Raw genomic sequence first — 72,089 nt, 5'->3', positions numbered from 1 at the left:
TGCCTATTCTTGGCTTCTTTGACGGCAGTAACTGAGTAATCCACCGAGTGCCTTTCGATGTCTCATTTCATTCCATTGATAACCAATTTACGCAGTTGCCTTTTGATTCGTATATCTGTAACTCCCCCGAAGCAACGAAGGAAGCAAAATATAGTCAGCATGGGGTTTGCCATAGTCAGCGATTAGCTATTTGTTTAAAGTGTCGTTGACTACGATGGAAGTATCCACTACATTGAATGCATCCGAATATGCAAATTATATTTATTTCATCATTTATGTTTGATAACCGTTCGTATATTATTTTGTTTATATCTAAGAAATATGTAATGTAAACATGTTATTTATTTTCTGTCACGAATTCATTTAGATGGCGTTGACATTGAATGTACATCATTGTGTCTTCCTGTCTTGACTTGTGCAAGCTGTAAAATGATCTAATTTTCAAATGACCGCCGATCGCAAAATTTCATTGACACGAGAGAGTCACACGACTTGTTTTACATACTCCCCAAAGTGTCCTCTTTTATAATACAAAACCATGTTTTTTTTCATTTTCAAGAAGTTTTATCATGCGGGTATTACTAAAGAACATTGGCTACTGGAAATAATAATTATACTTACAAGCAAATAAATTTTATTAAAAATAAATATTTATTAAAAAATCTATCGAGGACGGAATATATGACTAGACTAGCTTGTCTTGTATACTCACACTCCATAAAATCATACAAAGGTAGATTTATTACTGGATCATATAAATGTTTAACCAAGAAGTTGTCCAAAATATAACATATAATTTGTCTTCTTCTATCGAAGATGGGATTCAACAATATTGTGATGTCACCTTTTTAGCTTCGCTCTATCATTGTAGACGACAGAGCTGTTCATATAGGTGATTGTCCTGCGCCCGTCAACATTTTCATTTTTTACTTCTTCTTGAGCTACCAGTCTTATTACTTTGAAATGTTATATGTAAGTATCTTTGATGGACCTTTATCATTAATTTAATGTACGATACCATAGGTCAGATGACAGGTAGACGCGATGATGGCAGAAATTTAAACATCTGTAAGGTTTTGGCAACCATTTTCTAAAAAAAAATCCATCAATGTACGTTACGTGAGGATGAGACATCGTGTCGGATATTTATCTCGAATCGTTTTGTTGAACATTCGAAAAAGCGAAACATTCCGAATGTTTACCAATTATATATGATGTATATATACAATTTCACAGGATAATTACTCTGTGTCCGCTAGAAACAACTAACACATTCTTCATTCTATATAATATAATTGACCTATTTAAATAATTATTTTTTGCTTTTGTAGCTGCGATATAATTCGGTTTGAAAAATATATGTCATTAACAAATGTAATAACAACGTTTGAACCGATCGTAGCATAGTAAAATAAGATTAGAGTTTCCGATAACTGAACATTATATATACATTAGTACGACTCTTAATTTGCCCTGCAATTCTACTCGCTTCGTATACAACAACATTTTTACAAATAACATATCAGTGTCAGTGCTGGGGAAATATAATTACTATACAGTGGCGGATACTCCATTTAAATAAATCTTCGATAGTAAATAGTTATAACCCCCAAACGTGCGATTATTTTAATTACAGTAATAAGCTATGTACTAAATAATTATGGCTGTAAACGAGAGTTCGGTGATGACAACCTTCACATAAATTCTATAAATAAATACGGAGTGTGAATTTCGGTCCTATTTATCCCACAAAAATTACTTACCCTACTCCAGAATTACAGTTTGAAACGAAATTGCAGCCTGAAATATGGCGTAGTAATTGGCAGATAAGAATGTTTTGAATGTGTGCCACATGGCGTGGAAATTGTGACGTCATTGCACGCATTAAGCTTCCATGAAGGGTAATACTGTTATAAAATCTATAAGCAAAATTTAATAAGTGCAGATAATGACATTTTAATAATAAATGTGAATATAGGTGACAGATAATTTGAAAGTAAGGGGGACTTTAAAACAGTTACGACGACTATTATGACTGTAATCATGGATTCTTTGATCTTTGGAGGTATTATTGTTTATTTGAATGTGCAGCGTTTATAAAAAAAATCGAATTGTTTTAATTCGTTATTTTTTAGAAAATAGGAAATGCAAATGTATTTTGTCGTACTTGAATATCTCATTAATATCGAATAAGAAGAATAAATAGATCTATCATGAATGTGTCTGTCAGGACTTTTCAAAGTGCCAACAACAAATAACTGTTATATTGTCTAAATGTACTCATGTTATAATAGAACACTAAGCTCTAGACGCAAACTATTCACACAGTCTTTAAAACGAATGCCAAACGAGAATCGACACAGAACACCAAAATGTTGCTAATGTTGGCACAGGAAATATGTACACTAATAGTTTCGAATAAATGTATTTGGGTTTACTGGATGATTAGAATCGCCTTAGTCTACAGAAACAAACAAACAAAGACAGATAGGTGAAATAGAATCGTGCGAAATATGCGAAATGTTTAGAATGAAGTCATTATGGAAATTGATCATTGTAGAACATGACGAAGTAGCGAGATCAAAGATGCTCAGATGGAAGCGACGCCATTGCCGCCAATAAGCTTAACACGCGTAGCTCATCATGTATAGGGCAGAGAAATTGACAACGCCACATTTCGGTTCCTGTCTGCAACGGTTCAACGTTGTCTGATTTCCCGGTTATTTTACATTCATTCGTAAGTAGCAAAAAATGAATCACTTAAAGCGCGGTTACTGAGTTGCGATATAGATGAAACAATCGTTCCGCGGCTATACAATGTACTTGACAATGATTGAACTTTAGCAGCCAAGGATAGATGCGCCGTTACATTCTCTAAATGCCCACCACTAACGCATAGTTACGACGCCAGTAATATCTCTTTGCCGTCAGCTAATCCGTTGGTGCGATTGATTGACTGAAAATTCCGTCGCCGTAACAACTGTAAATAATATGAGATCACGTAATTAGTATCAATCGCACACACATTCAAACCGACCAATGATCATGAAGTATTTCATTTTTGTGATGCTTTTTCTTGAGAACATTTATACGAATTGTATGGATATTCGAAAGTATTTTCACTAAAACAAAATGTATTCAATAATATTAAATTATGTAAATAAGACGCATTTTATGACCTTGAAGTGAAATCAAGTCAGATTTAATTACATATTCAGCTCAAGACTCAAAACGGTTTAGTTAGATGCCTCCCGTACACGTGACTAGGCTATAACTAATATGATAAACTTGATAGCGAGTGATGTGAACACAACAATATACATAACCCTGGGTAATGTAGAGGTCTATCCAATACAGAATCCAATTTCGAGTCTACTACCCTCTTAGTAATTGTCACTAAATAAATAATAGTAGTGACCCCAACAACACTACGTGCCGAATCCGTGATTAAAATAATATATAGGAAAAAGCTTCAGTGTTTTGTTTTCAGTCGCCGTTTCACATGCATCTAACTCCATCTGACCAAATTACTACCCGACTTGAGTTTTCCTCTGACGGGATTTGTCTACCAATTAGAGCGCGCCTTACTAGAAAGCAGTCTATAACACGAATTCTAATTGGCTATTAATTCAACAAAACAAGCTGGATGTGATTTCAGTAGACATTAAATACAATGTAGCTCAATACGCGATGCTACTAGCGGCTGGAATTAAAAGCGACCTGAATGTCGATTTACATAGTTTAATTACATCGTACTTGTCAGTAAGCCCCAAAATAGAAACTGATGGTGCTTTCGAAAATCACTTGTCTAAGACTGAATAACTTTCCCATTTCTAATCGCTGCAGTCTGGTGCTTTCTGTGGGCCGTCAAACAGTAGACGAATAGAGCGTATGTTGAACAAATGTGAAATATTATCACCACCCTAATCAACTGTGAATATCGTGGGCAAACTTATAGAAGGTCGTGAGCGTTCATGCCATCATTATTCCTGTCTGATTACGTTTATTCGATCAATCAATAATTCATTTTATTTGTAAGACGTCGCTCGCGGAAACCTTTGCGAGACAGCAATACTACTGTATATTAAATGACGTAACCACGGTAGCTGTGGTTGTAACTGTCACCAAAAATGGTAATGCCAGTTATGTTTATTGTGTTTATCGCTGTTGTCAGCACGCTTTATTATCGCTATATCCTCCCAGCGGATGGAATGATAACATTAACATTGTGACACGTATGTCGAACCCTATGACTAAACAAACTATATAGAATTCATACTATAAACATACTGTCGATAACGACGATATTCATCTGTATTTTTGCGGGGTGGAGGTGTGGTCGAGTAGAGGTACATTTATAGGTGTTGTAAATTATTAAGTAGATCCACGTTACCAGTTACAATTAAAATGTAATCTCAATATTTCAACCCCTAAATTTGAAATTTGAATTCGAAATGTCATAAAAATGTGTTTATGGTGACGAACAAACAAAAACGCATTTAATTATAACATGGCCTTATTTTCTCATGACGTTGAACTTTATTGTTACTGTTAACATTGACTGTACAATCACTATGCAGTATTCTATAAGGCCGCTGTCACGGTGAGAGATTGATGATGTTCACATATGTCGTACATTCGTAATTTCATCTTCGATATTACTCTGAGAATTCCAAAGTCCATCACAATTATAACAATATGGAATTCGATATTTTATGGATACCCATAATGCATCGTGTCAATTGGTTGCGCCCTCCAGTGACCAGGTGCCTCTGTGACGTAAAGGGGTGTTCACATCATTTATGTTGCTCTGATTTGTAACTGTTTTTAGAGGTTTGTTGTATGCTAAAATACCAACGTCTACCCAACAAAATACAGTTGGTTACATCACAGTTATCACCTCACCGAATCACATCGTCGCAAAATGCCTTTTATAGAAAAGGTGCATCGCATAAATTAGTACATGTATGCATAAGTTCACCTGATTGAGTTTAATATATTCCGTTATATTTTTTTTTCATCATAAAATACCTTAAATTACATAAATTAACCCATTTTATTCTGTTTTTGTCATTAACGCTTAAACGTCATTACACGTTCAGAATTCCCGGACCACTTAAACATTCAAGATTACTTTGACATTTTGACTTTTTTTTGTTTGTTGACATCCTCTACTTTACAATCTTTTCATATTTTGAATTAATCATCTTTTCTGAAGGGCAAACTGTGTATCTTAGCAAGATGGATGTTCAGCTAATTGCTTCGTGTGAACGATGCAGCCAAATTTACATATATCTTTTTGATATTGTCAGATATGATTTATTTAAGAATAGTAGATGTTTGGTATTGAGTCACGGTGCAATAAATCAAAGTATAACAATCCGGTTATCCAGTGGATTCATGTGTATGTTGGGGGGGGGCAAGTGTCGATTTCTCTGAGGCTACAATGTAGTGTAAATTAATTCAGATATATTGTTACGCATACGTCTTGTTTAAAAAATAAATAAATGGATTTCAAATGATATTTTCTAACAATTTAGAAAAGAACGACATACGACAGTGTTTTTGTTCATGTAACGTGTTAAGTTGGACAACTAACGTAAGCTTTAGGATTGCTTTTAGTCAATATTCCAAATATCTGTGCGTGTTTTATCAATCATGTCATGAAACCCTGTTACCTAGGGTGTCTTTAAGCTTGGAGGACACTTCTAAACTATTTCTGTACCCTGAAAACCAACTATTCTTTATATTGCATCAATACATCCTGTATCAATATACAAGGTTAAACAATGTGACTTCATGTACTGCCCGGATATGACGTAGACTCGGCTACGATTTCCAATACATGGCGATATTGTTCAGTTGTTTGTATTCGTCTCCACCAGTCACACAGCAATATAAGGTACCTCAAAACATGTAATGATCTCCCCGCTGGTGTTATTTAAAAAATACCTTTATATTTTAAGAACATCTTAGCTGCATTCCTTCCATATTTTAGCGTGGTTAGGGGGTGAATCCCACGGACTTTAAGTGACACTTCTTCAACATTACTGGAGTGTTGAGTACAACACTTCAGCGGTCTTCACCCACCACCTCCCGTTCGCTCATATCGTTCTACAATCACCAATGTTTCCATTGCTTCCTGTCATACATGAGAAGATACATGCTAGAGAGCCATTGCGTATATGAGTGAGAGTCTCGAAATTCACTGAAGGGTTACATGCCCTTGAGAAAAACATTTCACATTTTAAAACTAGACACCGGTAAATCATTGATTCAAGGTCAATAAGAGAATTGTACAGCTTGAATTTAACCTTTCAGTGCATTTCCTTGTGTGCATTTTCTATCATTTTTGTTATTTTGAAACCAAACGGACATTATTTCCCATTGACTACGTATTTTGATTATAATGTGTTTAATAATATTAAAAACAATAAAGTTATGAAGATTTAAAAAATGCGTTCCGTACGAGGGATTAAAGAGACAATCAATTGAAGAACACACATTACTGCTTTACGAGTTTGAGTTGGTTTTTGAGAAGGTAAAAGCAAATCAGAGAACATTCTGTAAAGTAGACATAGCTATATCACTGTACTGTATGTCGAATTGCTAACATTGCATCTGTTTTTGTTTTTTTTAATATTTCATCTTTATTTTACGGATTGCAATTTTTTTTAAAAAAAGGAGCATTTTAAAGGGTGATGGTCATCGCGTCGTGTTCTGTTCGATATGGGACTCATAGCGACGTACTAGTACACAACGCGTATAAAATACATTGTTCGTTTACATGAAATTCGAACACGCGCTTCGTGACGACCACGGCCCTTTTAGTTGTGTTTGGCAGACCATGGATATATACATATTACACTCTCGTCGTTATTATTAACTATGTAGATTCTGCAGTTATCGCGACTTTGACTCCCTAATCACACAGGCGCGTAAAAAGGCAAAGTATTGTATCGTAGTGCGTTGGAAGGGCTGTAAAACCTAATATGAATAAAAGTATTATTGAGCACTTTTATAGTCAAGTTTTCTTTTATTGTAAAGAAATTAAGTAGACTTTAATATCCAAATGCCAAGTGTGCAACTCGTAAATAAAGTAGTATATTTCGGTATTCTTGGAACCCGGTTTTTAGTTAATAAAGGAACATTATTTAGTATATTGACATAGTTTATTTAGATATTAATAAAACTTGGAACGCACTCAAAGCCGGATATTAAGAACACTAAAATGTAACATAAAGATCATAGCAGATTATTTGTTTATTTTGTCGACTCATAAAATATTTGTTATGTGAGTAGATGAAGCGACGATAATACGGGTAACAATACAGTTCCTAGAGCATGTCTCGCGTGGCTATGACATCATTGTGAATAAATAATGAACGTATTTCCTGTAAGTACTATAGCCAATTGACTAAAGGGTGAAAGTAATCCCCAATTCTCCGACTCGAGCATATCTTCCACGAACTCATTAATTTTAATTTTCCAGTTCTCTTTCATGATCAAAAAAGCTGTCAGAGAATACAGCGTGGCACGTTTTAATTATTCATATTTTGCTGGGAATAAAACAAAATGAATTTGTTACTGTGTTGTCCACTGAGACTGTGTACAGGCTCGGCTGATTCAGTAATCAACAAAATCTAACTGCATTGTTATATTCACACGTGTATGTGGATAAGGCCAGACTTTTATTATCCCTTGTTTCGCGAATCCGCCGAATGAGCAGGAGCCGAAAATGAAAATGAAATAAAAATAAAATGTTATTTTAGCGTAATTTCTCGCGCCCGCCGACTTGTAAGCGCAAACAAACTGCTAAAAAAATATTATTTTCATCTTCGTTTTTTTACCGCCCGCCGCATAACAAATTCAAGTTGCATTTTCGTTGGAGTATCAAGATCAAAGTACCGAAGTCTCGCGCAGATGAGAAACAAGGTTATTCATGGAATATAATTTTATTTCATTTCTTCTTCCTTCCGATCAATGATCTCATTTAAAATTCGTTGAAAATCACACAAATCTAATGTAAAAAAGAATTAATTTTATTTTTTTCCGCCCTCCTCAAAATAGTTGCCTTATAAAAACTCGAGAAACAAGGAAAAAAAAATGTCTGTCCTAATCATAAATATACATTAGCAAAATTCTATTCAGTAAATAAAGGACTAGCCATTCAACTCACTCTTCGTATTTCGCTTACTACTTCGTACTACGTGTCTAATTATATGTCAGTGCGTGGATTCAAATGCACGCACACCAGAACCGTTAAAAGTGTGTTAGTAAGTTTGCAATGTATGACATTTGTCAGATCACTGGTTATGTGAAATATTTCAATTATCTTCTAGAGAATGGCTCATATTTATCAAACTGAGAAACCGTACAATTCCGGGGGCGGTGATTTACACAGAATGTAAATTGAAAATTGTGTAAGTTTCTACACGAGAACAAAAAAAAATGCATCATTGCCGTCTACAGGTAATTTATGATATAGTATATCTGTATAATGAATTTGATGCTTCCCGGTACGCGATTCGTTGTATAACTTGTGTCATTAAAGTTTTTCATTTGGTATATTTTAGATAACAACCATGGATAAATGTGTATCTTGTTGTGATTATGCGTCTGGCATGGCAAATGACAACCTCATAAGGTAATCAGCCGTACGCATGCGCTCAACGTTTCCGCAGAAAGAATTGCCAGTAATCTAGTTAATGGATGTGTAAAATCGAATCGCTATTTCAATAAATCTTAGACGCAGTATAACTTCCTTTCAACGACGAACTGGTTTTCTTCACACTCTGACCCGTTCAACTATATAATAGCCAAAAATGATAAAGTCACCAACAGACTTGGTGATGGTATGACAGGCGTTCCTGTTAACACTTTTATCTTCGTCGCAGAATAGTGATGTGAACTCGCCAGACATGTACCCGCACGACGCTAGCGTGTCGATATCGTAAGCATGCATTGGCCTATCTATCATCCATATTTGGAAATAATGAGGCCACGTGACCATCATCAGACTCACAAGACTGACGTCACCAATAAACAATTTTATCTTGTGTATATATATATATATGTCTGTTGATTTTGCGGTTTATTTTGCAGATATCCATAAAAACACGTCGCAGATTAAAATAAGAGAAATCGCTGGTAACTACCCCGAAGTGACTGAAATAATCAAATTGACAAATTAAAAAAGGGGGTTTCAACAATTGCGACTTGATCTGCTGCCGTCGGACAAAGGCATTCTCCGATCAGTAATGTATACACTGCCTGCCAGGCAACCGGTCGCCTTTCAAACATACAATGTGCGGCTTTTCTTTAAAAAAATGAAAGATTTTGTGAATAGCGACAAAAACAGAAATGAACATTTATCAAACAAATGCAAATGTTTTTTATTGTGACATGTATGATACGATATCAGTGCCAAACCGACTGAAAGTAAGTATGAGGATAGGACGTGAATGTTTGTAAATCATATACGTCACGAGCTTAACGCGGGGGAGTCGTCACCTGCGCATGCTTCAGGTGACCATAGCGTGTCATTGTTTACAAACAAGCGTCTACCCATTAGCCTTTGCGGTTTTAGCGTGTGTTGTTATCGTCGCTTGGGACACAATACCCACGCGTGCACAGGCGACGACCGTCCCGCTTTAAAAACGTAATGTAGAAGTTTTACTAATTTTGTTTAATATTGTTATTTGACATGACACAATGAATATAAAATTCGATTATGATTTCTCTGAACTAAAACATGTTTAATTTACAACACACTGTACAGTTTTCTTTCACTTTAAAAAAATCAAACCAACTAATACGCATGTGCAGTGATTGTTATTTGTACGTACCAAGCAGCCAGTGCACATGCGTATTAGGGAATTTTATTGTTTTATCGAACAAATACTTTGCGAGGTGTGTGTTGTTTATGATCCATTACAATCAAGTGTTTCCAACAAGGTATGAAAGTTTAAAAAATACACATCAATATTTGATCGTTATATAGAATATAAATCGAAATGTTCCCATAAGCCAACAAAAAGTTCCCACTTGTTTAGAGCTGACCAGAGCACATGCAGCAGTAATGTTATTTTCACTCGAAAACCCGATTATTCTAAATTATATGGCGACGATTGAAACTGACGTGCACCGAATGCAAGCGATTAATATAAAATTACAAGATACCTATATGTAAATTGCTCCTTTGTCATCATAATGTAATTACGTGGTGTAAATTCAATACAACGTTATTTGATTGTTATTCTAGTAGTTCGCCAGCTAGCTATGTATACGCTCGCGTCAATGTAGTCCAACAGTTTTTTTAAGCAATCAGATAAAAATTCTGTAAACTTCCTGGGAATTTGCGTCCTGTTAAAGCGATGATACATATGCGCACAACGTCACTGCGAGCCAGGTTACTATCACTATAACATTAACTAGTCTTCGACAAAATGAAACATTTTCTCTGACCATTTGAAAATATTGAAAAACAGATAAATTTACACAAAACACATAAATCATGTCGCCTATAGCTAGTGTTACAAACATTGCGTGCTCAGATTAATTGTATGAGAGTTATTCACAGCGATGTTTCATCATGATTAACGCTCACATCAAAGTGCATGTAAACAATAAGTCTAGGCTGCATTTGTATCAAACATCATACAAATCGATGACAAAGTGATTTTGAGTAAATTTAGAAATATATCCGGTGATGTGGCCGCGAAACAACCCACTTATACATTATTAAATTAAATAAAGAATAATACATATGATCATTGCGTGAGATTACCCTAGTGCAAACAACGGGTCGCAAATAGAATCACAAACTTGGGAATGAAATCATGGAATGCAATGTTAATGTAATGGAATGGAATAGAATTTGATGATGAAATAGAACGCGAGTAAAATGAAAGGTAGCACATACAATGATGGTAGAACTGTCTAGACTCCCAGGCATCAGCTTTATGTCACAAGTTATTCTGTCATGGAGCGTCATACTGTGTATTTGCATTGTAAACTGTTTCGTACAACTGTGAGCGCACGCAAACCTTTCCCGAGGCCATCTTGCAAACTGCGCAAATCGGAGAACAGTTAGGGCGATCTATAGAGCGGGTTACACTAGGTTACGTCATTCATGTTATCGGATGCCATAGATAGACTGAAGAAAAATAATTGTCACCTTTGACATTTTTTTTCTTCAAAATAATTGCTCAAAAGAGAAATGGGTAATTATAACCATCTGGTTGACAATTATGAAGGAAATTAAGAAAATTCATAACAAATGATGAACTTGAACAAATACTCACGGGGACAATTATCATAATGTTCAAATGATTAATGTGAAGTCTGTTGAAAATTACGATACGCTCCTCGTTTCATTAATCCGCTAATCCGTAACACATTAAACGCAAACAGCTGAATAAAATGATTTGACTGCCACTAATCTTATAAGCAGGGTTCTGGTTCGACTCATATTGAAATTAAAGCGTATTCAAAGACCACTGTGTTATATTCGACCTCGAGACATCCCGGTTTCGTACATTGAACAACTAAACAATTGAATATTAATGATGATATCATCCTTGCCGAAATTGTGTTAAATTAATACCACAATACTTCCAAACGATGTAAACTAATATATGTGTTCATGAACTACAATTTGAATGAACAAAGTCACTGCAGATATGTAGAAAACTATCAAACTGTACTTTGCACATGGGTAAACATCGCGCGTTTCTATTAAAACATTCACCTCAGGCGATGTTGAAAAGTACGGCGATACACAGCGGCCGAGAATATTAAAAACACTGAGACCGTGCTACTGGTTCATCTTGGTCTAGATTACCGATGATATATGTTTGTCAATTGTTAAAAAAAAAAAAAACATGCAAAACCTATCAACGTCGTTGTTAGCCATTTTTGATCGTTTCATTTGACCCTAATTCGCATCCGGGTCAATTGTTCTTCATATAAGCGTTACAAGTTACCCGACAAACTATATCGGTTCATTTCGCCGTCAACATATCGGACGAATAGAAAATGCATTACCTAACACATTATCCGCTTGATAACTATGATGAACTGCGATTGTTGAATACATGTGTCACCGCCGCGATCGATTACCGACTTTGCTTTGGAAATTACGCGCACAAATACATCGATGCTATCAGCATTCTGCACGCAGTGCATGATGGAACCAGAGATATGTGATGAAACATATAATCTCTCAACGGAGCAATACGTGACGAATACGCGAGGCGCACTAACCACACATCTCAGCTACATAAATATCATTCTTCTGTGCCGGTCATTTGTTGCGGCTGAACTTGACAGGCGGTAAGACATCGGCAAGTAAAATGTCTGATTATTATACAGCGTTTGTGACAACATTTAATATGCAACAACGAACCCAGCCGCATAGACACGATTTTTTTTTTGCGTTTTGCGTGTGTGTGGAAGGATAGGGTGGCCATTATTGCAATGTTATGTCGTTTGTTTATAACTAACTCCGTGTTTATGGGGAGTATTTGAACTTGAATGTCAACCCCAAATTTAAAGCCACGCACAGGTTGCACAGATATGAATTCGCATATATCTCATTGTTTTAATAATTACTTATTCAATCTTAATTACAACTTACAGTACATATTTTCGAACCACCCACCTTTCGTTCTAATACTAGATTCCGCTTTGCGTCGAATATGTCAGTAATACTAGCTCATCAAGGAGCGCAGCGTCAATAAAATGTCCCAGACACGTGGTAATTAGCAGCGGTACATCACTCAGTCTTAGTCGACAAAACCGATCATGGCAAGCGATCAATAAGTTATAACAACCACGCACGCAAAAAAATAAAGGACATTGTGCGTTAACTTTTCCTTACAATAATAACCCCCTTTTCACTAAATTATTCCACGATATACGAATGAAGACAGAAGCTATATCCGAGTCATTTTATTTTCGCATTTAATTATCGCGTGACATTGTTCATTGGGGAATTATAAGAATTCACTCCCGGCATATAATATAACTAATTAATATCGATAATTATTTTATATACTACGATTTTAATATCGCATCACAGATGTTTTTATCATTACGGCTACAGAGTACCACCAAAACATTCCATAGCATGGCGGTATACTAATAATTAGTGATGATGTTACCACATACACACTTTTTCTCATACTAGTTTTCGACAGAATAGAAACTTGAGAGTTCCGTAATTTGACACAAGGCGGACCGATTACGCTGTAGGTTCTCGGTAGCTTTGTAATTTCCGATTTGCTCATTGACTAGAGAGAGGGTTTGCGACTGCAGTCCACAAGCTTCAAACATTAAGCAATAACATACGTCATTTTGAGGTCGCCCATGCTTATATATATATATATATATAAATACAAGTGAAACCGCGTGTTTACTGTGTCCTGTATTATAGCTTGTTCTACTCTTCAATGATCCGTGTAAATACCGAGTCAATCGATATATTGTATTTGTACACTGGACAAAAAACAAACTCTTGCCATATGTTGCACGTGTACATAACGTATTTGAACAATTCAACGTTGTCACCAATAGCAACAGTTTACGTTGACAAATGAAAGCAGGGGCTAGCTTTGGTTTTGACTGGATAGCCACATCGAAACGTACGAAGGCAATTTGTTGCGCAATTATGCGCAAGACGTACGATCTACGTGGATTGAGCTAGGAAATGTACATAATGTACAATTAACGCGCATGCGACATTTGTATTCGTCACACAATCAGCGATCTCGCCAAGAATGAACATGCGTGTATTACGCATTTATATTACCCGACTTCGAGGACGCTAACGGTATTTAACGACATGTTTTATGTCTCATTTCTAGCACTACAACCTCGAACCCCACCGTACTTTAACAAGGTAATGCTACGACGTTGGCGAGTTATACGTGGTCTTTCCATGCCCTCGTCGCGAATTTCTATAAAATAACACTGTGAAAATGACCTATAGAAACTGCACCTGATTCAAGTATTCATTCATAATACATTCAAACAGCTCGTTTATTTGGAAATCGTTGGTGAAAACACGATCGTTCCAAAAACTAGTCCTTTGCTTTGCTTTGCCCACTACACAGGCATTACTGAAAACAAAGAAACCAGCAAACTAGTGCAGATTGAAACGTAGAAAAAGTACTTTTTCTAGTGAATGGATTATCTACGTTATGTTAGCGGGTCGTTAGAACAATATAAATGAGCCACAAAATAGTATAATTACTGTTTAACTAAAGCATAACTTTTAGTAGCAAGGGATCCTAGTGCTTTCCGGTAATTGCAAATCCTATATCAATGAGAATGTCTTAAATATCATTCCACTTAAAATGCAAGGTGTCGACACTGATGTGCACAAACAATTAAATATGACAAACATTCACGTATAATACTGAGAATTATTGCTGTTGTAGAGAAACAAAACCCTCCAAAAATACCGGGATCTGTGGGGTCAACATACTAATGATTAATGATTATCAGTTGCATATATATTCGTGACTGTGGTCTGAATGACACAACACTCACAACAAAATTCACCATGCACTGGTATTCGAATTCAAATAAAAAACGAATGCGGGTGATCGCTGACAAATTAGATGATTGCCACGATCACGGTCACAATGGTGTTGGTAACCGTCGAATTCAATCGCCGAAGCTATCATTATGCGGCCAAAGCCTCAATCAGTTCATGTAGCGACAATTACATGCTTAATGGGCTAGGCTCAAAAACATTGTTTTCAGGTAATAAATAGAATAAATTTTCAATTCACTTTACATTAATTTACCAGCATGTATATTCACCCAACGGCGTTGTTCAAGTTTAAACCACGAATGAAGATGAAGATAAAGACCACATGTTTTCTCAGTAAATACCAATGTTCGCGCTTTACACTTGACTCTACTTCTCACGTTAGCATGAGTCTCTATTCGTGCCTGGCGCTCAGTTGACCTTAAGACGATAATTCTGGCGCCTAGTCCCATGCTGCGTTTTATAGAAAATCGCGAAATTTTTCAAACGCCGAATATTTAAACTAACCATCACAGATATGTTCAGACTGAAAAGTGGGCCCCAAACTAAGGCGGCCATATAAATTGGACAGAATTTGACAATTTCGACCTCTATGAGTGTAAGTTTTTATTTTCACATAATAATAAATAGAGGATCTTATTCATTTTGGATCAAGAATTATAGAACACGAAAATACATAAAATTGTTGCATAAACATTCTGGCAAGAAAAATTCTTTTGGTATACAATGCCAGTTTCTAAATTCGACACTGTACTGCGCAGTACTAGATGATTCAGAGGACGCGATCTTCGAAGATAAATATCGTTTTCCCCGTGTGCCTCTCTAGTATCCGGAGATGGTTTAACCTACATTTAATATTGATGTATCGCGGATTCCAATTACTGATTAAATTCAATAAGTCACTTCCAACTCAGAGTGTTGTCATATCACGCAATCCCCGTTAAATACTTTTTTTGCCATGTTAAAAATAAAACGTCGGCTGATACAATTAGCTTTATCAGCTGCATAATTCACGTTGGCCTGTGTTCATTTCATTACAATGTACTTACTTGGGCTAGTCACGTGGTCTCCAGTATTACAAATAAAATAGATTGTTAAAAATATATATATTAGTATATATATTATTTTATCCTCATAATTGAAATAAAATATAATCTTTCAATTCGCAAACGAAATAAATAAAACTGAAAGGAAATTATTTCTGTTTGCTGCGAAATGAAATTGTGAAAAAGATGCGAGTAAGTAAACGGCATATTTGGCTCATTTTAAAAATCGTGCTACCCACTAATATAAGTCAAATGATATCATCTGCACAACATTAACATGATCAATATCTCTCTATCCAACACAATATAAATTAAAATGACCAAGACCTGTATGGAGAGGGAAAATATTCATAGGGTCTACATCCATCGATTGTAAGCACATTATGTAGAATTACGCCGCCATAATGTTGCAACAACAATTGGCGGGCAGACTATTGGATTATAAAATAACATATACCAAGATTTGTAATATGTATTGATAATTGTAGGTCAAAATTTGAACAGATTAAACTGTTTGTTTAGCTTTTTAGAGAAATGTAATTCGTAACTAAGAACATGTACGAATGGATTAACAAACAATAACTATACTTATCTCACCGTATATCTCAATACCTTTTAACTTCCTATATTGGTTTGTGAAGAATGAACACGTCGTGAAACGGCAAAATACAACAAGGATACCTTTCTATTAATCAAGTAATTTTTCAGAGAATCACCACATGTACTTACCCGACATCTGACAAGTTGTTCTGTTATTTTCATGTTTTCAATAAGTTAATGAGAAAATTAAGCTGGTGAGTTTTTTTCATATTTTATAAGAAGATAAACTGGTTACCAGAAACGTTTTAGTATTCGTACAATTCAATTATTTAATGTATGCTGTGCATTTTCCCTTAACAACTTTGACATGTGTCAATCTGCACACATCTGATTTTGTCGCTATATTATTATGTCGTGTTCGGTAGTTTGTCGCTGTAACACGGTAATAGAGAAAGGCAATTATGGTATTACCTTATTCACAAGCGGTAGCCGTGATATCGTTAAAAGCGAGATGCCCGTGGAACATGTTTTTGTACTCAAAATAGTGAAGAATGTAGCAGTGTCTTTTTGGGAGAGGGGACTCACCGCGGTCATTTGCATAACTCTCGCTCTCAACGAGATCACGGCGGTCATTTGCATAACACTCGCTCTCAACAAGATCACGGCGGTCATTTGCATAATTCTCGCTCTCAACGAGATCACCGCGGTCATTTGCATAATTCTCGCTCTCAACGAGATCCCCGCGGTCATTTGCATAACTCTCGCTCTCAACGAGATCACGGCAGTCATTTGCATAACTCTCGCTCTCAACGAGATCACGGCGGTCATTTGCATAACTCTCGCTCTCAACGAGATCACGGCGGTCATATGCATAACTCTCGCTCTCAGCGAGACTGAATATTGTGAAGAGTTCATTTCATCATCTCCAGCTCTCATGTTTTCATTTTATCTGTTAGAAAATTAAAAAAGAAATGCTCGATATATATTATCATACATTCTTTGCTCTCGTAAATATTTAAAAGGACTTGATGCCGTTTCTCCAAAGTAGAATTGTCAACAATTTCCTAATACGCCATTGATATGCGTCGCGGACTATAGTGACGGAGCGCTTTTGTGACGCCAAAACGACTTATGTGGTGTACGCAACGTCGTTCAAGTCAACAACTATGTTTAGTTGCGTATTTGTTTGTCATCTAGAATATAGGAAAACACCCCCAAAAATCAAATCTTCATTGAACGATGACGCGTCATTCATTTACGACACAGAACTACTCCATCGGCAGAGGGCGTTACATTTAAATATTTAGATCAACCAAACCCTGATCAGGAATAGCTTATTTTGAAATGTGTTTGTCATGGTTACTCAGTTATCATAATATAGAATAAGGAAGTGCTAGCTACTTTGTCCACGCCTTTCTATCAATATAATATTTTTAAAAATAGCAATTCTGTGTCATTTTATATTCAACATAATTATTGTTGAATTCGCGAACACGGATTCGTGTAATCGGCAAACACACCTACGGTGCATGTTCTACTAAGCACTTAGTAGTTATTTTAATCTGTTTCAAATAAAATAAAACATAAGTTGAACCATGGCTTGTTATTAACTACAATTATCTTGAATGATTTCCCGTATGCTCTGTTTGTCCGGTTACACGCGTGTTGTCCCCAAACGTTGCAATGCAGTAGCAATCCCACAACCTATTATGTAATAATGTTAGCTTGATTGATAACAGATCGAATCATTACGGAAATCTCCAATCTTTTTTCCATATATTTGGTCTATTAATTTCCTAAATCACGTGTTATGAACATCAATTACGTTTCAGCTTTAGCATATTTAATTCTATACGTGTTTGATGATTTGATACTGTACGCAAAAACGCATTCGTTCTACAACAACAAAAACGAATTGTTTACTAATCAGTGAAAGAAAACACGAGTAGCATAAAACGTATCAGGCAAAGGCGACGCTGTGGCGCAGCAATAAACCCAAATATCTCTAGAGAAATCTGTACTTTCGTGTTATTATACGATATTGCAATAACCATCTCTCTAGCCAGTTTCAATGATGTACATTGTACTTACACCGTAGGAGCTCTTACCCTCCACATTACTCTCTAGTTGAGACTATTATTACCTACATGCACTTATGAAATGGGTACAGCTACTAAAAAATGATGAACGCAAAAATAAATTGAACATTCCATTTTGTTTAATTTAAAAATGCCAGTTAGCTCCAGCTAATAATGGTGTGATTTATAGCATCAACAAACTACGCCTGGAGGAACCAAAGGTGACTGGAATTTGCATTGGTAGATGGATCGCTTGTGACACGTGTGCAAGGCAGTGTTGTTGCTTTCATAGCAACTAACGCGGCATCTGACACCGCCGTCTGGCAAAGGGGCAACGTCTTCGGTTATGAATGTTAATATTATTTTTAACCACCACCAATACTACTATTAACAATTTAATTCAGATAAACGCTATTCATTCGAACCATCCACATGCTATACATTGATTCAAAAACACATGGTAACGTTGGTATTAATAAAAAAAAATCATGCAATTTCCCGTTTTATGAATGTTACATTTTATGTTTGAATTGCAAGATTTTTTCCATAATATATTCTGTTTAATAACTCGGTTGTTGTCAATCACATTGTGAAATATTCAAATTAGAAAACAGAAAAAAATAGAGCGCTTCTGTGATGACCTTCCACTTGAACCCTCAATACCAACCGCTACGGCAGCAATTGCGAAGTGTCAATGATATGATCGTCGTGAGAAACAGATGTTATTACAAATACATCGTAGCGTATACACACAAATCGGGCATAATTACCCTACGAAACGCAGATGTGGTCGTTTATATTCACACTGAATTGTGAAGAGTGAATAGAATTGGTGGTGCTTTCTTGTATCTGGAATTCACGAAATAGACTCTGAAGTCACGTGGTCATTGCATGGACAATCTTTATTCTGCTCAATGCCACATTTGTTCCCACAAAAAATTACAACATTTTACAATTTTTTATGTTTACTTTTTTTTTTTTTATAATTTCTTCAACAAAATTGTCACTATAACATTCTGGGTAGTACAGGTTGAGAACGGAAGAAAAAATTGAAATGGAGATATTTTGTTAAATGTGACAAAAGTTGAATTTGGCTTTCAAAGGTTTAAAGGTAAAAATGTCATTTACAGTTCAAAGTGTCAATTAAATAGAAAAGTGGAGTATGTTTATTTGTATTATTTGCTCAAATGCATTATACTCATTTCCGAATTTACCGAATTGAATAAATAAATAACAGCATGCGGAAACTAGCATCACTCGGTGAAAAATTAACGTTGAGAATTAGTAGTAATGCAACGTACTTGCGCTATGCAATACTCTCATCAACGAGTGTTTGATATGAAATAAAAATTCTCAAAACGTTTTCACAAACATGCACCGACTCACCCCGGATATCCCCGGCTACCATTTTAGGAAAGAAATCAGCCAAGGGTTGATACCCCGGATATCCCCGGCTACCATATTAGAATCAAAATCAGCGAAGGGATGATACCCCGGATATCCCCGGCTACCATATTAGAATCGAAATCAGCGAAGGGATGATACCCCGGATATCCCCGGCTACCATATTGGAATCGAAATCAGCCAAGGGTTGATAAAAGAAGAGTTACAGGCCTATAGTGTGTAAATATAAAACAACGCTTGGGGGAACTTGAACGTTTGGGTTTATGTTTAGTTCTATTACAGACATTTCTCACCCACCAATCCAACTTTCCAGAGATTAAACACGGTTTCTATTTAGTAAGATTCCTTCTATGCTTTTAACTTCGTTTCAGAGGTGCGTACAAACTCAGCCTTAGGCACGCAGTACATCTGTGTATTTCAAAAATGCATTTAAATCATTATCCCTACGTTTAACGATAACTGATAATGATATCAGGTCAAGGGTTAAATTAGGCATCTATTGGAGGAGCGATGCTGTATAAACGCCTTCATTTAATCCTCATTGCAGCGCCGTACTGATTATTGTTTTTGATCTGCCCCTGGCGCGACGAGCGATGTGCAGATAACATCACACCGGATTTTAATTAGTTTTACCTGTGGCCAATGTTGCTGTGTACATTTACACATGTTCATATCCACCTATAAATAGATGGAGTCGACTCACACGCGTGTCCATGTAATGAACATGTGTAACTGTGAAACTCTTTTTGTTATGAGCAAACTTGAACGTCTGTTAAGTTATTTCTGCTACTTAAAGAATCAATTTGGAAAACAATATGTGTTGTTCCAGTAATTATGTTTTACTTTGCGTATTGATACTCTGGGCGTGAACCTAAAATCGTTAGTTCACTTTCATAATTAATAATGCACGTACCAGTAATTCAAGGCGCATGCGCGTTTGTGTAGTTCATTTAATCGTAGGATGAATCAAATTCAATGTTCAAATTGTTCCTAGTGCAAATTTGACAGTTATACACCATATATTTAAAGTTGTAACACGTACAACGTGAAATAAAAAACATCATGTTCTCCAACAGAAAAAAAATAATCAAAATAGATAACAAAATTGTAATTTGTTGTTATTTCCAGAATGACCTGAGTACAAAACGCGTGTCGGTTACGTTCTTCCCGAGGTGAGTTCTAATCAACGCTGATCGATATCTTGCAAAAATCGTGGACAAATTTCAACGTTGGTGGAGATAATACATATTTAGTGTTAGATATAGCATCCGATCTATATTTAGAACAGACCACATGATTGTATAACTCCGTGCCGTGATCACGTGACACGTTAATGAATAATGGAACACTGAACTCACGCCCCCTGACGTTGACGGATCGTCTACTTCCAAGACCTTACGCCGGCGCTCCATCAATCCATTCAGTTCAGTGAGACAGTCCCCTGTTCTTCGTAGTCGGATTAAGTTATGCGGATGCAAACGGCATATCAGATTGTTCTTCGTCGCCTAGGTGGAGTGTTAGCTCTTGGCTGTGAGTTTGCCGTACTCTGTTTGTACGGTACCGCCACGTAACGCTGCATGTCAGTGACCGTGTTACTGTTTTAACGTTAATGTCCTTTTTATATACTTGTTATTGCGATGGGTTCGACTGAGACGACAACTTTGTCACTAATACGAGTATTAGCGGTAATAACTGTCATTGGATGTGTGGACTCAACTGAATTTTCCAACATGTCACTTTCGACAAAACACGTTGCGAAGATTGAAGGGGATATTACCCTCGGTGGATTATTCATCGTACACGAGCGATCGGACAAATATACTTGCGGGGGAGTTAGACAGAATGGTATACAGGCACTGGAAATGATGCTGTACACCATCACAAAAATAAATAATGATTCCACTTTGTTACCCGGAATTGATTTAGGTAAGTGCTTTGTTTGTTTGTTTTCTTTTGTTTGTTTTTTGTCGACGAACGAAATAAAAATACCTATAACGGTATTTTGTTGGTCAGAGTCGCCTTTAAACTTTCTTGCTTTCTAGAAACTGTTTCATCTGATCGTGGTAGTTGCAGTAAGTCAGTTAAGTTCAGCGTTGGCAAAACAATATACGTACATCTCTAATAATTCAGGTGTACATCAACGAGTAAGTTACGCCAATCCGGTGTTGTCTCCAATACTATTTGGACAAGGAACATGTGTGAGAAGCGAGGCAAAGAAAAGGAGGATAAAGAGAACACAAAAATCCCCGCCACGCTATGGTGCTAACTAAAATGATGGTCTGTTTTATACGAGGCGTCGTTTTATTAAGTAATTCATTATACAGCACATTTTGTGACGAAATCATAAAATTATAATTGCTCGAATAATAAACACACTCGTCATTTTATGACCGAATTGTGACGTCGACATGTTGTATACTATTCATAACCAATTTTAATTACATGATGCAACCCGATCGCGTTTACATCCCGACGCACAGTAAGACAAAATCGAAAACAGTAATATTCACAAAATTCGAGCACGTTTCATAATTTTATGTTCAGCTGAAAATATTCGCGTTTAGTGGTTTATGCATCCAGAATCAAATTGGATATTGAATTCACTTTTTACCTACATTAAATGCAAGTAAAACAAAGGATGAATTCATCTTAAACACGAACTGAAGTTAATAATACAATCAAGAGAGAACCAGCGTTAAGGAATGTGAGTTAAGACGCGTCCTTTAAATATTTATTAATCACTTATCTGTCCGTGTAATTTGGAATTTGCACTGTTTGTTTAATTTTACTTTATGTGCATAAATAGGAGTCCCAATTTAACACATCTCTACAGAATCCGACTGGAACACATAGCGATCATAAGCTTCATCGACATTTACATACACATTGTTAACGAAGACGGCAGTATTGAACTATCGTTGTGTGCGCACCCTCGAGTTCGTGTGTGTTAATTTAATTCTAATCACCGGGCACACCATCGTGTGTTGTTATATCCGGTATCATCGTAGAGGATGTCAGCGGGTTTTGAAAATCAAATGATATCGAACATGGAGAGTTCGTAGACATATGGACACCGAATACCATAGCGTTAATTTACGACCTAAAGAAACAGAAGTACATCAAAATATCATTTAGATACCTCGGAAATATAAATAACCGTCATATATTGGGACTTCGGAACTTAAATTGCAACTCTGCAAAAAAGTTATAGTCTGGAACGTAATACTGATTGGTAATGTACATATCCTGTGTTCGATGTCCATATCCTGTGTTCGTATTGTAATATATCTTGTTGCGTACATATTTCATATCTATTCTTTTCGTTCTTGGCTTCTTTTTTATTTAATTAGTTGGCAATAGTTGTTTCATGCGTTGGTCTTTGATACACAATTATATCAGAAATTTATCTGTCAATATCGACATGATTCTATGTCTTGTCTTACCCGCGGATATCCAATTTGGCCAACTGTGGCAGTATCTGAGCATTCGAATCTCAAAGGCCGGTCACATTGGGTGGCCCCTCACGTAAACATATACGTCACTACATGATTTCTTTCCAAGTCGCACGAATGTAACCGCGGGTCTTTGCATTGCGACATAAATAAAACAACATTGGATTGCGATTGATTCCACGTTGAAATCAATTAATTTGTATTGATGCTGTAAACTATAATTTCTTCACATCGAATCAAGAAATGGGAAGCTGATCATTTCCAGTTATATGTATTTTCGTAAATATTAAACGCAACGTCTGAAAATCAAATCAGTCCTGGCCATTTATTGTAATATGCGTTTTTATAGGTCAAGGGTTAAACGAGAGAACAGACTCGATATTCGTTAGGTGTCATCATTTTGTTTAAAAAGCAAGGCACAGTGCACGGATTGTTTATTTCGATATCCAAATCGAAATCTCACTAACTATCCCAATTCTTAGCCTGCCGACGCATGCCAACGCCTGCCGATGCTTAGAGACAAAAAAAATATTTGCTAAAAGCAACTCCAAGGGACTATGTCACTTTAATTCGCGCTTGGATAACATATTTTAATTGCATATGTTTGTTGCCACAGTAACTACATTCAGAATAGCAAATGAACGTATGGGTGTAGGATTTAGGAACACCCTGATTAGTTCTCGCCAGTGGCGTAAGAGAACATTACACAAACGGCGGGATTCTTGTAATCTTATATTATTGCTACAAAATGTGACGGGTATTTTTAGTGTTTGATGTTTTACAATACATATGACGTGGCTTGCTCGTTGCTAATGCCTATAAACAAAGTTCACACCGTCAGAATTATTTGATATCACGTAAAACTGAGCTTATTTCATGCAAGTAGCGTTTGTTCGGTCGATATTTTGAACAGGGTTTTTGCCTATATATGAAATAGGAACCGCGTCGAGAGTTCCCCGTGCAAATAACATCATATGCCATCTCGTGGTGTAGCGCTCGTGACGTCACATATCAACGATGTGCCACAGTACAGCGCAATGTAGACGACTCATACACATGCTGGTAGTGTGACTTGTTGCCGTGGAAACACGAACACCGTGCTTTCATCGTCATGCTTCCGTGCGGTAGATTTTTTGTATGTGTACATTAGTACAATTATCTTAATACAATTCACGCCGCGTTGTCCGCTAGTTGGTATTCACAGCTACATTCTATCAAATAACCAGAAGAAAAAAAAAACTATCCCACGAGTATGAATTTGAACACACAGCGTGCGAGAGGAACTTCCCGGGGTCATGGTACAGTTTCAGGCTGCTTGGCATTGCACTTGTCTTGTTCCTGTCATGCAACATTCATCATTACAATAAACTGCGATCAATTCTCAAACATTGTATGAGACAACAAGCGATCGGTGTCCCTGGTCGGAATGACACCGCTGACGAAATGATTAAAATCATAATCCACTTACTAAGCCTGTGCATACCATGGTGTATCGTCAGCAGCTGCGTACGGATGTACCTCTTTTGGTAACACATTAAAAATAACTAATTGTTGGGTATTTTATGCAACGAGCGGCGAATAGGTCGCGCGTGGATTCATAGGTTAATGTAGGAATTGTGTATATTGTGGAACACCTTCTATAACGAGCTCAGTATAACGCGTTTCTGCGCGCCAATATACATTGATGCAGATGAGTGGAATGCCGTTCATTTGACATGATTGTTTCTGACAACGCGGCGTAGAGGATCAGTTCCATTTACACAATCGCTATTCACTCGCGCTTTAAGTTAGTTTCGTCGCCGTTACAATGTACTCATTATATCAAAAACGGAGAACGACGCAGAAAAGCATTCCTGGAAAGGGGAGGGGGGGCAGCCACAATCCAATTACAATATGGGTAAGCATACTTTTATAGCGAGCGGATATAGGTAATTCGTTCTCTATGGTAGCGCGCGTCTCAATCTTACTGAGTGTTTATGTGTCTCGACATACATCGCATTCGTGCCGTACAAGTTACTGTCTCAAGTGTCGGAAATGCATCGATACGCAAAGTATTGTGGGATACATGTGTGTAAATGTGACTCGTTTCGTAAAGGTTTGCACAATTGCTGATTGCGATACCTGTTTCATTTTATTTTAATGATGCATCAACCTTATTAACGAGGGATGGTTGAATGAGATCGTCTGTGACGTTTCGTGCAGCTTGTGTTTGATCTTACGCTTCATTAGCCACCGCTTTAATGCGACGCTTCATCGCACCCAGCGTTTTTTTATATTTTTTTAAAACCTGTGTCATAAGATTATAGCTAGCACTCAAGAAACAAGTTCAATGGATTAGAAATAAAAATAGAATACGGCACTACATGACGTTCTTAATATTATCAGCAGGAACAAAGGACGATGTATTAAAATTCCATTGAACCCGTTCCGGTGGCCAAGGTTTCAAAACTGTGAATCACGATGTGAAACTATGATCTGTATCTGAGAGATACTAGAATTCTGCCAATAATATGCGTACACTACGTTTATATTACATATTTTTGCTTTGACTTTTACATTTTATATATATATATATATATATATATATATATATACGTTAACATTAAGCGATGTGGATGCTAGAATAAGATATACAGTAGTGACGTAAGAAATATAGTAGCTTCTATCACTTTGAAGAGAAAACCTTTGCCTCGGTCATGGAAACGGCCACAGCGTAAACTGAATGAAAACCAACCAACAGTGCAGCTTATCCCACCCCGTGCATTTTCCATCACGCCCAACAAGACGTTCCCTTGTCCCATGTTGCATCTTTAACATGTACAGTAGCGCACGAGGTCGTGGTTTCATTGATAAAAGAGATGACCGTGCATAAAGGTCAAGGGCAATGTCAGTTGAACATTTCACCCGTAAACTTAAGTTTGGCATTGACTGATTGACGAATGGCGTTCATGATAAAAAAAAAAAACACGTTCGTTATCCTGGCGTTGTGGAGCTGTACTCTAATTTCCGTCGGTGGATTTTATGTTTTTGATGTGTACTACTACTAATGAAGATGTATCTACAATGTGCTAGTCACGTTTAACCCACTTGTTTCACTTGCGCGGGTGACTCCTGAAACTAAAACCACAACTAAAATAAACTAAAAACCACTACAAAACAGTTTTTTACATTCTTGGCATGGTTTTGTGTGGCGGGGTACCAAACATATCATCATTCATCGTAAGTCTATATAATTCTAGTCAGCGTCACAGTTTGACACCCAAATCACCACTCGCAGTAGCTACCACTCGACGCTTGTCTCTGGCGTTGGTACAAATATCTGCATTTTACGGTCGAACCGACATTCATAATCCGCAAAACCCGGGTGTTGTGAAAAACCTCGCGTGGAACTATGATGTAACACGGGTCACTAGTCTTTCGCGACGGCATTCAAGTAATAGACCTTTTTCGAGTCAGAGTGTCCTGGACTTAGTTTGTGTTCTGTAGATAATGCGCCACGAAAGTTTGCTCTTTCGTCGTGGTGAAGATGTGTGTATATTTGTATAATTGTTCAACACACACCGATACCGCACCGATAGATTGCTTATCTTCCACGTGCCCCAAGGACAGGGGCGATGGAACGAATGCGATGACAGCCTGTGTAGTCGCTTAAAAGCAAGTATTCTCCGGAGAGTGTTGGGTATTAATAATTAGATCAAATAATTTCAAAATTAGAATTCTTATCGATCTAACAAGATTGACATTGTTATCGTGTCAATTCCAGACCTCTTGGGGATATTAAAATTGACAAAAACAAGCAAGATACGATATCTGAAATGAACTCGACCATATATTGAATAAGCGGCACTGGCTTTGCAGGGCGAAAGGGTAATTCACGAATTCTAATTGACAAACGTATTGTCCTTTTTTCACGTCGCCTCATTCTATGAATATAAAATGTTCGCACAGAATCATCAAAAATTCCCAGTCACCATTCAAGTCCATGAACTAACAATACATTGTCAGCCCAGTAAGAGAAACGTAGAAGAAAGGGTTGATACATCAAGCGCTACATATGATACAATAAAGAAGTGGGCTTTGTTAGTAATTTACGACATATATTGGTCATATGTGTGACGTAATCATCGCCTTTCAGTTCAATATACTAGCTGACTAATGTTGAATAAAAAAATAACTTGATTTAATAGATCGGAATACATTGTCGCTTCAAACATGACATATGTACAACTCTGATATAATACGAGTTGTGGCATGATTGAATGATGAAGGCACGTGACGTCCAAATGACGAGACAAAACATATGTCATATATAATCATATACAATTAGGCAGCAAATATGCCACAAGTATTCTTTGCAGAGGAGCTCGTATACTTCCAACATTACTATCTGTATGCAGACTGAAGAGCTATTTGATGATTGTATCATTGATGTAGACCAAATATAATCGTCCGATGTTTGCTTCGAGCATTGTCGCTTAATTATCTGGAGTACAGAAGTGCAGCATTCGTAGAACACGGTTCAACAATGACGTCATGACCCCAAATCAGTCATTCAAATCAATAACAAAACACGTCATTCAAGCAAGATATATATTCTATTAGAGTTTATTAAAAATGCCAATTAATATATTTCTTCGATATACTATTCCCTCATTTTTATACTACATACAAATTCTAGATGGTATGTTTGTGTGTGGATGTATACATTCAGAAGGTACATCATTGTGTCTACTCGCATTTCGCTAGTTATTTATTAAATTGTACATTTCCGAATACAATTTCACTGGCGAGTTAATAAATAAATGTCGATTTATATGTACGTTCCTTTTATCGACAGAACTGAATTACGATGAAATGTTTCTTTCAAAATGACTCAATTACGTAATCACGCAACGGACCAGTGAAACCGACAGACACGTCGACTGCGTCAGTGTATTATACGGATTTCTCGAGAGCTACCACGAACACGGGTCGTACAAGTGTGTGTATTTTGTTTCGCTACGCGCATACACACCACGTACGCAGCGCCGATTGATGAGATTATAATACAAATAGTTACTATGAAGGTTGACAAAATGGCTTATCAGATATCATACTCGGACAAAATATCAAGTGGAACCAAAACCTGGGCGACCAAAAGTGATTTTTTTTGACGATAACGCCATGTTTAGCCAAACTGCTCTATCTATCGTTTTTTTCGAATTTGTACTTAAACACTACCCAAATCGTTCACGGTAGAACGACTTGTCTTTAAACGTGGGGCTATCTACGTAAAGGAGTTTTCACGTCTATTCACGTTTTATTCGGCATATTATTAGAATTATTTCACTACAGTCTGCTACAGAACCTTGACATACTGCTTGGACACACACATATGCACATAGTTGGTCTGTTCATTTACTGTAATTGTTTTGTATAAAGTACCGGGTAAAACGATACCCATAATCAAATAAATTAGCCCCGAGTTGATATTTACGTTAATTGTCTTATTATACTTTTTTATTCAGTTTTTTTTCTTCTTTTTAACCATGATCAAATTTGATGAAGTAGCGGCAAATTGTGTTACGATATGAGTGGAATGAAATTAAGAATAGTGTGTTTTCTTAAACTGTGAACGCATTCAATTAAATTAACGTGACACTGCACACGCAAAGGTTTGGCAATTACTGTGCAAGCAGGTCGGAGCAATACTACCGATTTACTGAATTAAACGTTTAATTTCAATAACGGTTTGCTATATTCTTACTATTTTTGTATCGTTTTATATTTTCATTTTTTAAATTAAAAAAAAAATATGTGTGTCCATTGCAGTGGACATGTGTCATTGTTCAATCCGTACCATGTGTCACTGCTCAACTCACACCTTGTATCACTGGTCAATCTGTGCCATGTGTCACTGGTCAAGTCGTACCATGTGTTAATGGTCAGCTCGTACGCTGTGTCACTGGTCAACTTGCACCATGTGTCACTGGTCAAGTCGTACTATGCGTTACTGGTCAATCTGTGTCATATGTCACTGGTCTGCTCGTACGCTGTGTCACTGGTTAATTCGTATCATGTGTCACTGGTCAGCTCGTACCATGTGTCACTGGTCAAGTCGTACCATGCGTTACTGGTCAATCTGTGTCATGTGTCACTGGTCAAGTCGTACCATGTGTTACTGGTCAATCTGTGTCATGTGTCACTGGTCAAGTCGTACCATGCGTTACTGGTCAATCTGTGTCATGTGTCACCGATAAAGTCGTACCATGCGTTACTGGTCAATCTGTGCCATGAGTCACTGATCAGCTCGTACGCTGTGTCACTGGTCAACTCGTACCATGTGTCACTGGACAGCTTGTACCATGTGTCACTGGTCAACTCGTACCATGTGTCACTGGTCAAGTCGTACCATGCGTTACCGTACTGGTCAATCTGTGCCATGTGTAACTTGTCAACTCGTACCATGTGTCACTACTCAACATTTACTCACATACCAACGAGAATGTACAGCGTTTACATGCAATTTACAAATCAATAAATCAGAAGAAACAATATTTTCACCGAGACTTCCAGTATCGGGAATAGTACCCTCGAAAACATAATTAGGAAAGGATACATAATGTCATATACAATTCGTCTGTTACCACTGTGCCATATTATAGTTTCAAGAATTCGCCAAAGTAGTGTAAGACTTTTGGGAATTCATTAACTCGTGTCAATATCGTGTAACATATTTGTGCTCCAGCGCAACGCAACGTGTTGTGTATCAGTAAAAAAAGTGTAATTCATCCCTAAGGCTACTCACTGACCCGTTAACATTGTTTAAATTTAATTAATATACATACACACATCGATATACAGTTTGTGTAGTGCACCCTAGGCGCTTTTAAATGTATGCACCGAAGATAAAAAGCACAGCCATAAACCTGTATAGACCTCTAGAATGCAAGTCAGTTTGTGATGAATTGAAATATGCTAGCCGGTTGTTATATTCGATTAGTGTAAAAGGTATTTGCAATAGAATGCTATTTGAGACTCATGTTGCGTGAATACCAAACTCAGTAAATTAATGCTTCGAGGTTCAAAGGTTGAGTGTATTATGTAATTCGTATGAATATATTATGTAAATATTATGACAGTTGTATGTAAATATTATAGAAATATCGTCTTACTGTACAAAGTCTATAGATCATTGAAAATTTATTATTCATAGTTGTGCTCGTTCACACATTCTGGCGTTTGGTAAATGTTAAGTACGTTAGCTAGAAAATACAAACAAACAAACATGACCCCGGGGAAGGCTAAAATACATAATAACCCAGGCAACGGCAAGACATAGTCCGTGATAACAAATACAAGAACACAAAAAAATAGATTAATCAAAAGATTACTCCAGGGAGGGCTAGACATAATCATAATACGTGAAAGGTAATAAGGATTTAAAAAAAACATTAGACACCAAAAAAAGGTTACCCCCGGGAATCTTAGACATTATCCTACTCTGTGGAGAGTGGTTAAAATCCAACAAGAGAAAACAATGGACAAAAAAATGACGACTAAAAGGAAGGTTAAATATATACATAATCCGTGAAGAGATACTACAGAGCCAAAAATAAAGAATAATAAATTACAATTTGCATTACAAATATATGATTTCAAATGTCCATCGTACTTCAATCTTATTAAAACGATATTTATAACAAGATGGGGTCTCAAATTTGAATTGAAATTTTCTCAGGTAAGGATTTGCCAATACAAACTGGCTAATGCTGAACTACATTTCGGATAACAGATATTTTGAACATGTTACCTTGTTACCTGGATAAACTGGGTCGTCTAGAAAATATTGAACATAGAAAGCGGAAGTTGGTCTAACTAATTATATCATACAACTCAAAATATCACCTGAAAGTATGTAAACATTGTCTGCACGTAATCGAAACTAACAGCGTATATTTGGATGTAAAGGCAATTGATATCATATGTTACTCAAATATGCACTATATGGAATCTGGTTCTTTTATTCAGAGAAATATATATTTAAACAAATCAATATATTTGCATTCAGTGGCAGTATTGATTTGGTATAATTCAATGTGTATGTTGAGAATGGTAGCCTGGTTAATCCTATCAAATTTCAAAATGAAGCAGGTCGCACTACGTAACACGCTGACCCTTTGTTCACCATCGTCAACGCGATATTGGACAATAAGGTGGCCATGAAAGGGGGGGGGTGAAATATGGCACTGCTTTTCAATAACTTCAGAGAAATCACATTGACGAAGTAATTATTAGCGTTATTAGCTTATACGATCATATATCGTTCGATATAATTGTGAATCAGGCGAAACGGAAACGGAAATAACAGACAATTATATCACATTGCAGCGCTGATTTAGTTTTTTACGCAATCACCGACCCTAACAACTTCATAGATTATCTTCTTCTGTGAAGTCATTAAGCACGCTGCGTGGTACGACCGACTGCCCTTTTCTTGCGTCTGGTATGTTTACGGTATGCGAACAATACTTTTAACAGATATGTATTGCTTATTATTCAATAGCTGTTTTGAATTAGATCTGCCTCGTCATTCTACTAACCAGTGTGCCGCATTTACATTGAAAGACAAGATTAGTTGTTGAGTTTTCTGTTCATACGTTGATGCGATTATAGCTGTTGTTCGGTCTATGATTCGTAGAAATATTAAACTTTCTCTATAAATAACAATGGACTGAAATGATGTCAACCTAGAACATGTTTATTTTCATGTTAATAACGTCCGTCAGTAGAATTTGCTTTGGTTCTTAATTATCCCTTCAACACTCCTCCATCGCTCCATCGAGAATGAATGAAACACTATTTGAGGAGCAATATAAGTCTCGTGGTTCTCTCGCTCTTCACGAGATTGCGGCGGCCATTTTTTCCATGTAAGGTCATTTGATCGATATTTAGTGCGTGTTATTGTAATCATCCCCTGATATGCCAGCTAAGAAAGAAAGATTGGTAAAGGCCATTTATTTAGAAGTACTTTGGATTTAATTTCCGATGATGTGTTATGTGAGTTGAGTTAGTTCTCTCGTTACGACGGTTGTCTAGGATGTAGTGTCAGCGAGAAAGGAAGTTCTGTGGCAGATCCTGTTTCAGGTACCCGAACACTTATAAATATATACCGAACGGATGTAATGAATTTATCAAAAGTCATCAAAGTACTTATAATAACAAGGCTGTGAAAAATAGTCCCTTATAGAATGTCTAGAGAGAGGTTCACACAACTTATTTTTTCCCATGAAATTGTAGATTTTTAAACTCGTGTGGAATGCATTTCTTTAGACGTTATGTTCCATCTGGAAATATAAATCAGCATTATAAGGTTGAACATACTAAGTAGATAGCTGAATTATTTCTTTAAACACTATCATGCGATGTTTTGTTTTGCTGTACCGAGTACCGTGGCTCATTGGAATTTGCTTTCATCTGTTAGACAAATTACTGAAGAAAACAAAACGTATGTCTATGATTTCTTTCACGAAATGTAATGCTGATGAGCCAACTTGTCATATGTCAGTTCAGCCAATACTGAGTCAATTACCTTAAAAGCAGCGGTCCCCAGAATTTCGACTTATTTCTCGAACTCTCTTATCTTACGTGAAAACCAACATACGCTTAAACAAAAAAAAGTTTGAAGACGTTTTGATACTTGTCAATATACGCATTACAGCAGTCAGTGCAAGTTGATCTTACATGATGAAGAAATTACTGCGCACGCGTAGTTCTCAGTTCCTCAACTAGATAATCCCGATGGGTATAAATGGCATGATCTACCACATGACAATCCAAAACACTAACGCTGAGCTTTTCTACAAAATTACTTTTGGTGTTATAAGAAATGTATAAGGTTACAGGATCCCAGCGGTGAGGACACTTCATAGTCAGACTACAGCTGTCTTTTATTTTCATTGCAAACATTTCGTTTCAACGCAATGGAATTGCCGGTTTAAACATTCACTCTTTTTAGTTGACACTTCGCCCGACCTTCTTCCTAACACAACATTCTTTCAGTTTTAATCGTATTCGATCATGTATAATGCATATATCAGGTGTGTGTCTTGAGGGATCGTATGCTAAAACTAAGCCAGGTTGCCAAAAAGCTACCTCAAGCATATTAAAGTAAGCACGGTGGTATTCATAAGCCATCCATATTCAATTCTGAGCTCGAGATTGCAACTCGGCATTCCCTTGTCGGATAACAAGGTCTTCATTTAAATCTTCCTTAGGGTCGTTCCAATTGGGGGAAAATGCAAAACAAAAACAAACATTTTACCATAATGGGGAATATTCCTTATTAAATTTATTGAATTGCTGTGTGAAAATCTAGCAATAATACGTTCACGCAATATTATCAAAATACTCAAAATAGTGATGAGTAACGTCCACCGTACATTGATATAATTTATAAGAATGTAAGATATGGATTGTTGTTGGTATTGGCAGGAAATCATGGTGGAATAGTGTCCACCTGGAAATAGATTTGCTTCATGTGGACAGATCTGTACGAGAACCAAACTCATAATTTGTCTTTCTAATTTAACGGTTGATCGGATCACACTTTGCACATGAATACTAACGAATTGGTTGATCGTTGTTGAAAAAAAATGGAATGCGTGACATTCAACATTCGTTTCACATTCTTGTTGTGCATAGTGACACGGTAACACATTGATAACACGTGTTAAATACGGGCAATAAAAAGTACTTTTATCGACAAATCAGCCTGCAATTACATGATTAATCAGTAAGTGAAATAATGAGCCCCCTGGTAAATCAAATACCTTTATTTATTATAGTAAGTTACAGGTACAATAATCATACTAAACAAGTTTCACTAGTAACATTTCATTTCAACTGTTCACGAACACGTGACAATATATGGCGACTTGATTGGAGCAGGCTTATGCACATTTAGCTTGTTCTCTTAAATCTCCCATCGTGCAGATTACTTTATCTGCACCTGATAGAGCCCAATTATGCATGCCTGCCCTCATTAGCTACTTCATTTTATTTAATGATGACATCGTGTTAGTTTTCATAACAGTACACTTCTAAAGAAATTTGAATGCGTTTCATCTTTGATGGAGCAAGGTATCGTCGATAAATAAGTGTCGGCGGTAGTACAGAAGTGGATAACATAACATTATGAAAACATTCAATGAACACGGCATTTACGTTGTTAACGAAAATCAAAAAGTCAAATACTCTAGTATTTTTTTTGGGGGGGGGGGTATAAAACCATGGGTTGAACTTCAAATTTGATACTGAAAACGGCTTCAAATGACACAATTATATAAAAATATTTGGGGAAGTACAGTTATGATTTAAGCACGAATTTCTCATTTGGTTAGCACGCCATCTAGCATACCTCTGGGAAATGTCCATGCTTATTCGCATCCTTGCAATTTCACTACTAACTACTTGATGAATTGCCCACTTTCATTCCAATGTTCACCATCTTTGTCCATTTCCGCGAGATCAACAGAAATTACAAATACCCCGAGGTGATGCTTCCCAAGAGACCCGCATCCGTAATTCCAGCTCTCAATATATTAACTCTCGTCGCACCTCGAAATAAAATGTCTCAGTGAGTGAACTGACGTAACGAAATCAGCGCACTTCAACACTGAGTTTTTATTTGGGTGAATTCAATTTTGAACTCTTGTTGCAAGAAACCACGGTTTTGACATGCCTTGTCAAATACAATTACGTCATAATAGAAGTTGGTAATCGTCCAGCATATATGAATAGTTTTGATATTAAAACAGTTTTAAAAATAACAAGTCATGTTTAACCGAATGATAGTAAATCAGTCGGATTTAAATTTCAGAAAACATCAAGGGAAACACAAAAACATTTTTTAAAACGGAAACCCAACTCAGTCGTGCTGAAAGTAATATAAGACTTTCAAATCATACGTACATATTTATTGGTTTTGTTTGACAGAATAATTCAAGCAGACTTTGTTTTAATGTGACAATGATGGTTTTTAAATGTCCGGCAGCCATGCATGCAGCCTTTATTCATAAGAAACTTTGTAAAAGTGACTGCTATAGCTTCTAACCTAGCTGCTGATGAATCGCAAAAAAGTCAGTGCAACAGTCAGTGTAGATCTAACGATGGATGCAAGTAATATTTGAATATACGAAAGCTATAGATGGTCTCGAATTACTAACAGATCTAGAAGTTCTCCACAAATCGCGCCCTATAGCGATGAAGTGCTTCTGTGACGTAACTGGATAAAAGTAAGGCCATTTCACAGCGGCGATATTTTCTTGACCTATTCGCTATATTCTTACTGAAGAATACGATGCAACCAATCACTGTCATCTTTACATTGCTGACTGTTACCATGTACAATGTACGTCATTTTGACGTCAACAACTCGTTTCGTCGCGAGAGGGTGTGACGTAATGCGGCACCAGTCCACCTCGGTGGAAATCAGGTATTTCCACAGTTATTTGAATGGACATGTTTCACGACATTCGACATCGTTAAAATCGTTTGTGACTGTTAAGTGCAAGCCATCTGCTCATTCAATAATTAGCATGCATCAAGTGTGGGCCAGGCCTGTATAGCGGGTCATTGAACAATAACGATTAGTACAGCATATAGGAACAATCAGGACACGAAACGTGCATACTCAACCATTCTCCAGAGAGAGCACAGTAAACCGAGCACTGATGTAACCGATGATATTATATATTTGTCTAACAATAATTACGTTAGTTTGTTTTTGCATAGCATTCTCGTTCGTTATTTGAGCCACCATACAATCCTCCGTAATAACATTGAATATGCCAAACCATATTACGGCATGACTAAATGGCAGAATGTGTACAAAAATAGTACGCACCTAAAAAGTAGATTAGGGGTGTGTTATGTATGCATGTACAGTCGTGGGAAATACATCGTTGAAGATTAATTCTACCAGCATTAAATTCAAATCGAGAGTAAACCTTGTGATAAGAACGACTATATTTACAAACGTACATACATCGATCGATCAATCGTACGGGTCAGACATGTTTGGCTTGCGCGTAGTTTGATTTGTACACGAGTGTTCTGTAGACGTACTCAATCATTCTTATTCAACCATTCAAAAGGTATATTTGGAAAGGAACAATATTGTAATCCATCAGCATGTAACATTTGTCAATCCACATATTAGACTACGCAACATTAATCACCGTGATTATCCCCAGAATGACATCATTTACCTCTGGGTTTAAAGGATTAAATATTCACCAAAACAGAAATAAATCAAATTTCCAGCCAAGATTGGCAAACGAAATGAGCAAAGTCCAGTGATAAAACATACGATCCTTCATGATGTCACCAGGGCTACTCTTCTTATTGATGGATATATATATATATATATATATATATATATATATATATATATATATATATATATATATATATATATATATATATATATATATATATATATATACGTATGTCATACGTCACGCCTACTACGCGCTAGTTGTTCGTTCACTTCGAAGGAACAACCGACCAACAATAAACGTCCTTTTCCATCACCGAGCCTTGACGTCATCGCGTATGTCCGCGTTCTCTTAAATTGGGTTCGGATTGTTCAAAAGTATGCGCGCATTCACGTAAGCTCCTTTATGTATAAACGCAAATACAAAAGTTCTGAAACTCAGTTAATTCGGTATGAATCTTTCCCTATCCAATGTTAGAAGTTAATTTCCCCCCGTACATTGGTTACGCAGTGCGGGGCCTAATGAAATGTAACAAGCATATTCTATGGATTTTTTTTTTCATGAATAACGTATTGTCAATATTGCATATATCACAATAATTACGTGTCAACTGTCTAATTTGGTATTTCCACTTTAATATATCAATGGAATGAGTTTAGTCACATCAGTTTTGGAAAAATTCGTCATCTTTAGATGTAATTTCGGAGCGAACGTGTTTGAATTGAATACATAATGAGTATTTGTCATACATTTTCTGAAGACTACAAGGTTTTGCACAGTTCTTGGGTTTCATTTAATGAATTCATGTATTTTGCTGACTGATTACACTTTTTTGACGTATGCTTTTTGGAAATAAACTCACATATTGTGTTTCTTGTGGCTGTTTTTGTAACAAAATACCACGAACGACGCGACGACGACGAGAAATTAATACACCGCCAATACGAATGTTTCAATTTAAAGCCACATGATATTTTCGGTCGCAACCTTACACCTTGACCCTTTTACCGCCATTGTCAAATTAGTTAATCTTGCACATAATAGTCCTGTTCGATATTTGCTTATTTGCGCCAGAGATATTGATCGAAACACAATATCATATTTAAAGCAATATCATTTTCTGTCTTTATAATACAAAAATAATATTGACTTTTGTAGCGAAAGTTACTGAGATTTTGCACACAAAAAATGCACCAAGATTATGGCGGAGAAAACTGACTGTGTATGTATTCAATGAATTTTATAACTACCACTTGTCGTCTGCAATTGAGGTTTCATCAGGTAATAGGACTATCCAGACATTATCGTAGCCATTGACAAGCCTTTCATCTGATGCGAGGGCTGCTGCGAAGAACTGTTACACAATGCACCGCAACCACGTGGTACTTAATCAGTCATTTAGCTAGACGCAAAATCGTCCGAAACCCCGACAGCCGTACTCATTCATATTTTCTTCAGAGTCAACAGATATATAATGCATAGTTACCGCTAATGTTCTTCAAGTGTACGCCGACCACGTTCCACTCAAGCACGGATGCATCGATTGTGAGCACGAGTGTATTAACGTAGCGTGTCTCTATTGAAGATACATATATGACACTTAGATTTTACGTATTAGTTCTGAAATAATTCTCCCATACCTCGTAAGTGCCCCAGCATGGGGAGCGTGTACTGTACACTGACAGAAGCATTGTAACGCGACGTATTATAGAAAGTATTATTATTTGCGTAAGTTGATTTCTAACGAGGTGGTCCGTCTTAATGAGATCCACCTCGGCAAAAAGGACAGCTCTGCAAACAGGTCGTCGATATTTCGCGATGCGTTAAAATACTGTGCAGCAAAGCAGTGCATGTCAAGTAAATTTGGCAATTGACCATATATACGCCAATGGCCAGTAAGAGGGCGGGAGAACCAGTCGATCCCACAGACGTCGAGGTGCTGTTCAATAGTTCAAAAACCGAATCGTATAGATCAAGTATGACTTTGGTGGCACCCGATACGATATATTTACTTTTGCAACATGATTGATAAAACACAGAATGTGAACAATTCTATATAAATAACATAGTGTTAAGTAGCTTGACCTCTGGCCTTATATATAAATAAATTAAAATACACAAAGCAACCGGCATTAGAAGTGGCAGGAATTATTTAGATAAATACTCGGAAGTAATTTTGATATTTTAAACACTTTCACGTTTCTAAAAACCACAACGCAAGCTAGATTTTCTGTAACGGTTTGTTTGTTTGTTGTTTGATGTCATTAGAAGAACAATCCTGATGCGATCCATGTTGAAAGAAATGTCGACAAATAATTTTTCTCAGTAAAAATAAAACTCTTTTGCAATACAGTTTGAGCAATAATTTCTGTATTGTTTGTCCCATGTGTGTTTTAGTGAGTGAGAAATATGCCGATATTCGCAAATAGTCATTATATGTATACAGTAAAACATTTCCTTCGAGCTTTAGTAACCAGGATTTGCGTTAAAAAACCATTGAATATGTTCCAAGCGTCTGTCGTTTATGGCAGCAAGCCGTTGATTGCAAAGATTTAAAATACTCTATCATATCCAACTTCTTGTGTTAACTACGCCTCTTCCAGCCCATACGATAACAATGCGTTACAAACTAGTGAGACACAAATTAAAATAACACGCTGGAATTTATAACAATGTTGATATTTTGGCAAAGTATATTAATACATATGAATACATTTCGCATAGTAGATTACCTCGTCATCACCAATCAGTCGTAGTGACACATGCAATATATTATTTAAATTGTATCGACTCCCATCAAATGTGGATTAAAACAATCGTTTAATTCTCAAGTCATGGCACAGGAAAAGAATGCTGTATGGCAGGTATCGTTTATTTGCATATCCATTTGAGATATGCACGAGAAACGCTATAAGGTATAGACACTTCTTCGGCCCGCGAATGTGTCGATATGGGGAGGGAGAACACGTTTCTGGTAGAGTATCGTTACGCAATCTTAAATACGTTTTGACAATCTCCCTCAGTACACATCCTTCTCTGACATATTAATCATACAAGTGTTGTTTGTTTTTTATTTCCTTACTCAAGCGAATGAAACATGCTCTCTTATCAGTGAAGTTCATCTTCTCGCTCTACTGAAATATAGTAATATAGCAATATACCTCACGTTGGGTGCACAAAGAACATGCAGTTTGAAAGGTTTAATCTTTCTATCGGTTGACTTAATGGGTGAAACAACTATAAGTTTGATCTCTACTGGAAGCAGGATGCATGACGTAGGGATACTCTTAGACGATACTGGTTGAGGATAATGGATGAAGCAACTATAAGTTCAATTCAATTCGTTTATTTAAAGTTAGTTTGAAATACCTAGCCAAAGGCTAATATCACTGACTACAGAAAAAAATACATCAAACAAAAGCAAAAATTATAAACATCAAACACAGAGAAAAACAACAGTAAGACTTCACAAATAATTAATTGTTTAAGTAATTAAAATATCCTAAAATGATGGTGACCACAATGACACCATTTGCTTGAAAGAATATAGATCATTGCACTCCTTCATTCGGTTAGGAAGCGAGTTCCACATTTTAGCACCATAATAAGACAATGACTTCAGTCCATAGCGTTTTGTCCTTGGTCGTTTTAACTGTAATTGATGAGAATTTCTTAAATTGTACGTTACATTTTTCTTCTTGTATAAATCTTACATAAAAGATGGGGAGAGTTTGTTCACACTTTTATAAACTTCAACATGTATGTCACGATTCCTCAACATATCTAGTGTTTGTAGTCCAGCACGTTCCAATAAAGTTTGCTAGTTGGACTGAAAATCATTGTACACAAATTTCAGAGCTCTGTATTGAATACGCTCCATTTTAGCAAAGTTAGTCTCCACTGGAAGCAGAATGCATGTTGTGGTACTCTTAGACGATAGTGGTTGAGGATAATGGGTGAAAAAACTATAAGTTAGTCTCCACTGGAAGCAGAATGCATGTCGGGATACTCTTAGACAATACTGGTTGAGGATAATGGGTGAAAACACTATAAGTTAGTCTCCACTGGAAGCAAAATGCATGTCGGGATACTCTTAGACACTACTGGTTGAGGATAATGGGTGAAACAACTATAAGTTAGTCTCCACTGGAAGCAGAATGCATGTCGGGATACTCTTAGACGATACTGGTTGAGAATAATGAGTGAAAAAACTATAAGTTAGTCTCCACTGGAAGCAGAATGCATGTCGGGATACTCTTAGACGATACTGGTTACGTTCTAGAGTATAAGTATTTCTGAGCATACATGTGATCATTCTCGTTGAGGCAAATACAATATATTTGCATAATAACTTTATATGGTCAAAAAATGTAAAATCATGCTCATTCTCATTGGTCATAGGTGAAACAGAAAACGTTCAAAATCTAAGTGATGTAAATGTGTGTCGTGAGGAGCTAGTTTGTCGTATATAATGTGCTCCCATCCTCTAACGAACCACTGATTTCACCCCATGCACATTTCATACTTTCGATTTTGTCGCATTCAAGTTTCAAGATCATTAAAGAGCCTAAAAATATATTTGTTTTCAAGATTCAAACGCGGGAATTCGAATCTACACTTGTTCTTTCGGAATAACACCAATTAATTTTCGTGAAAAGCAGGTTTGCCTTAAAACTTTAACTCAAGTTTTTTTATTTAGATTATCAAAGTAATGACAAGTGAACCACGAGGGTTCGTGCTACTGGCAATGTATTGTGACCTAAACGTTGAGGAAATCCAATGAAATCGCCTCACGCTACCGGTAGGATAAATTAATACACTAATCTAAAATCAAATCAGATCAAAATATGTTCCAGATGTCCTCGAGCACACATCGATACATTAGTGAAGATTGTATCATATATATATTAATTCCGTTGGTTTTTCAATCTTCAGCAAACTAAATTGGAAGGAAACGTTATTTCCCCCATAACATTTCATTGGGGGTTTCGTTTACAAGTCACCTGCACGTCAGCGGAAGTCGGATACATTACATATTTTGTCAGTCAACTAAAACGAAGATATGAGCGATAATATAAGAGAAAATGCCCGATTCGAATGACGAGCACTGCTCATGGGAAACATACAACAACTACAGTTTGAGTCCCGTCGTAACCTTTGACACATGAAATTTATTTATGATTATGAAAGAGCTGCCCACGTGGTCAAATGTCTTTTAATCATAGTGCACATAATCATGGACTTGACAATATATGTTCAAAATAGTGTGGAAACATTCACACGTCAGATAGCCGTGCTACTGTGTGTGTGTGTATGTATATATATATATATATATATATATATATATATATATATATATATATACACTGTAGTCTCGTTATAACAAACTCTTTGGGAGACATATAATTAGTTTGTTATAGTGAAATGTTCACTATGATATGATATGAATTTTATTCAGTACAGTGGTCTCAGGCCTATGGTACAATATATCAAAAAATAGAAAAATACATACAGAGGGATTCCTTTAAATAATTGTTGAATCTAATAGTCACAACTGGTTAAGTAGATTGACTCTGTGTTTAGAAGCGTAGAATACAAATTTTGAAATTTGAAGTACAGATAAGTTGTCATACTGCATTAAACGAAGAAATTTTTCGTAAGTCTGATTTGACAGATAAAATATAGGTAAATATTTTTTTCTAAGATTTACACAACGTGGACATGCAAGGCAAAAATGGTATTCATCCTCAACTAACCCTAAATTACATAATTTACAGATTCTCATATTCCTCGGTATGTTTAGTTTACGATCAGATTCAACCCGAAGGTTGTGGGATGATGTTCTAAGCTGACATAGCGCAGCACGTAACTTGTTGTCTTTTATTAAATGCAAATATTTTTCACATCCAAAATCGATCTTAAAATCTCTGTATTTATCGAGTTTAGGATAATTGTTGAAATCTGTAAACCAAGTTTGTTTGTACATATCATGAACTCTTTGGGTGAATAGAGACAAAAAGGAACAGTTATCTTCCACGCCTTGGTTTAACCAAACAAAACCAAAACCGTGCAAAAATAGTAGTTCTTTGACTTGGAAAGCCCAACATTTACGGTTGTTTTCCGCTTCTTTATACTGGAAAAGGTAACATTGGTAAACATAACGCTGTGTTTGCATTTTTAAAATTTTCAACCGAAATTTAATAATACGTATGTAACGCAAATGGATTAGTGGTAGTCTGCCTAATTCTCCACTATATTGAAGCACATAATACATTGGATTTGTTGTAAGCGGGAGACATGTTATGTGTTCATTATATCAGGGAATTCATTATAAAGTTGTTCATTATATTGAGGTTACAGTGTATATGATTTATTTGTGTATCGGTAATTTTAATTACGCATTTGTACCACTAATATATATTCCCATCATCTCAGCACAAAGTAGAAACATTCCACTATTTCATTTCGCAGTCATCGATATATCATCGACGTGATTGTCTATTTGAATCTCGTTATAAAACAACGGTTTACGTCTGCGCAGGAGCAAAATAGAACTATTGACTTAAACAATCTACATTCGGAAGCTACATTTTATTTAAAGATTTCCGGGCCTTGTGGAAAGCCACCAAACAGGATTACAGTTCCCTGAACAATTAACCCAATAAACATTCTGCCAAATTGTATCGTGTTATACTTTCCAGTAAGTTATACAATGATTTACAAATATTATCATACTATTTGGTTATTTAAAATGATAATTGACAGCCGAACCGCTAAACCACGTAAATACTACACATCAATCAATTATATATTGTTAAATTAATGGAAATCAATATCATGGCTACAACAGACGTGATGGCACGAGAAAATAGGATTCTACTTGATGGTCAAAAATGAGTCTCGTGGCTCTCGCTATCAGCGAGATTTCAGCGGCCATTTTACGTCTAACGTATATTGTTATAGGAACAACACACTGCCGCTGATATGTTGTATAAAGTAACCGGTAATCATATAATTGAGTGTAAAATATCAATTAAAACACACAACGCACGTGTTGTGTCATTGTATTTAAGTTTGCATATTACGTATACGCTATCCGACCCACGCCGTGTCTTTGAAATGTCTGCTCCTTATGTCCGCCGTGGTTGTCAGGTCGCTGGCATAAATATTACCAGACGTCGCATCAGACTCATGATCGGTAGACCCAAGTTCAAATCCTACATTAGGCTGAACATCAAAAAGGGTCGACCCCTATCCCGTGTGAGTGTGGCACATACTCAATGGGCAGGCCAATTCCACTGGCCGAGATTCATTAACTAACGAATGCGACTTTGGGGGTCCACACTCAGGTGCTTGTGTTCGACCAAGCCTAGTTGAAGCCAGGATAGCGCATTAAATTGCCATTTGATAGAGAGGTGGCCGCACAGCCCTGTCATGTAATCCCAAACATGTAACTGTAACTGACATTTTTGGCGATAAAAACATAATGATATTTGTTGGCACACTTAGCTATGATATTAAGATAAAAAAAACGTATTGTTATTGTACCAGACTTACACCAGCTCTGTAGTTTTTACAGTATGTACGCGTTTGCGCTTGTGCATTGTTGAAACGCCGATGTTTATTTGCGAAACGGAATCGCTATTCTAACTATTCAAGAATTGCTTTACCTGCAAAATGACTAGCGTTATTCTGTATGTTTTAAGAAGAAGTTATGGTAACGTCAGTTATCATGCATATATGACAAATTTATTTACTGAATAGAGTTGAATTGAGTGCTGTCTGTCAGTGTTTCGCTCAAGGTGAAACCGCTCTCTATGCATCACCAGTACCATTTCATAGGGCTGCCAGCTTTCTCTTCGACCTCGGGCAGGGGTGAAAATTGTGTCAATCGCTGTTCTTGCAACCTTGGAGACGACATAGCAAGTATTGTTTTCGCCACAACGCCAATATCCTGTTATTTAGTAAGCCTAGGCGATCGCAGCACTCACAAATAGCTTTGAAAGGTAAAACATGTCGCCCCTGGAGATTGTAGTCTCTTGCCAGGTTGCGAAACGCGATATGGCTGACTTAAAATTGATGTCATCGATGCATGATAGTACTTAGAGTGGTTTTTAATTGCCCCATAAGTTGTCTTAGCGGACAACTCTGACAGTTTGTTCTATATAAGAGTGTTACAGTGAATAGCATAACATTGACAAATATGGAATACAGAACGTGTTAGTGAAATCAACACCTAGCCACCAAACACGTCTTCTTTTTACGTTGTTTGTGAATTTCACGACATGGGATTTGTGAGAAACGAAATAAATTATTATAATAGGTTAAATTTGATAACTAACCGCAAACGAGATTTACATACAGGAAGAAATTGTATATAAAACCCATATGAATGTTTGCTGCAGATGCTCACATGTTTTACGGAATATGCTGCAAACGAATCAACGGTATACATAGGCGTATCAACCACATCCCAAAGACAGTATCGCAATGACCAACATATGTAAATTACTAGGTGACACTTAGATGAACTTGAATATTCCCTTGATTGCTCATTTTAATTATTAGCGACGAAAGCCACATATAATCGATAAACATGTTAACCTGCCGACCGGATCCGCTCTCCCATGTGAACATGAAGTTTTGCGTTCTGTTCAGGGGAAAAATACAATCAAATGAACGTCCATTTGTCCATGTCAATTGCATCTGTACTTGGAATATCACTGCTCCTATATAATTCATTTAATTAGCTACACTCCAATGTAGAATAAAACGCCAAAACGCGAAATCACAAACTCAAATCAAATCATTTTATTACATAAAGTTTGTAAATACACCCTACTTATTCCAACGCATTTGAAATTGAATTGTCTCCAGTTGTACGATTACTAAATACATTATCGCTCCAGCATTTCATTTAGATAGCCCCCTCACGCTTCAATTCTCCCGACAATTCGAATTATACTGAAACCCAAGCAAACCGATAAGCGATATCATGCGGTATTAATCTCCAAGCGAAAAACAAAGACAGCGCCTTGTAAAAGAACACATTTGCCAATAAGTGAATTAAATTCCAATGCATTTATAACAGCTATGGCGTGAATATTAAACGAGTTGACACAAGCAGAAATGTCATGCGATGATAATCCGCCGTGCAATTCGTAAGTCGATGATTGTGACAATGTTTTGCGTTGTCATCTCCTCCCCCGCTAGATCTTCCGATCCGGGATGACAGCGCTTCCTCTTAGGAAAATCGGTATCAAATTCCTTGCTGACATTTCGCACCAGGTGAAAGCCAAACTGCATTTAATTGAAATATTATAATATTGTATCTAACCGTTTTTCTCAGCTGGCTGCGACGGAATGCATTTTGGGCGGTCATTCGTGACGCATGCTAGGCAAGATGACTAATACACGCTTCCCGGAAGACACACTGTCACTCTTAACGTTATTTGGAAACGCACACTCAGAAGTTCATCTGTATATATGGTACGTAGTTTCCTAGGATACCGTGCCACTACACAGTACTATCACTGCGTTGGCTTTATATTAACACATAAGCTATGTAATAATATTGCGGCTGCCACACACAAAAAAAAACATCTCCAGCGACCGTATGAAAGACAATCCAGACAACACGAATAAAAAAAATACATGAAAATGATTATTTTATTTTACCATTTACAAGTCTTACTAAGATACGTACGTATCCGAAAACTTGAAGATAATTGCATAGCGGGTTACATACACTTACCGTAACACGGAGTAATTGTGAATTTTATCAAATGCGTATATTTAATAAATACCTGTATTGCATTCATGCGTTACCATGGCGACGTACAACTTACAGAAACAGCGATGAGCACCAAAGCTGGTAATTGAAATACGGCGCAGTACTCGAGTTATAGTAAACACACGTGATCGTACATACAAATGAACGCCCAACATACAGCTTGCAGCTGGTTGTCACACAACACCGGGTGGAAACTACGCTTTAAATTAAATATATAACAAACGTTGATGGAAATGCTAAACTATCAGAATGAAACCAACATGTGATGCTCTGTGTAGTGAGGGGAAGAACATTGTTTTGATGGGGTACCCAGGTTGAATCATTTTGAAATAAAAGATTCTGCGCTAACAAATGAATAAACAAACAAACAAGCAAACAAATAAACAAACAAACAAACAAACAAACAAACAAACAGACAGACAGACAGACAGACAGACAGATCAATAAATAAATAAATAAATAAATAAATAAATAAATAAATAAATAAATAAATAAATAAATAAATAAATAAATAAATAAATAAATAAATAAATAAATAAATAAATAAATAAATAAATAAATAAATAAATAAATAAATAAGCGAGCAAACAAATAATAAATTTCAGCAATGGTTTGTAAAAAAGCCAACATTACGCGACACTAGGATCGATGTAGAATTACGTGCAAATACTAAAATATTGTACAAATGTAAGAGTCATAAGAGTTCTTTTTCTATGTTTTAAATATTGCATTTGAAAAGGGATTAATATATTCATCTTATATAATTCTTTGAAGGCATAAGTAACGCGATATTTGTATATCTGTCCAATGAGCCACATCAACGCCGTAGCATGACAGTTGCTTGTGTGGAAATGATCAATACATTTCCATTCTTAACTGTAATTTGTACTGCTTGCAATACCTATTGTAATACCTATTGATTTACATATGCAAATTGTCTTATATATAACATTAATACATAAACCATCATCAAAATATATAGCCCTCGATTAAACCAAACCTGCGGAACCCCATATTTACATAGTAACTTTGGATGTTTGTAGAATAACAAACTCTGATTTTGAGTCAATCTATGTAGTACATGGTTTAATATATAAACAGTGTATTTAAAGCGTAATCTGTAACAGTCACATATTACAGCGTAACATGGAGTGCTTGTACACCTAGGAAGTTTAAAGTGTGTTAGGCGTATGCTCTCTAGATATCGGTAATTGTCAAACCCCACACATCTGTGCCACGTGATAACGCAGCTGATAGATAATAAAGCCTATTACTTAATTATCTATTGATGGCAATTAGTTTATATGGAGATATTATCTCAAAGACAATTTAATTAATTGTAGCAGAATATTAAGACACGAGTCATAAGTTATATGACGCAATGCCGACAAATGTACCATATCATTTACAAATATGTTTTTATAAACAAATTATCAAATTTTAAAAAATAATGGTTTTTTTTATTTTCACTTATTTTATAAGTTTTTCAGTCCAATAAATATGGCTCAAAAATGTTTAGAAATTTAAAAAAATCATTTATTTATACGAATATCGAAGTACATTGTTTTCACGATAGTTTGACAATTTTATATCGGCCTATTAGATATGGTATCATATCTTAAAATTTTAAACAACAAATTTACTCTAACATTTTGGCCGCCAGCGTTATCAGATTTCCTTTGCTGCTGTTTCCTTAAAAATAACTGGTGAGATGATTTGCATGATTTGCACATGAAATGAACACATTACGCCATAAAAGCAATATAAGTATTAGTGGCAGCATGTGGTACCCGCTATTTTGAGGGAGGCTTTGATTAAATCTCTTCACCGTTCTCGAAGTGTGTAATATGGTCTAATGAGAGAATATAGTGGGTTAATCATGATAGGACAATATAATCAAATGATAAGGGTAATGTTATAATGATAACGCATAATAATCCAATAATTGGGTACAAAAAATAAATAGATGTAAACAAATATCCAATGAAAAAACATAATGATTTAATGATAGGGTGAAAGGAATGAAATAATAATATGAGTAATATTCTAATAAGTGGGCATAATACTGGGTAATGGGTAAGTGGCAATTGTCAACACACGTGATGAGTGTATCCTTGCATGGTTTGTGTACATAAGAAATAGTTGAAATCTTCTTTCTCGAGTGTGGGAAAACAAGCGGACGGCAGAATCGGTAAGTTGTAAGAAATAACATAATTTATTTCGAAAGATAATTAACAATAGTATTAATGTTTCCTGAGACAAGGACGATGTTTCTTCAAATGTTATTTTTAGTTGGTGCACTCTTCAAAAATCGTATTAATTTAAAATTCACTTTGTCAACTGTAATAGTTACTTAATTGGTCATATACCTGCTGTGTAGTATAATATGTACGGTATCTAATGTAATAAGGTTTAATGACTATTTCGCCATTGAATATAAATCAATTTGCATCATTTTTAAATAGTCCGAACATAAAAAAAAATGGATCATCTAAAAATGTAATTCATGTGAATTAGGAAATGGCGGATTGGATCCTTGCGGTACACCACAAGGGGTCCATCGTTATTAGCACTGACGCATCATTGTTGTAGGTCTTTGCACGTTTTGATTCAATTAGTTCTTTTTATTGTAACGCTGAGAACAACATGTTATGATTAATACTGTGATACGCCAATAAAATGCCAAGGACAGAGTAACACCAAGATTCGCGCTTTGTTATCCACCCACCTTTCTGAAAATAAATTATAAGAATTCTAATAAGTTTACATAGCTGTTTATTCGCGAGAAATTCAACTGAACGTTGGTCAGATGTATACTAAGTATATTTGACCCACAACAACAAACTTCGTATGACATTATAAGTGCAAATGGAGAAATAATAACAAATTGCAATATGGCCACACGCTTTGTAATTTTGTTTTTTCACTGTGATATCACATTTTGACATCAATTTAGTCAATATTTCTTTTGATGAATATGTATTTGTGTTTTGGGATTCGCATACACGTACGTAAATTATGTGGCATGGATTTCGATTATACGATCAATGACAGACACCAACCCGTATTTCATTTTTTATACAGCGTTTTGATATAAACGTATTTCTACGTAGAAACGTATTATCTCTTTTAATTACTTTCATAGCCGTGAATGTGTGTGACAATATTAAAGGTACCGGTTTGCATCCCGTCGTTCGATAAACAATCATGCACTACTTTAAAAAGAATTCATCTCGGTATATTAATAAATAAACCCTATGTCAGGTACCGGTTTTCTAAGATTCAATTCCAAATATAAGTACAATTGGTAAAAATATATAATATAGAGAATTGAATAGGCAAAACTGCGTGCATTAACATACAATCGGATCTGATTACAGGGAGAGAGGATGAGTTGTCATACTTTAAATATATGTACAAGTGATTGCAATAGATCATATTGGAAAATGACCGCCTATATCTCGTTAAGATCGAGAGATCGTGTTCTATTCTCTATCCTCGTCGTGTCCTCTGTTTCTCTGATCATTCTAAGTAATAATATTTGGAAGTCGATAGCGGCAAAGAATTAAACACCATTGATGGTGGGCAACAACAAATCTCGTGGCCTTCTCGCACTCATCGAGATGTTGGCGGCCATTCACGAAAAATGGTTTGACGCACGTCACCAAATACACAACGCGATCACCGTACCGATTGACCTGTTTATCGATTTCTTTGTCGCCATTTTTATGTGTTCGAACTTAACACTTTTTTCAGTAAATTAGTTGTTACACGGGATATTTTTGACAATACCAAAGCTGTCTGTCATCGTGAGTAAACATGTGGCTGTAAGTGGCTAGCAGTATCTCACACACATGTACTTTCAAAGCATAATATAGGCGGAATGGCGATACGGGTAAAAACTTATGATTCTTTAAATGCTCTGCTGCAATACAAATACATTGAAATTGTCTATTGTATCCAGACGGGAGTTGTTATTCAAAGCAACAAATATTTGAGAGCAGACATACTCAGACGTACGATTGTTCTGCAAATAAACAGTAATAGTGACATTTATCATGATTATATTACATAGTGGTTCTCACATTCGTGACGTCACTGGATTGTTAAATAATTGAATATTAGTTGTATTCGTGTTAGATATATGCAACGCATTTAACTATATAAGACACCATCCAGAGTCAACTGCATCTTTACTCTTTCATATATTTCCCGACAATTGCAGCCTAGCATCAGTTGGAATTACTCTCATCATTATGTACACGCAAATGTCAAATTGTAAAATCCTACGTAGAGACTTATCGTTTTTATCGGAGTCTCCATTACACGTCGGTGGATGATCCCGGCTCTACAGCGACGATTATCTAGCAACACAGTTTGGTTTGTCCGTGCATTATCAATAACATTTGGGTAGTCGATGATTGTGCTTAATCGGCTGCCGCGAATCAGACGCGAAATACAGAGCAATTTAAACTCACGTGGGCGTGAATTGCATAGCGCCAATTATCAGCAGTATTCGGAATGTTGTTTTCTGTATTGCGCGGTGGCGATCAATCAATCCTAATATGTTTACTTTGGCTTAATATTTTAATAGTGGTTTTTTCGTGTTGTTGAATAATGCGACTGCGTACTAACGTGCCCAAACAGCCAAAGGCTACGATGGACATTTTCGTTGGTATATCTTTAGGTGGATTTTAGCGCGTTCAAATTTAACGTCGTACATTTCATCATTCCAAACGTGTTTCTTTTACGCACAATACACTCCACGGTGAATCGTTTCCGCTTTCTCCGTGGACGATATTTGTCTCTCTGCGCTCCAAAATGTGACTAAGCGCGTCATTATTATATACACAGTGCTGCCCCATTCGAAACTTTTACTCCTGCATTTTTTTTCATAGGCAATATCGCATTTCCAAACTGTAGTGCATTGTGGGATAGTTTTGTCAGGTTGTACTCGAGCAGACGCACTTTGTGATTGGCGTGACGTGTTCGTTTCTGTCAAAACGGTAGCGGAATCCTTCCTCTAAAATCTGACTTGACAATTATGTCAGATTTTCTCTAATTAATTCAAATTAAGCAAATGTGATAATTACAAAATATTTGAGAAAACTTATACATGCGATGGTACACGTTATCGCACACAGACACACACGAAGACAGATATACAAACAAGCCGGTAGGCTGGTTGGCGATCCGCTCCGCTCAAAAACAAGCAACATGTTTTTTGGCTGTTTCCATGGTGACATAAACGTGAAGCTGACGTCGGTTTATAACTAATACGAAGTTCGCAAACACAATTCAGTCTTTAGAAGTCACTTAGTTTAGTACTAGGACCACAGTTACTCTCTCCTAGTAGAGTTACTGTGCTAGGACGTATTCTGCTGTTACATTTATTATTTCCAACCGTTTTGCGATAGCATTTTTTAGAATGAAGCGTTTCCCGTAAATGCTGGAAAGCGAAATAATGAAATAACGAAATGGTAAATATTTACCTAAATTGTGTTGACCTTCATAACAATATACTTCATAATGCAAAACACTAGTCACAGTGAGTAATTTAAATATACGACTCCTAATCGAAAAATATGACCACAGTCCAGAATTTCAGACGGATATTAAGCAACCTAAGAGCACATCAGAAGCATTTACTCTAAAATATAAAAAAAGAACTGCAGTCAAAAGTCAAGAATGCCAGCAAATAAAGGACTCTGTCCCACAATCCTTTGTGCGCGTTATTACGACACACGCAAAAAACTGTACCACGCTTGTCAAATCTGGGTCAAATATACAGTACGCTACTATCTTGCCACAGACACAGGGGCTCAGTCGACAAGCCCCTGTGGCCACAGATTGTTTAGTAGTGGAGTGTTCGGTGACCATTGAATTAGCCCGTGATTCATATTTTATGTGTATTAATTTATTCATCAATTTTCGTGACTGACAGTACTGCCCAAATTTTAGTCAAAAAACGCAACTGGTGAAACGGAAGAGCATCGCCAGGCGATGGACGCAGGGCTCTTTGGCAACGACCGCATATAGAGGTCAAAATACGCGTTCTATAGTATTTTTACGCGTTAAATTTGGCTCTTCCCTTTCGCCCCCTCCGGAATGTTCTACTTTTGCAGCCTAATAGCAGGTTTTTCGAAAAACGTCTAAAAAACACAAGAATTAGTAGAAATGTTCCTGTTTTGGGCGGATTATTGATAGAGAATAATGTCTTTATTACAAAAATGCTGAAAAACCGTGAGTTGTTGCCTTAGTTATTTTTTTATTGGCGAAAAACTGCGAACTCGGCAAATTTGGTTGCACAACTTCCCTTTATCATATACACCCAGCGACACCAATGCCAGCTGACTGTGTACAAAACTGGTAGGAGGTAATACATTTGGGGCGAAAGTATTCAAAAATCAGTTTTTGGATGTTGCAATGGCAGTGGTGGGCCAGGATTTTTTTCCAATTAGTGACGGCACGACCTACCTGTGAAGTATGAACAAAACCAGCCGAGCCATTGCTGGTGAAAAGTTACCCCAACTTTAGGGTCAAATTTCTCGGTAATGAAAACAGATATCAAAAATTCAAATGGTAACTTTGTGCCCACACTCAAGCTGAGTAGAATGAGCTATGTTTGAAGTGTTTTATCCCAAATTTGTAGGAGGAGATACATTTGGCGCGAAGCTATCCAAAAATCAGTTTTTTGGCTGTTGCTATGGCAACGGTGGTCCAAAAAAAAATTTCAGATTTTTCCTTATAACTAGGGTTAAGGTGTGACCTACCTGCCAAGTTTGAATGAAATCGGCCAAGCCAAAAAAGTCACAGAAGAAATAATACGTGAACACTGGAACACTGGAAATGTACACACACAGACACACACACACACAAAACGACAAAAGTGATTATAAGGGCAATCCTAGCGGAGCGGATCGCCAATAGACACAATTCTCATTGACAGACACCGATTGTGATTAATGCTTTCAAGTTTATTTGACATAAATACTAAACTGAAAACAATTTAATTCAAAATACTCAACCTTGCATCGATTCGAAATTAGAGCATCTAATTGTGCATACAATTGGCCTCCATTTTGACGCATAACGAGGGGGAAAATTAAAACTATTTTCCATTGAACACATTCTTCAAGAAAAATGAATTTTTGATTATAAAAAAATCTTTTCTCGTTAGCTCTAGAAACCAACATTCTTTTAAATTACCTTTGATGTTGTTGATCGCCATTCGTTACAAAACCAAAGTGTGTTTTGTTTTCACCAGCGTGTTTCACTGATCCGGAAATTTCATGAAAATACTAGAGACTGTGTAATTGTAAATTGCAAAGAGAAATGTAGTGAAAGGCAATAATTACACCGTTTTAGAAACCTTTTAACAGTGCTCGCGATGGAAAGGTTAGATTACATAAATTTTATCGGTCGGGAAGGATATGAAAACAAATTTGAATTTGATTTAAATACAATTGCAATTTTAAGTCGGCCATTTTAGCATTAAATTCATCGTACTACTGTAATTTTGGATATTACCGTTTTAGTAGCAAATAACAATAAATAACCAAACATATATGAGTATATTTTAATTGTAGAACACTTAACCGTTGCAATTTAATTTATTTTGAACAAGAAATTAATATCAGCGCTCAGCTCAACTCAACGCGGTTCTCGAATCACATGCCGTTGAAATCAACAAACCACGCAAAGTGCCATTACAGGATTCATATTTGAAAATGTAGTCGTGTCCTGATTTGACATTTCTATTGCAACTCAGCGTCCAATATTCACTTTATCGTGTCTGTCATTTCACGAGAAGTCAGTCAGATGGCGATGGTTTTAAAATCCAGTGATATGTTGTAGAATCACGTGATAACACGAAGCTACACAATTCGAGTACGCCAACAAGTAGCAGAATCCATGGTTACCGGCTTGTGAAAACTAGAAGCGCATAAAAAACAATCGCAACTCTTCATATTATATATTTAACTGCAAATAACATGGTGTTGTAGCAAATGGATTTCTATTTGCTTTAGTCATAACAACTAGCTATGAAAAAGACCATGCACCATGACATGCGTGTTACTAACGTGTCCCGTACACTATCTTTCCACGTCATAATAATTAGTATTTTACATTATTAGTGAATGGACGCAATCGCGAAAAAGGATTGTAATGAATATGCAAATACACGGGTTTTAATGCCATGTAGTATTTTACGTCAGAGTTTGTCATCAAATTCTCATTTTATTCATCTTCGTTCGTATGCGTGCTATATAGTCCTTGAAACTGTGCGTCAAATGTATATTTAACACAACACGATTCGGCGAGTATAGGTGTGACAAAGTGCGGTGAAATCCTAAAAGAAACACATCGTCGCTAGCTGTTGTTAGTACGCATCGTGAACTAAATTTCCGAACGAGCCTGCTGACGTAATCAAACAGATAATGATCTATTTACCACACGTGAAAACCAGTCCACTGGCGAGGGGACAGGGCGGGAGCACGTTAGGTCAACTGCTGTAGGCAACAGTGGTAATGCCATTACGCACGCCGTAGGTATGCTTGATATTAAATAGTTGTGTTAACTGTTGTGTCACTGGGGCTTCCTGTCACTCAGCCTATCGTTAGTGCTCAGGCATAAGTAGCAAACCATCCATTGTCAAATGTGAATAAAGTAATAAAATCCTCGTCAAATCGCCTGTCATTGACATCATATCAAAGTGTGGAGCGTCTTTGTGAAGTTTGTTCAATATCAAAATGACCAAGCTAATACGACCGATACACTCAATGGCGTGCATACTACTTACCACAAGCTACACACATTCAAGTTATATCCTCGAGTATAGATCGTCTAATTATGATGATCACTAATATTCGATATAAAATCGTATGTCTTATTAGATACAAACAAGTACTCCAGTAACTCATCATTTCCCGTTAGGTAGTGCAAATTTACGTTAAACCCACAATATTATGGTAACATGGTTGTTCGACCTAGTTTGTGGTGCATAACAACTTGAACATTTGCTCGACACGAATCTGACAACTACTTTTTTCATTGATTTCTTCTTTGAATACTTTATAGCAAGGTCTTAAATGGGCTTCTGGATCGTCACGCACTGACGTACGCTTCCGGACCCATAAACTGTGTTTTGGAAATCGGATTTATCAATAATCCATCTCCATGGCCACTCCCTGTTATAGAACTTATTACTTTTTGTGTAATATGTGACGTATACGCCAAATTACGTACTAGAATAGCAGTCATTTCAAGGATCGATTTGTTGTGGATATCACAAATGATTTGTGACAATGTCGAGGTATGTTCATTACATTCCTAGTTGCAGTGTTCAAGCCTAGAAGCCTACCCATGAATGAAAATACCCTGAATTGACTCTATTCTATGCCAGTTGAATGTAAGAATATATGTAATAGGTCACTAGCACTTTTTCTGAGCCAGTAATGTTTGTAATTTACTGAATGGCGGCCAGTTTGCCAATAATAGAACGCTTTTTACCATAGGTTCCTATTGTAGGAATATTACGTAACATTGTAGACTGGTGACGGAGAGTTTAAAAAATGTATATCGTGACTGATGGTGTAGTTTGTTATGTTATTATTATTTCAACAATTTTAAAAAGTGACGGAGGGAGAATATTTTTTTCTTTAAAAGTATATATTATGGGGTTTATCTGAAACTAAACTTTTTCTAACACATAAACAATGCTGCGTGTTGTTGACGTCATCCCAGCGCGTCATGTGTCATGTTTTCAATCTCTTAACCGTTTGCGTTAAGACTAAAATGAGGGTGTCTGTTAAGTATTGAAATAAATTACGCTAACAGCAAGAAATAACTGAAGAAAGCCAGCCAGTCAGACAGACAGAAATAAACGACAAAACTTTCTAGTGCGCTACGCGTTTCTTCGTGACATATAGAAATAGAGGCCGTAACTTCACACTGACGCTGGCGTTCTGTACGGCAGTCCATATCGTTACGAAAACCCATCGCCCAAACAAACACAATTTTGTTTGCGTAAATCAATGCTTAACTTGTTTTATTTTATATTGAAAGTTACTTTTATTTCAAGAACAATACATATGTAAGCCAAAGAATAAAGATTGTTAATTTCATAGTTGGATACATTTCTAATTCGGAATTAAAATGTTAATAATGTTAATATGATGATTAATTCAGTGCGTGTGTTCTAGCTTACAGAACTGTTATATTTTGTCATCATTTCAAGGTTGAAGTTATCTAAAATTTAATTTCAAATTTAAGACGGTGCAAGTCACTCTTACAGTAACTGATTTCCGCGGAGTGCGGCGGAAATCATCAAAGTCGATCGTTAGGATGTAATCAAGAGATCCGTACGTCCAAATTTTAAAACCGCTCGTCCGTATTTAATAAGGCATGTCGTAGGTAACAATCTTACCGTAACGAAAGCAATAAATGTCGACCCTATGAAATATTTTTTTGTGCCAGATGGGTTTCCATTCTGTTTTTGTCTTGCCTTTCATTTACGCAATGACGCCGCGTCCGCACGGGGAACCGCGGCGCCTAATTGTGTTCTTATCAATCTCAAAAATTAAAATTATTGAAAGTGACGTCCATAAATTAATCAACGCATTTTATTCGAAAAATGAGTCATGCAGTGTATCTCGATTGCAAGGTTCAAAGAAGATCTCGAACAAGGGCACCGGGGATTGCTTTTACTGTTCGCTCAGGGGACGTCATGTCCCTGAATTACGCGTAAGCTGAAAGTGCAGTTGAAAGGATACATTTGATGGTTGCGGTGTTGCAGCTGATATTACCAATGTTGAGATTAAAATATCATGTATGGATAACGTTTGTTAGTGTCATTTCCCTTGCGATAGGTTAAAGCGTTGCTATAGTTTTACGGCGATTACGTCACATACACCTTGCAGTCATTAGTCTTAGTGATCAGATAAGCGTTGACCAGTAAAGCTGCACATGACTGGCAAGATGGATAACTCACATACAAGTGTAGTTTTATTTGCACAAACTCTGGTTATACAAATCCGATAAAGTGGCTTTCTGAGTTCAATCTTGAAATGAAATTAGGCTCATATTTTTAATTATATTTAACCTATATGAAGAATATTCGCGAAAAGATTTGTTCAATTTGTGACAGCTTTTGTTTTTTTACTAACGGTTGAATATTGAGTCATAGCGATCTCGTGTTACTTAACCACGTACATTGACAGATGATACTCACTCCGGTTTGATATATATGTATATATAATATATCTATTCCTGGGTATGTCTCAGTCTTTGAAGGCATGAGAATACGCTATTCAGATTAAAGGATTTAAAACCTGTCGACAAACCGCCCTGTATATCTTCGGTTTATGCCCTTGGCATTTCGCATCATTGGGTCGGCAATCTTCGTTCGGGAATAGGCAGAATGCAAACAATCCTGGCGGTGCCATTAATGCTATACACAAACATATTCCCGAACAACTATTGTGTCTCTAGATAGTATCAAAGAAAGCTTAGCAATGAACAAATCACAAAATGACTACATTGTTTCAAGGCAAATACATGTTTCATTAGTTTGGCTTCAGTTTTGGAATGGGGGCAGTAAATTGACCTGCTTTCTTTTATAACGTTATACTCTCTACGAAAATTTCGTAATATGTACTGAGAAGTCTTTATTTGTTTGTTTCTCTTTGCAATTTATCGATTCTCAGTGGTCAAAAGGTACTTTGGCATATTGAAGAATTGTCTAACTATACTTTATTGTCGCTAAAAGATATTTTATTTGATATGCATTTTAAGTCGATGAATTTCACGCTGATAAGGAAACTATTGTTTTGGAAAATGGTAGAGAAAAGTTAAATTCAATTTTAAAATTACAAAAAAACTATTTGATTTCTATGTGTGCTGAGGGAGTAGACAGCGTATATGTGCGCACTGTGGGGCAGGATATAAGTACGCACTGTGAGAGTACGTCCCGTTTAAGGTGCACACTGTAGGAATGGCAACGTATAGATACGCATTGTGAGAGTACGCAGCGTATAGATGCGCACTGTGACGTTACGCAGCGTATGTATGCGCACTGTGAGTGTACGCAGCGTATGTATGCGCACTGTGAGTGTACGCAGCGTATAGATGCGCACTGTGAGTGTACGCAGCGTACAGATGCGCACTATGAGTGTACGCAGCGTATAGATGCGCACTGTGAGTGTACGCAGCATATATGTGCGCACTGTGAGTGTACGCAGCATGTAGATGCGCACTGTGAGTGTACGAAGCGTATATATGCGCACTGTGAGTGTACGCAGTGTATAGATGTGCACTGTGAGTGTACGCAACGTATAGATGCCCATAGTGAGTGTACGCAGCGTATAGTTGCGCACTGTGAGTGTACGCAGCATATATGTGCGCACTGTTAGTGTACGCAGCGTGTAGATGCCCACTATGAGTGTACGCAGCGTATATATGCGCACTGGGAGTGTACGCAGCGTATATATGCGCACTGGGAATGTACGCAGCGTATAGATGCGCACTGTGAGTGTACGCAGCGTGTAGATGCGCACTGTGAGTGTACGCAGCGTATATATGCGCACTGGGAGTGTACGCAGCGTATATATGCGCACTGTGAGTGTACACAGTGTATAGATGTGCACTGTGAGTGTACGCAACGTATAGATGGCACTGTGAGTGTACGCAACGTATAGATGCGCACTGTGAGTGTACGCAGCGTGTAGATGCGCACTGTGAGCGTACGCAGCGTGTAGATGCGCATTGTGAGTGTACGCAGCGTATATATGCGCACTGCGAGTGTACGCAGCGTATAGATGTGCACTGTGAGTGTACGCAGCGTATAGATGCGCACTGTGAGTGTATACAGCATATATATGCGCACTGTGAGTGTACGCTGCGTATAGATGTGCACTGTGAGTGTACGCAGCGTATAGATGTGCACTGTGAGTGTACGCAGCGTATAGATGTGCACTGTGAGTGTACGCAGCGTATAGATGTGCACTGTGAGTGTACGCAACGTATAGATGCGCACTGTGAGTGTACGCAGCGTGTAGATGCGCACTGTGAGTGTACGCAGCGTGTAGATGCGCATTGTGAGTGTACGCAGCGTATAGATGCGCACTGTGAGTGTAGGCAGCGTATATATGCCCACTGTGAGTGTACGCAGCGTATAGTTGCGCACTGTGAGTGTACGCAGCGTATAGTTGCGCACTGTTAGTGTATGCAGCGTGTAGATGCCCACTATGAGTGTACACAGCGTATATATGCGCACTGTGAGTGTATGCGCACTATGGGAGTACACAGCGTATATATACATATGAATGCTTCATGCCTATGGATAGTGTTAAGGGTTGAGGTAATGTACAAAGCAACATCGCAAATCTACAGTATGTTATGTAAGTTATAAACACATTTTGCAGCTCCGCTAATCTGCAGGGTCAAATGAACCATAATAAACCATGCATGCTGACCAAGTCGTAGTTCAACACATGTATATCACTGACTTATGCATAGTATACGTGCATACAATGCGCTAGATGTTACGTGATATGTATTATTTATAAACATCATCATACACGTCTCATTTTCTCTACAAATACGATTGCTTTTACTCCGCAATTGTGTACTTATAGATAGTAAACTTGATGATGTCGAACAGGTTCCTTGCAAACTGACACACACAAACGTTCGATGGCTCGCGTATTTAGGGTAAAGAATTAAATGTCTAAACCACAGCCATGGGGAAGGTTTTAAACACATATTTATTTGAAATAATGAATTTGCATTTTTTTTATCGACTCAAATAACAAAATGCTTCACGGATTTGTACGCCCCAATGGCTGTGTGTTCACGACTTTAATAACACTATTTTGTTTTCGCTGTTTTTAGGTGCTCATTTGGTGGATAGCTGTGATAGTGACGCACGCGCCTTGGAGGAGGCGGTCGATTTTATTCGGGGTGCGAGCACGCTTGGCAGTGAAGGGCAATGCGTGTGTTCTGATGGGTCCGTCCAAGACCAGGTTACAATATCCGGGGTAGTTGGTGCGTCCTCTAGCGTCGTATCTGTGCAAATTGCCAACCTATTGAGATTATTCAGGATACCTCAGGTAGGTCACGAAAGTTCAAAGACAAGTTGTAGTTTTTTTTTTCTGAAACTGTAATACCTTTCTTTAGTTAAATAAAAAACAGGTCAATTTTTTTTTTTTTAATTTTTGAGAGACATTTTTAGGTCAGTTAACGCCATTTGTGTTTGAATATAACACACGTATTCTAATTGAATACACATTGACAATTTGTTTTAAAGGCCGGTGGTCGTCGCGTCTCGCATGTTCGACATTTGTGTTGATAAACATTGATTTTTCCACAATCCGATGCGCCATTATAATGGAAATCACGAGTACGTGTTTTGACCTGGGCGCAACGACCACGAATTACCACCGATGATGTCTTCTTCGATACCTTCCAATCACCAAATAAATTATATAGTTAAAGTTTAGTAATGTCTCAGTTTGTACTAGTTAGTCTGCGCAACAGTAAAAATTTCCATCTTCGTTCATATGAATCCCATATCTCGCGCATGCGTGGCGCGACGACCACCGCCCTTTGATAAGCGGTCCAGTTGAATCGTTAGCGAATAACTGGGTGCATGTTACATAGTTGGATTAGTAATAGTGAACCAATCGTTGTATTCAATAAACCGTTTTAGAAAAAAAAATTATACGAGGCATGCGCCACTATGCATCATGCGTCGCATGGTGGTCTCACGGTGGCGGTATTTATAAGCTCACGCAAAGGATAGAGTTAAATTGAATTGGAATAATATTTAGATTGCCACATGGCTAGTAATGAGTTAGATGATAAGTAGTCAGCCGTGATGTGACAGACAAAGTGGGCAGATATGTCAGCTTACCTTGACACTAAGTACGTCAAATAACAGTTGATAAACTCGTATATCTGTCTCATTAACCGAGTCAACTGATGTCGAAATTCAATAACTTCTTTAAATACACCGTTAGTAAAACACATGTATTGGCTTTCTCGACGTGTGAAGTCCTTACGCTCTGAACGCACAGTTTTTTTAGAAGTTGCACTGAATAAGCCGATGTACATTTCAGCAAGTATTTATGTGTTAATTGCCAGTTGGTGCTGATTAAAAAGTACATTCTGTTCACCGTGGGGGAGGGGGAGGGTAACCACAGTATATGTACGAGATGGAAAGACGCCAAATATTTTTTTCCTGAAATCCTTTCAGTGCTAGTTTTGTCTCCACCAGCTAAAATTATTAAGATGTCGACTCCTCCGAATCCCAACACAACAGCATTGAGTTACTTTCCAAAACAAACTTTTTTTTGTTATGAACGAGACTGCTGGACGGTCTATGACGTGAATAGAGATTGGATGCAAACACATCCTGCAATTATGTGTACTTTCCCAACAGATTAGTTATTGGTCCACCAGTCCAGAGCTGAGCAATAAAGAGAGATTCGAATATTTTTTACGCACAGTGCCGTCAGACATATATCAAGCCAAGGCCATAATAGATTTAGTAGAGTTTTTTAATTGGACTTATATATCCGTTGTGTACGAGGACTCTAATTATGGTAGCAATGGTTTTGCCGAAGTAGAAGAAGAGGCGAAGGCGAGGGATATCTGCATTGCTATCTCAGAGAAGATCCCCCGCGACAAGAAACTAGCGACAGATGCCGATTTTGATAAAATAATAATGAATTTGAGGAAAAAGCGGAACGCGAAAGGTAAAACAAGACGACATAATATATTCTTGTATTCTCTACATGCACCAATAAACAGCGCAAAGTTGCGATGATAAAAACACAAACCATCAGTATTCTGTATTAACGCGCGAATCATTAGTGAATTCCTCAACCGATCCCACATACACGACATTCACCGATTACTTGCTCGCATTCTACCTCGAAGCAGCTATGATCTAAGTTGTGTGATAGCTTTAATCCTTTGAAATGAATCACAAGCTAAAACACAGTAATCGTGGTCAAGGTAACTAATCATTCAGCGACACTGCGCATGTGCAAAGTAGACAGACAAGGAAATGAATTATGTTTTTACGACTGAGGGGGAAACAACGCTTGGTTTTTTGCGTTAGATTTAAGGTGCTTCTTGGGAAATAGTTGATCTTTTTGTGCTACATTTACGTGATGCGTCTTGACATTTGAGACATAAATTTATATCGCAACAATAAATTTGAAATCGAGCCGCATATCACTTATATGTCGAATTTTGTATTGAGAATAGAAAGGGCAAGTGGCAAACTAATAACACTTTTATGTTATTGTTTAATCGTTTGATCTCCTGTTCTGTTTTTGCAGCTGTTGTCGTGTTTGCACTGGAGCAAGATGTCAAACCTCTTATGCAAGCCGCTAAACGAGCCAAGACAGCCGGCGAATTCGTCTGGATCGGGAGCGACGGCTGGAGCGGAAATAAAGATGTCGTACGCGACCGTGAAGAGTACGTTGAGGGCGCAATAGCATTTAGCCCTCTGTATTCAATTGTTCACGAATTTGATGAACATTTTGTAAAATTAACACCATCATCGAACGAAAGAAACCCGTGGTTTGAAGAGTACTGGGAGGATATATTTCAGTGCAGACTGCCGGGAAACTTAGAGAGCAAGTTTAATGCTGGTATGCCCCTATGTAATGCCAATTTCACGTTGCAGGAACATGGGAGATATGAACAAACTTCTCCCAAGATGCAATTCGTTGCTGATGCGGTTCTAGCATTCGCGCATGCGTTCAATGATATTCAACGGAAATTCTGCGGAGAGGATTATTATGGCATGTGCCCTCTGATGAAACAGATGACTGGTGCGCAGATATTGGAGAACTTGAAAAAAGTATCATTCACAGGTAAACATATTTACATTGAAATTTCGAGACCACCTATGGAAAAACTAAATTTACAGAACGCAGAAACGAATACGGTAAACCGAAGTATAACGCACTGTACTAGTGGGAGACGCCAATCGGGCGAGTCAGACTTTTGCTGAATGTCTGAATCAGGAGCTTTGTGGACACTGTTCAGGTTTCGAATAGCCGTACTATGTATAGAGTGCACATCATGGCACTACAATGACTTCCCGTTCATCGAGATATCTATCGTTTCTTATCTTTGTAATGAGCAGGTCATAGACAGGGCATTTAGTTTTCATTGTCGACGCGAGTGACACACTTCCAATAGGAATTTCCTGAAACTTTGCTAAATTACTAGCTGTGAAACAAATGTGGTACCGGAACGGTGTTGAATAATGAACCAAAGTTCTATGCATTTTGTCATTATTAACGCAATTAGATAATCATAAAATCATCGTTTCCCTATTCGGGTAGCTCTCTTTTAGTTTGCAGTTACTTTTTAAATTAATAAATCTCAACGTCAATTCGAAACAGCACATAGTTATAAGTTATTTCAAACTAAACTTCAGCACGTCGTGGTGCATCGTTCTCTTAAGTCGCGCCCTCTAGCGACGAAGCGCGTTAACATTAATTAAATCGATCTGAGGGCGTCGTTCACAGCGACGATATTATTTTGTGTCACTCGCCAATAAACAATACAGTTACAGAGTATTTACCGATTTGCTCAATTCTCAATTACGAAAAACTTCTCAGTTGTGTATTTGACACGACATTTCTTACATTCATCAACGTGATATCACGGTAGAGTTTCATCACTAGATGGCACTGTTTATTAGAATGGTGTATCAGGATATCGTAATGTTTAATTCACGCTTTTCTGCGCGGGCACTTAACACTTGCTCGACAGAAAACTAATTTAGCTACAAGGCTGTCTAAGCTAACCAGACGAGTACCATGATTTGTGGCGTTATGAGGATGGAAGGGATCAATATTATCCCGTTACAATTAATCAAACTCCGTTCGAGACAGCAGAAACTGGATCTGTTCATTTTAAAAGATTAATATTACCATTTACAAAAGATATCCTATCACAGGTTTACACGGAAAGGGTATTATGTACTTATACCACACTACATTTAATAAATACATTAGGTTTTTTTAATTACAGATTGTCCATTTCATATACTCGTCATGGTAGTTACAGAGGGAAATGCTGTCCAAATAGAAAAAAAGATTGAGCAGTTGAATACAAATTACTCTTGAACCTGAAAAATGATGATTTTTTTTGTCTGTTTATGTAGGTATCAACAAACACGATTTCGAGTTCCAACAAAATGGCGACGGACCAGCCAGATATAAAATATTCAACTTTTTGCAAGTAGCTCCTGGAGATTTCCGCTGGTCTGAAGTGGGGAAGTATGAAAACAGCCACCTCTACCTCAACTCCGATAAAATTCAGTTCACCATTTCTCAGCCTAACTACCCGGATTCGATCTGTAGTCAGCCGTGCCCTAGAGGGCACGTTAAGTTAATACAAGAAGGAGACGTCTGTTGCTGGGTGTGCACGGAATGTAACAAGTATCAATATTTGATGAACGAATTCACGTGTTACGATTGTCCAATCGGAACTCTTCCTAACTACGCCCGAGATGGATGCATCGACTCACCAGAGGAATATGTTACGTACGACAGTTCATGGGGAATCGGTGTACTGTGTTTTGCCACCGCTGGCGTCATTGTTACATCTCTCGTTATCGTGGTGTTTATCAAGAACAACGACACGCCGATCGTCAAAGCTTCCGGGCGTGAGCTGACGTACGTACTTCTTGTGGGGATCTTTTTGAGCTACGTCATCAGTTTTGTCGTGGTTGCAAAACCCTCCGTGGCAACGTGTGCTGCAACCAAATTCGGAATCGGGTTCTGTTTCACATTATGCTATGCGGCCATGTTAACAAAGACTAATCGCATTGCCAGAATATTCGACAGAGCGAAATCGTCGGTGAAAAACACAAAATATATCAGCCCCACTTCGCAACTTGTAATATGCACATGTATCATGTGCGTCGAGTTTGTTGTTCTAGGAGCCTGGTTTGCGTTTCAACCCCCTAGGACTACGTATCACCACCCTGTACGGGAAAAGAACGAATTGACGTGCTCAGGTGCCACGGACGCCACCTATCTCATAGGGTTGATGTACCCTTTCTTTTTAATGGTCTTCTGTACCGTCTATGCATTCAAAACACGAAACTGTCCGGAGGGATTTAACGAAGCTAAATACATTGGATTCAGCATGTACACCACATGCGTGATATGGCTGTCGTTTGTACCTATTTATTTTGTTAGTTCACGCAACGTGGCCTTACGAGTGACCACATTAAGCGTGTCTGTTGGACTATGTGCAACCGTAATACTCTGCTGTATCTTTGCTCCAAAACTCTATATTATTTTAATACGACCAGATCGCAATACCAGGGGCTGTGTGATGGGCAGTGATGGGGGTACATCAATTGGCATCCAGACAAGGAGAACCTTCTCCGAAGTGGTCAGACATACGATACAAACTGAGCGTAAGTATATTTAAACATATTCACACTTGTAATCAACCCAAGATGAGCGATGTCTCGGTCAGTGTTTGTAGTGAAGTCCACCGTGACGTAGACTTGCTTGCATGCAGTCTGTTGCGATTCCGATGAAAAATTCTTAAAAAATAAATATGAATTACGTAAACGAGGGGTGAACGCGGAGGTCATGTGACCGCGAAATCCCAACATTTCGTGGCGGTCACCCCTTTTCATCGGAATCGCAACAGACTGCAAGTAAGTCCAACGTGACGCGAAACCACACGCTGCTGTCTGGGTGGAATTGTGATCACATTTATTTGTGCGATATTTGCATTTTTACGTGTTATTTAGGATCTTACACCAGATAGTTATATACTATCATGGTACAATGTCATGCACATTTTAGCATAATCATATAAAAAAACAAATACTCGAACAATATTTAGTTTGACCTTTAGTGGCGAACTCAGCCGAGCGCATCACAAGTTTATAGCATGCCGTTATAAGGGCCCGTGGTTGAATTTAATAATAAACCCGTGTTATCAGTCTCTTCATTACTCCTTGATTCCAACGTACGTTGCAGACTTCCCAAAGATATTTTGAGAGATGACATTACCACTTCATTCAATATGATTGTGGTTCCGGTGCGTATTGTTAATGTGTTGAATGTCACTTTGTTGTAGGACTAAAATCGAGGACAAATTCAGTCATGTTCGAAAGCGGTAGTGGAAAGTTTTGTAGTATTTCCACCTCGATGGAGCATGTAGACTCTGAGTTGTGTAAGTTCAGCTGTCGATGTTATGTGGTATATTCACGCTTTCGGCTGATAAAAGGTCTTCACTACGTCTTAAATTGTGCTGTTAAAGTATAGTTCGTTTGAATTCTCCATGGGGAGCGAGCGAGGAGATAATTATAATGTTATACTTATTCTGAAAGCTTTTCCAATTGACAGCGCACAAACAGCGTACGCGGCGTAACAGAAATTGTAGAATAAATAAGATCAATTTTACTATTACGCACGGTTTTGCCAACTGTACATTCTAACCGGAAATGAGATCACAGCCGAAACTAGTATATACTACTCACGTGTGTTTTAAAGCTCACAACCATATCCTCCGAATACACCCTTATCTTTCAGAAAATAAAGTCACGCGATGCATGCGCACACGCACGCCTCGCTGTTACGTTGATGTGTATTTCCAGCTCTAGCGCACATAATGCACATTTTTATCTTCAATTCTCATCATAACTGAACCACTCTATCGGGAGTAATAACCTATTAGAACAACACACGTAACACTGCGACGTTGAAGGACGGTGGTCGTTGCGCCGCTTTATATCGCTGTTCAACAATGGTTCCATGCTATTCCATGCTTGTAAAATACGTTTATAATGCTTGTTTACACGTACATTTTGAACGCGCACGTCACGACGACAACTGCTTCAAGACAAGATTTAACTGTGACGTAGCCGATATGCTCACGTGCGCCGACCTCAGTGTATTTGTACCGGTGTAAAGGAATCCCTGTAATGTAACCATATCGTAATTTCTTATAAACCCTCTTTCCAGAATGTGATTTGAATCACCATTTCTCATCACGTACTTCTCCATTGCAGTTCATTCGTACCAGTTGTTTCTCAATTTCTTACAGCTTTCCCGCTCATTGTAATACATTATAGTGGTGGTATCTATGTTCCTTTTTCGTAATTTGCACTGCCCGTGCACTTTAAACTGTTGTGTTTATTACACTTTGTATACATTTGGTCGTTCACCTCTGTGTAACCACGACTTAATGCCACAAAAGAGCAATTACTTCGAGTTTTCCGTAGAATGACGTGATGCAGAAAAACAGTCGATCGATATCGAATCTTTCTGAGCGCTTTTCTAAATTGCCCACGCCAAGGATAATTCATCAGCGAGTTCAACGACTTGGATAGATGAATCAGTCGTCTTTATCGTCTTTAACTATGGGTTCATTTATCACAACCGATGTTTCAAACGGTAGCTCAACCATTGATACGTTTCCCGTATCATTTTGATTAGCCTGATCGACAAAAAACACTGAGTGGTTAGAAAACGAGAGGCATTCAATTGTTTTACGTATTTCCTTCTCAGCGTTGAGTCGTGGTCGTACGGTTAAGAGTAAGACCTGTTTATTAATCACATTAATCATTATATACATTTCAATATTAAATACAGCTTTTTTAAATGTTGCTTACCCAATGAAGGTGGGGTCAATGCACTTCTACTACTGGTGTTAGCTTCAATAGTTAGTTAGTTCCAATATTAAAGATCGGCGGTCTTCGTACCGCGTCCTGTTTCGATATGAGATTCACAGCGACGTACACAACGCATGTAAAATTGTTTACATCAAAATCGAACACGCACGATGACTACCACCGATAGTTGAAATCTCGGTAAAGTTCGGGATGAAACTGTCCTCACTCTATAACACCTGTGTAACATCATTGACCACTCCTTCAGATAACGGCCAGCTTTCCCCATTAATCCCCCCCCCTCACAATGCGTTTCTAATATTCGTACCTGACTGTAGCGTTTTTCTCTTTTTTTTCTCATGACCAGCTTTCAAAAACTTGGAGAAAGATACAACGAAAACTAATAACTTTGTAGATGCTGCAACAGAGCCCCTGACGTCATCAACAACGGTGTAGTAATGACATCAGCATTAATATAGTGACGTCATTAACACCAGTGTAGTGACGTCATCAACAGTACATGGAATCAAGGGATCTTGTTTGGCATATAAAGCAACGCATCGATTGACTTCCAGCTGGCATTCCACAACAAAGTACATAATAAACAACAATCACATAACTTTGAAATGAAATAGTTTGGAGAGGAATGAATGAAACATATGACGGATGTAGTGAAAAGTACGGCGATTAGTGGTCGCTGTTGGTCAGTGTCATGTTCACTTTGAATAATGTTGCATAACTAAATGAAAACATCGTTTGCTGCTAGACATGGTGAATATTGAAGAGGTCAATTCTAAAAGGCCTCATGTCCGTAAACTGTATATTTTGTATTTCACTGTCATGTGACTAGATTATTTCATTGCTTTAAAAAATGACGTCACAGAGAAGAGCGACTCAAACAACAACAAAATCACGAACTTGGCCCGGGAACGACCACGTGATTGTGCTCGATTAGATTAGAAAAGGATTGTTAGTTAGCATCCTCTATAAAGATCGTACTAGTATTCGTTTCCTCTGTCGTCATCACAACACGTAGCAAGTCAGCTGCTAAAGAATTTCGTATTCTACCGTATGTGTCATACGTGGCGATATAACCAGTGCTTGTTATTCAAATCGATAGAAATCTTGGAACACAACAACGGACGGATTCTGACGTCAAATGATACTTGCAACCCACAAATGGCTTATTGTTGAGACTCGGCCTCGACCGAATATATATGCTGTGTAAAATATCAACATTATAGATTTGTATTCCTTATGCATACATTACTGGGAATATGATTGTTTACCTACCCTATAGGACTATGTATCTGCGGGGACAACTCCAATGTGTTAGCTGATTGCCAGTTCTGTCGACACACTGTAGGCAACATTACGAAATATAAAGAGGATCTGGCGTTAGTCTGGTCATGGAAAGTACTAACGTTAGTACTTTCCATGGTCTGCAGCTCCATGGTTAGACGGACTCTAACGTGATCGAGCGTTTTTTTTATTGAAACAGTTGTTTGTACTTTGTCCAATTTGTTTACTTATGTACACATTGAATTAGAATAACAAAACATACTACCAGTTACCTCAATGTGACCGTTTAATTTGTTCAGAATGACGTCATGCTAGTAGTGCGGACGGTATGAATACAGAGAGTGTGTAGTCTGTTCTTCTGTCATGGACCACTTTCCCGGAAGTAGCGTGATTGAGGTGCAAAAATACTCCTGTTTTGTCATGGCGGAAAATGCAAAGATGTTAATTTGCTGATTGTCGATAGAAGCGAAATGCCGTATCTTTGACTTCCACGAAAAAAAAAATATTCTTGGTCGTCGACTCTAGAAGGCGCACACTGAAGCGAATCGGAGCCTGAGACGTGTTTCGAATTCACTGGTTACATAACTACCTTGCACACGAAAGATGCACTTCCGGCCAGCAAAATTTACTTATTAGGCAGGGATATATTACTACATCAACGTCTAGCTTTGTCCCATAAATAAATAAATAAATCAAATAACAGCAGTACAGGCATTCAAAATACAACATAGAGCATAGAATATCGTTCTTGCGTACGTTTTATAATGTACCAACACTGTTCCTTCAGTATTTTTGAAAAAAGAAAAGCACGTCTGATGTCACATCGTCTTTTTTTACACAACAATTGCGATGCCCCATAGCTTGATTGCTATGGTGATCAGTTTCATTTGAGCATCAAATGTAATTAATCTGACGAGGTCGCGTGAATTGCGCCCTCCGCCGTGCTCCAAACCTAATACAGTGAAGGCTGATGCCGGTCGCCTGGCGAGGGCCTACTCACGTCTAAATGTCAGGCTACAAATGTAATACGCGGTGCAAAATTATGGTGTTTTCATTCGTCATATAGTTCGCGTACAACATTTTCTTCACCGTGACGTGCACGACTACAGGCGGGGCAACGGTATGCTGCCCTCCACGGTACGATATACATTTGGAACACAGCGCAATGTGATATATCAACGTAGTGATATCCGGAAAATATTCAAGACACTGCGCTTGTATATTATATGTAATTACAAGATTAAAGCAAACATGAGAATATCGTGCTATTATCCATTTCATATCTGGAAATGATTAGCACAATATCAGCGTTAAAAATGATTCAATCCCCGCGGCTACTAGATGCGTGCTTCCCAGAGTACATCCGGAGTACATCCGGAGCCCGTGGAACACGGCGTCAATGATACAGGCAAGGAAAATAGATCGCGTATTTATGAATTCATGTATATAATTTTAACTAAATTAATTGATTGAAATGTTATATTGCAATGCTGTCTGTGTCTGTTCTATGAATTTTATAAACAACTTAATATGGAACTGCCAGAACTAGCCTTTGGTGTCACTGAAGTTTGTTTATGCATGTATTACGACATCCATACAAGGTATAAACGTAATGACAATTTCGTATAAATATACAGTATAGTTTTGTAGTAACTTGTATATATAGTCACACTTTCGAAGATTCTAGATACAAATCAAGAAATCCGGATCTCGCGATCGGGGGGAACTCTCGTGATTTTGAAATCTTCAAAAGATCCCCTTTTGTAATTTTTGCAAATGGAGATTTGAGATCATTACGTTTTCGTAATTGTGGTATCATTGCCAAGACAATCAACTTGCAGGGACGAGTGGCGTTTTCAATATTTTAAAGGTGATTGAAAGTGATATAGCATAGCATTTGTATACAGGATGTTATGGTTTAATTTCCATTGAGATTCAGAAAGAGTACTGCAAATTGCAACAAAAAATGGCATTGAATAGAAAAAATCCCATCCAGTTTCTGCCCACAATAAGTCTCTAAAGAAGGACTGACTAGATGGAATAATTAAAAAAATCAGAAGAGATGAGTTTACGGCTGAATTTTGGGGTACAGTTAGAGAGATTAATCATTTGCTTTCGACCATATACACTGATTGGAGGATCTGGCCGCACATTAACTGGTCTACTTATTTTCCAGTCTTTAGGGATAGCCGCAATGAGACCCTGCCATCGTAGAAACTGAATGTGGTTTAAATCCAATGTATTTAAGTCATTCCAATATTTAACCGTACCCTCCTCATTAAAGATGTCATCAGCTATATAAACAATTACTAGATCCTTTAAATCTGAATAAAATATACTTTTATTTTGTGTGAATAAGAATGTTTTTATTATTCCATATTATCTCATACGCAGGGGAAATAAACTCATACTGTGTAACATTACTCCATACATTTAGCATTTCCCAATAAAACGGTGGTAATTTAATATGTAGTGTGTTTATTGAGAGGTTGCATCTAAAAATTAATTTTCCCCCAAGAGGTTTTAAATAAAGATCTAGGAACCGTTTCCATGGATGACAATATGATGACAAATACCTTTTAACCCAGTTAATTTTAAAAGCTTTCTGCATAGCACAAATATCCAACATCCCTAACCCACCATATTTTTGAATTAATCTTTTTGACATCAGATTGATTAATATTAATCCGATTTAACATATAAAGAAATTTGGGTATAACAACTGATTTAATGATTTGTATTTTACCAATTTTGAAAGTTTACGTGATGTACGCAATGTGATGTTACGTGAAACGTGTGTTCCACCGTTACCTAGAAACCTGCGCCCTCTGGTGTGAAAACTTTCCAATTTTGTCTGCGTGGGGAGAGGGGTGATTTCCTAGGGTAAACGTTCGACAGCTCACCAGAACGCAAGGGAAAGCGATTACTATAAATTGCGCGCGGAACATCGACTGAGGGCGCTATAACTTGAAAATTGTCAATTGA

General features: G+C 37.3%; 1 protein-coding gene across 2 annotated transcripts; it reads left to right on the top strand.

Annotated features, from left to right (window-relative positions):
• Positions 1-21,257: 21,257 nt before the first annotated feature.
• On the top strand, positions 21,258-69,375 carry LOC100371196 (metabotropic glutamate receptor 3-like). Of its 2 annotated transcripts, XM_078011254.2 has the most exons (7): positions 21,258-21,554; positions 60,026-60,243; positions 61,575-61,890; positions 62,482-63,021; positions 64,326-65,591; positions 66,269-66,364; positions 68,170-69,375. In XM_078011254.2, exons 1-7 carry the CDS (start codon positions 21,266-21,268, stop codon positions 68,256-68,258), a joined length of 2,814 nt encoding a protein of 937 aa, XP_077867380.2. In that variant the 5' UTR covers positions 21,258-21,265; the 3' UTR covers positions 68,259-69,375. The 2 variants fall into 2 exon arrangements, with proteins under 2 accessions (XP_077867380.2, XP_085364454.1); XM_085508328.1 differs by lacking the exon at positions 66,269-66,364.
• The last annotated feature ends 2,714 nt before the right edge of the window (positions 69,376-72,089 follow it).

The sequence above is a fragment of the Saccoglossus kowalevskii genome, chromosome 15 (assembly GCF_978046115.1).
Source record: "Saccoglossus kowalevskii chromosome 15, keSacKowa6.1, whole genome shotgun sequence".
In the NCBI taxonomy this organism is placed as follows: domain Eukaryota; kingdom Metazoa; phylum Hemichordata; class Enteropneusta; family Harrimaniidae; genus Saccoglossus; species Saccoglossus kowalevskii.
This window is presented reverse-complemented; position numbering and strand designations above follow the sequence as displayed.

Coding starts and splice junctions, on each gene's coding strand:
- LOC100371196 (XM_078011254.2), top strand. CDS start 21,266: ATGGGTTCGACTGAGACGACAACTTTGTCACTAATACGAGTATTAGCG. Junction 60,244..61,574: donor GATTATTCAGGATACCTCAG/GTAGGTCACGAA, acceptor CTTTCCCAACAG/ATTAGTTATTGGTCCACCAG. Junction 61,891..62,481: donor GAAAAAGCGGAACGCGAAAG/GTAAAACAAGAC, acceptor CTGTTTTTGCAG/CTGTTGTCGTGTTTGCACTG.